Source organism: Zingiber officinale, chromosome 4A (genome assembly GCF_018446385.1).
Source record: "Zingiber officinale cultivar Zhangliang chromosome 4A, Zo_v1.1, whole genome shotgun sequence".
NCBI classification, from domain to species: Eukaryota; Viridiplantae; Streptophyta; class Magnoliopsida; order Zingiberales; family Zingiberaceae; genus Zingiber; species Zingiber officinale.
The window spans coordinates 80,942,328-81,014,416 of record NC_055992.1 but is presented as its reverse complement, the minus strand read 5'-3'; the positions used below and the strand labels follow the sequence as shown (position 1 = coordinate 81,014,416).

At 37.6% G+C, this 72,089-nt stretch overlaps 1 long non-coding RNA gene and 1 other non-coding gene across 2 annotated transcripts; both read left to right on the top strand.

The window, feature by feature from the left end:
• Nucleotides 1-26,646: 26,646 nt before the first annotated feature.
• Nucleotides 26,647-26,754, top strand: LOC121973960. The gene has a single exon (XR_006109860.1). It is a non-coding gene; the product is annotated as a small nucleolar RNA R71 (small nucleolar RNA).
• A 10,373-nt stretch (nt 26,755-37,127) lies between these two features.
• On the top strand, nt 37,128-39,334 carry LOC121970024. The gene is made up of 2 exons (XR_006108817.1): nt 37,128-37,183; nt 37,242-39,334. It is a non-coding gene; the product is annotated as an uncharacterized LOC121970024 (long non-coding RNA).
• The last annotated feature ends 32,755 nt before the right edge of the window (nt 39,335-72,089 follow it).

Below are 72,089 nucleotides of genomic sequence, written 5' to 3'. Positions count from 1 at the left end.
CATGGTGACTTCAGGTCCAAGGACTAATAGTCATACTAATAGCGACATGAGAAAGTATATGACACTCATATAATGAACCATGATACTTTCTCATGGCGGGTTATTTAGTATACATTCTCCAATGCATACCCATGTGTCAACTTGATATCTCCATATCCATGACTTGTGAGATCAAGTCATCAAGTTGACCTACATGCTTGTCTTGTCGCATTAACATTGTCCCTGAATGTTAATACTTGACTAGAAATGATTAAGAGTAGTGTTCCCTATATCATCTCACTATCGATTCAACCAATCGATTGATATAGGTAAGAACGTTCTAATCAAGGACGCTATTATACTTAGTTATTTGGCACCAATACAAGTAAGTATAATTACCATAAACAAATGCCTTTATATATATATAAGAATATGATACAATGAGTCCATACAACAATCATCAAATGATTGGCTCTAGGGCTCTAACTAACATGATATCTGCTAACCATGCCCACGACAAAACAGATATCAGGTCTCGTACATAGCATTGCATACATAAGACTTTCTACAGCCGAAGCACAAGGAACTACCTTCATATCCTCTATCCCTTTGATGTCTTCGGAGACATCTCTTTAGATAAGGCTACTCCATGCCTAAAAGGTAAGAAATCATTTTTGGAATTCTGCATGCTAAAACAAGCAAGGATTGTATCTATATATAAAGATTGAGATAGACACAACATTCTTTTCTTGCGATCCCTTATAACATTGATCCTAATAATGTGTGCACATTCTCCTAAGTCCTTCATATCAAATTGTTTGGACAACCATACCCTTACGTCCGATAATACCTTGACATTGTTGCCAATTAACAAAATATCATCTACGTATAGTACAAGAAATACCACCACATTTCTATCACACTTCTTGTATACACAAGACTCATCTGGACAATGAATAAATCCATATGACTGAATTACTTCATTAAACCAGATGTTCCAAGATCTTGAAGCTTGCTTCAGTCCATAAATGGACCGATTGAGCTTGCACACTAGATGCTCTTTGCCTTTTTTAATGAACCCTTCTGGTTGCTTCATATGGATGTTTTCTTCAAAACCTCTGTTAAGGAATGCTGTCTTGACATCCATTTGCCAAATCTCATAATCCATATGAGCAGCAATGGATAAAAGTATTCGGATAGACTTTAGCATAGCTACCAGCGAAAAAGTCTCCTCATAATTGATTCCCTCTTTCTGAGTATACCCTTTCGCAACAAGCCTTGCTTTGAAGGTTTCTATCTTCCCGTCTGTCCCTCTTTTCCTTTTGTAGATCCATTTGCATCCAACGACTTTTACACCATCTGGTGGTTCTACAAGCTCCCAGACCTTATTAGAATACATAGACTCTATTTCAGAATTCATTGCCTTTTGCCAAGATACTGCATCTATATCTTGGAGTGCTTCGTCATATGCCCGGGGATCATGTTCATGTTTACCTGGGATCAAGTCCGAAGATTCTCCCAAAAACATGAATCTCTTAGGTTGCCTTACAACCCTCCCACTACGACGAGGCACTGTCTGTGGTTGTGTATCATGTGTGACACGTGTTGCAGTCTCTTGTGGTACTTCACCTTGTACTGTTGGTACTGAAGTAGACATGTCCTCTCTCATTTCTTCTAGAACAATTTTACTTTTGGGCTTGTAGTCCATTATATAGTCTTCTTCTAAAAACTGGGCATTGGTGCTAACAATGACCTTCTGGTCTTTAGGACTATAAAATAAATCACCTTTTGTTCCCTTAGGATATCCCACAAATAATCACACTTCTGTACGTGATTCCAACTTGTCAGTATCTCCCTTCAGCACATGTGCTGGACTACCCCATATCCGGATACGATTCAGACTAGACTTACGCCCATTCCAAAATTCCATAGGAGTATAAGGAACTGTTTTAGAAGATACCATATTCAGAATGTACACTGCTGTTTCCAGAACATATCCCCAAAATGAATTTGGTAATTCTGAATAACTCATCATCGATCTAACCATTTCCATAAGAGTTCTATTCCTTCGTTCTGCCACACCATTCTGTTGGGGTGTATCAGGTGCAGACAATTGGGATTGAATCCCAACTTCTGATAAGTAATTCCTAAACTCTCCAAAGAGGTATTCGCCACCACGGTCAGACCGTAGTGTCTTGATACTTTTACCAAGACGTTTCTCCATATCAACCCTATATTCTTTGAACTTATCAAAGCATTCAGACTTGCGCCGCATCAATTAAATGTATCCATATCTTGAATAATCGTCTATAAAGGAGATGAAATATTAATAACCATCTCTTGCCTGCATAGACATAGGACCACACAAATCAGAATGAACCAATTCTAACACATCTTTGGCTCTATACCCCTTGGCCTTAAAAGATCTCTTGGTCATTTTACCTTCCAAGCAAGATTCACAGGTTGGAAAGTTTTCCAACTTTAATGAACCCAAGAGTCCATCGGCTACAAGCCTTTGAATCCTACTTAAGTTAATATGACCAAGCCTTAGATGCCAAAGATACGTTTGGTTCATTTCTGAAGGTTCTTTTCTCTTATTAGAGTTAGAAGATGTGTTATTAATTTTCATATTTTGATTTGTGGGAGAAATTGGATTTAAAGTATATAAATTGCCAACCAATGCACCAGAACAGATAATCACCTTATATCTCTTTATAACCACATTGTTACTAAAGGAAACAGAATATCCATCCAAATACAGTTTAGAAACTGAAATTAAATTCTTTCTAAAAACGGGTATATAAAGATAATTTCTTAAAATCAAACTTCTATTCCTATCAAAAGATAAGTAGACGTCTCCCACTACAAAAGCCGCCACCTTAGTAGCATTGCCTATGTAGACGGTTATCTCTCCTTCAAATAGTCGTCCGATTTCCTGGAACCCCTGCAAAGAATTGCAGACATGATCAGTGGCTCCCGTATCTACACACCTGGTGCTGGTAGATAACACCGCTAAACATGTTTCAACTACTAGAGCATGAGATATACTTTTATTGTTCTGATTCCTACAAGGACAGTCCGCCTTCCAATGTCCTGACTGCTTGCAGATGAAGCATTTGCCCTTCGGCTTCTTCATTACAGTTTTTTGTCCTGTACCCTGAGGTTTATTCAATTTCTTTGCTGAAAAGACCTGTTTCTTCTTCTTCTTGCCTTTCGACTTAGAAGTAGAACCATTTTCAGCATAGTGAATCTGAGAACTGTGATGAAATATATCTTCTGCTGCCCGTAGTTCTGTCAGAAGTTCCGCCAACGTATACTCCCTTTTATTCATGTTATAGTTCAGGCCAAACTGCTTAAAACTTCTGGGTAGCATTTAGAGAAATATATCAACCTGGGTTTCCCCATCGATTTCTCCTCCAAGGACTTGTATTTCATTCAGATAAGTCATCATTTTGAGGATATGATCCCTTACAGGTGTCCCCTTAGACATGGTGGTTGTCATTAACTTTCTCATTGCCTCTTACCTAGTAGTCCGACTCTAATGCCCAAAGAGTTCTTTGAGATTGTTCATTATATCATAAGCAGTTGGTAAATCTTGATGCTTATGTTGCAATACATTTGACATTGAAGCCAAAATGTAACACCACGCCATCTCATCTGCTTTTATCCATTTCTTATGATACTCAATCTCCTCTGGGGTAGAGTCACCATTAGGTGTATCTGGGCATACCTCTGACAGTACAAACTTATAGCTTTCAGCAGTTAAGACAATATCCAGGTTTCTTTTCCAATCTATATAGTTGGGACCAGTAAGTCTATTCTCTTTCAGAATAATGGCCAGTGGGTTGAAAGTCATCCTAAGAATTACAAAATAAATTTTGGTCAGGACTCTAAATTTAGAAAAATATTGATTCCTCAAACAATACTATTAAAATTTACCAACACCTCAAAACACCGTGAATATTGCATGCCACATTAGTGTGGACGTATACAAATTCAATAATTGTAAGAGGAGGGTGTAACCCATTAATTTTATTATCTTGTCATCCTAACTTTATGACAAATAAAATTAATAGTTGGTTTTCCTTTGGTCACACAAAACAATAGCAGTGACTCCGTTGGGGAGGATACTATTGAATGCGTCTAAGTGTATACCATCACTTGATACATAGTCCATTAAATAGGATTGTGCCCCTTCAATTGGATAAGATCACACGCTCCTAAATAATTTCCTATAACCATCCATAAAGGAAGTTTGATCTAGTGATCCGCAACAAACCCATCCGTTGTGGAGGGAGGCACTCAGAGCCAACACGCAAGCTTGTTGCATCACTTAAAAACCAGTAATGGAGACCGTAGAATTTATTAAAATCCCTCTCCCACTTAGTTATTTAAAAATGAGAAATTTTAACCTATGCTAGCATACATCACATGCACATAAACATCACAGTAAATAAAAGCAATAAATTTGGAAATTAATTTTCCAACTATTATGGCCTTTTCCATCACTGTCTTCAGTATGCTCCAACCCTAGCTGCTGCCATCTTTAGCCACCGCCATCAGGTCGAGTTGTCGCATCTATCTTGCTTCTTATTCTGCTGCACCTCTGGTCCTCCAATAGCACCACGCCTCGCAAAGATACGATCCGTGACAAAAATAAAATTTTACATATATCGATCCTATATTCCATAAAGGAATGTACATGTATTCTAGATCGAACAATAAAGTAAAATTCTAAAAATAATACAGCTCCTGCTGTATTTAATACATACAATCATGCACACAAAATAATGCCCTTGACATGTCCAAGGGTCTAATCACACACAATATATAAATGTCATAATAGTTGGAGCCTGCAACCACAAAGTTAGCACATCCTACTATTATCTTGCCTAAATTATGTATGACATGTGCATAATTAATTTGAAAACCAAAACACACAGAGGTAAACCCTAGCTTTGATATAAAATATTGGTTGGTCCTAGGAAGATCGTACCGGTTACACTGTACAAAAATTTTGTACAAGTGTCGAACATTTCCTAAACAACCTATTGTGTTCTTTAGAAGTTAAATTAGGAATCACAAACGGAACTTAACATTATTGATTCCAAATTTAACTTATCTATTCTTAATGGTTTAAACTTGGATCGCAAGCGGAATTTAACACTATTGATCCAAATCCACCTATGTTATAAATTTAATTAAATATTAATTTCCAAAATTGGCTTCGAAGACTGCATGGCGAGGCACATGGTCTTCTTGGGAATGGGAGCATCCACCACTGCCTAGACAAAGCCTTTTAAGGAAAGCTAATATTTAATTTCCTTATATAACTCTAGGTTTAACCAAAAAGAAAAATCGAATCACAAATTCGAAAAACAAGGAAAAACACAAACACGAATTACTAATTCGAAAAACTAGATCTAATGCCTCTTGTGTTTGGAATTCATACAAAGAAAAATAACTAGCATGATGCGGAAAATAATTGCTAATTATACCTTTTCCTTGCAAGCTAATAACCTCGAGATCTTCTGCCGTATTCCTCGCCTCACCTTGGACGTCGTGTGGGCGACGATCCTCCAAGATGAACACCACCCAAAGCCTTCTTCCTCCTCCTCTAGAATTCGGCCACCACCACTACCAAGCAGCAAAAGAGAGCAAAGGGAAAAGAGAGGGAGAGAGGGGCCGACCACCAAGAGGAACTCCACCAAGAGAATAAGAATTGATTTTTCATGAGGCCTCCTCACCCCTTCTTTTATATTACTTGCCCAAGGCAAATAAGGGAAGAATTTTTACAAAAATTAAAATCTTCCACTAGTTTTTCCTTTTCCCTTTTTATTTTTCCTTTTCTTTCCTCTTGATTGAATCAATCACCAAATCGATGATTGGCTTGATATAATCTTGGCCGACCCCTTGCTTGGGCACCAAGCAAGGGTGGTCGGCCACTTATAGGAAAGAATAATAATTTTTTTTATAAAATTTTACAAGAAGAAATCCTCTTATAAAATTTTTTAAGCACTCTTTCCTAAAGTGGTTGTTAAAAGGGAAAGTTTTAAAACTTAAAAACATGTTTTAAAATTTAAAACTTCTTTTCTAAAAATTTCCTTTTTTAACATGGTTACAAAAAAAGAAAATTTTAATTTTGAAACTTCTCTTCCTTTTTTCTAAAACCATGAGGATGGTTAAAAAAGGAAAGTTTTAAAACTTTTAAAACTCTCTATTAAACCATGTGGCCTAATTCAAAATAAGGAAAGTTTTAAAAATTAAAATCTCTCTTTTAAAACTTATAGTTTTCTACAAAGAGAAGATTTTAAAAATTCAAAACACCCCTCCTATATGAATTTATTATGGCCGGCCCCTACTTGCTTGGTCACCAAGCAAGAGGGCCGGCCCTCTTAAGGAGATGGTGGCCGGCCATTGCTTGGTCACCAAGTAATGGGCCGGCCTCCTTTCTTGGACACAAGAAGGGCTTTTATTTGAATGGACTTGAGACTTTAATGAGGCTACGACAGGGACCTAGAGGAGAAATTGGTTTTGGCTTTCCGATGAGCTTGAGTATCCCGTGTTCGCCCTGAACACACAACTGAAGTTCATCAACAATAACTCATTCCACTAGTGAGTTATTGTTGCATTACCACACCAATCCCAAATTACATTTATGGGCTCCTTCTTATCATGAGTGTGTTAGTCTCCCTGTGTTTAAGATAATGAATGTCCACTAATTAAGTAAGTTATTGACAACTCACTTAATTAATATCTAAGTCCAAGAGTAGTACCACTCAACCTCATTATCATGTCGGACTAAGTCCACCTGCAGGGTTTAACATGACAATCGTTATGAGCTCCTCTTGGGGACATTATCAACCTAGATTACTAGGACATAGTTTCCTTCTATAATCAACAACATACATTATAAGTAATAGCATTTCCCAACTTATCGGGCCTATTGATTTATCAAGCTAAATCTTACCCTTTGATAAGTTAAGGAAATAGATACTAAATATATATGCTTGTTATTATATTAGGATTAAGAATACACACTTCCATAATAACTAAGATCTAGTTCTTTAATGTAACGCTCGAAAATTCTCAAACTTGCATTAGAATTATTCTATGATTTTTCTGGAATTTTTAGATATTTTTCCAGAATTTTCCGAGTAGCAGAAGTAGCAAAAGTAATTGGATAAGCAAAATGGTTTAAGCAGGAATCGAACCCGGGACCTCTCGGGTCCGTTAAACCTTTAGTTAGCCTTAGTAACCGGTGAACCCAGTAGGGTCGTGCTGAGAGAAAGGAGAATCAAATATATTTATAATTGAGTTGGGCCAAAATACCCACTTAATATAAATAGGAAAACATAAGTTGGTTTGGTTTATTTTGTGTTGGTTCGGCAACTTCTCCTTCACCCTAACCTCACCGACGCCACCTCTCCCTCTCCTCCCTCTCTCGGCGCAAACCACAAGAAGACCTAGGGTTCTCTCCCTAGTGTTCAAAGGTCACTTTTCGGTGACGATTTCAGCACAAGGACGTTCCCCTCCGCGAATAGAGCACGTGGACGCGAGCGAATCGTCGAGAAGTCGTCTCCACCGGAATTTCTAGCGATTAGATTTGTAAAAAATCTAGCACATAAGGTAACAAACCCCTCACCTGTAGTATAAGTAGCTCCGTTTGGTTTTATATGCACTAGTTTAGCTATATGCAGTTTTTATCGACGCATAGGGTGAATTTGACCCTCCTCGCAGATTTAGGGATTTAGTGAGTACTTCTAGATGGGCTGGACACGTATTCCCTCTTCAGTGGGGGTTCCTAGACGTTGTCGGGTGCCTAGAAGTGGTCTCCCTAATAGAGGGGAGAGTTGGGGCACACTGGGTGTTTGATAAAATAGCTAGTTAAGTTAAAATGCAAATTAGACATTTTAATAGCTCAGTTAAATGCATTAGAAGCATTTAAATCAGTAAATCAGTTTATTTTAGCTTATATGGGACTACGGTCCAATGGGTGGGCTCCCACAGTCGCCTCTAGGTTCAGACAACCTAGCTCTAGGTTCAGATAACCTAGAAACAGCCAGTTTAAACAGTTAGCTATATTCAGTATTTTACTTTCAGTGGCACTGTACTGGATCAGATATCCATTGGGTTGGACTCCCACAGTCGTCCCTAGGTTTAGATAACCTAGTTAACCCTACTAAATTCGGGACTTGCAAACCCAGGTCTAGTTAGGGACGCGCGCATAGCAAGTACAGTTGCCGGGCCCAAACAACATGATTACTATTTTCACTTATTATATGTATATGGTTTTCAACCTTTCACAAATTAGTTCGTGAATTCAGTACAGTCCTAGCAGTAGCTCAGTTTTAGCTTAGTTTTTCATTGATACCATGTGATTGATATCATGTTCAGCTTTAGATATGCCATGATTGTATGCTTATATGCCATGCCATGTTTAGGTTTCAGTATACTCAGCATATCCTTTCAAACAGCATGATTTAAAATCATATTTGCATCGTATGCATATTTTAGTGAGGTAGATGGTTTCTTACTAAGCTTTTTAGCTTACAGATACTATTTTCCTTATACTGCAGATACAGGTAAAAGGAAAATGGACTAGCTGTGGAGGCTGGAGGTCAATGCAGATCAAGATGTGTGTGGAAGGAACTGGAATAAAGATCCTAGGGATCTAATTTTATTTTATAATGCATTAGAACGTGTTCAGTATGCATTAGTACTTATGGTAAGCGTTATCTTACGTTTCTGTTAGTTAGCAAGAGAACAGCTTAAAACCTTGTTAGTTTTGGTTTCCATATGCTTACATGCCATGAATTAGTATTCTATGCCTTAATCATGTTTAGTATGTTAGCCCTTACTTAGTAGAATGTTTCTCTTAGCTTTTATAGTGTTGTATAATGACTTTGGCACGATCTTTGCTATCTTTGTCACGACAATCAGAACCCCACGAGATCGGTCGGCAGAACGATCGAAGTCTCCGATCGGTCGGCATACCGATCGGGGACCTGATTCTGACGAGTAACTGTCATCGTTCCTCAGTGGATCGAGTCCGCGAGTGGCCAAATCGTGAGATCCGGATGGTCGCGACCGATGGGCAACGATCGATCGGCGCCAGCGACCGATACCAATATCAAATGCACTTCAAATTTCAGATTGTGGATCGGCTCGAGCGATCGAGTTTCATACTGTGCCAGTAGTAGTGGATCGGTCTGTGGATCGATCCGAAGTTTATTCTCAGTTGTAAACACCTCCCCTAGCATGTGTACAACTCCTAGGTACACCCAGAATACTAAGTTAAACCTTACAGCATTTAGTTCAGTAAAATTTTAATTTAGCCAGCTTTCATTCCGCATTAATAGTCCAGCACAGCATAACTGTAGCGATCGGCCTCGCAGCCTAGTCAGTAGGAGGCGGGTCGTTACAGAGTGGTATCAGAGCAGTGTTCCATACTTCCTACATACACATCAGCATTGTACCTACAGCTTCCAAGTAAGAATAACTCTACTCTCTTTATTGTTCTTGCTTTCCAGTTACAGTTCATGTTTATATGCCTACTGCTTGTTAGTATGTGATAGTTTTAAACACGATATCAGTAGTGATATAACTGTAATTACCTTAGTTATGTTATGTTCTCTATGTCTTTAGAAATGGCACGAGGACGCCCAGCTAGAAGGGCACTAGCTATCGAGCCCCGGCAGAAAGGCGGGCATGCGGTGCCTCCTCCAGACCTTGATTAGTGGCTCGATTCGCATAGGTGAAATAGACACCTTAAAGGCTAACCGAAGAATACCCCCAGTCACCACCCGAATCTGTGACCGGTGAGTCTTAGAGGTTCCACCTGATCTCTGACAGACACGGTGGACGGTGAGCCAAGAAAGGAAGCTATCGGTGGCGTGAGTCAAGCCAGAACTTCTCGGAACTAGTGAACCATGGGATGCACAAGCCTAGTTCAAAACACTGGAGCACGATGGAGCTTCGGATGGCCAGTGCACGAGAAGGTGAAGTGTGCCTCCTACTGATGCGCGCATGTGGTGGGAAAGAATCGAGCAGGCGCCCGGTGAACCGGATGTCATGGGGACTTGAGAAAGAATTCTTCAGGAGTTCTTTCACATACGGTTACAAACCGCCACTACACGACGAGTTCGACTTTCTGTAAACCTATCGCTTGAGGCCGTGAAGAAATTCAACAGTTGGCTCAGATATGCCCTGAGCTAGTCGGCACAAAAGACGAATCCGGTTGATGCTCAAGATGCGAGGCCGGAGATAGCAGTGAACGTGGTGGTGGCATACATAGGCCTCAAACCACGGAGGAGTTAGTGAGCGGTGCCTTGACCACGAGCATTAAGCAGCAGAAGCAAGTCTCCTCGAGTCCAAAGGCCAAGGAAACTCTCACCCTCAAAAACAGCAAGGCCACAGCTCTGGAAAGGGAACTCCAACAAGAAGCGCAAATCAGGAAGTGACCCAAAGGGAGGACCATCTAGCAAGCGACCCGGTTATCCAAAGTGTGTTACTTGTGGGAAATTCCACCGAGGGGTTTGTCGCAAGGGCACACGAGGATGCTGTAATGTGGACAAGAAGGGCACACATGGCCAAGCAGCCGAACAAGACCGGTCTTCCTCGGCCATGGCAGATTCAAGATATGTAGGCCACCATTTCGGTTATATCGATGTGCAGCGCCTAGAAGTCCACTTATTAGCCAGGGCAGTTAGAAGCCCCTCCAGCTACGAATGCGAGGATCTACTCACTCATCAGGAGGCCGTAGCCAATGCCTCGGCAGTGTCACAGGTCATATTAGCATTTTACAGTATAGTGCTACTATTCTATTTGATCTCGGGGCAACCCATTCATATATAGCCGGGATGTTCACGAAAAATTAGAAATACCCTCGGAGGTACTCGGTGGCAGTTTTTGCACTACCTTGAGAGAGATCATGGCATCCACGCGGCTCGCAGGCGGGTCGGTCATCATAGCGGCGAGAGCTCTTTGTGATCCGATAGTGCTAGAAATGACCGACTATGACGTTATCTTTGGAATAGACTTTCCGATCGAGTATGGTACCATAGAGTGCCGTAAGCAGAAAGTCATCTTCCAACTTGAAGGCAGAGTGCAATTTGAATACATGGGAGAACCAAAGAGAAAGGCCAAGAAGTTTCTCTCAGCATGAAAGCACGAAGCTATGGATTCAGGATGTACGAGATTCCTAGCACACGTAGTCAACGCCGTCGGGACAAGAACCAACAGTAGCGAGGTTCGAGTCGATGTGACTACCCGTCTTCCACGAAGAGTTACCAGGCTTAGCAAGATTGACTTTGAGATAGAGCTCATTCCTGCACAAATCCTATCTCCAAAGCGCCTTATCGCATGGCTCCGGCAGCGAACGGAACTTCAGAGCAACCGACGCCGACAAAGATTTTATCGCGAGTCACTCACCATGGGAGCGCCTATTGTTCGTGAAGAAGAAGGATGGAAGCATACGCTTAGCATAGACTACAGATCACTGAACCAAGTCACGATCAAGAACAGATATCCCCTTCCCAGAATTGATGATCTGTTCGATCAGCTAAAGGGAGCAGCAGTGTTCTCTAAGATAGATCTCAGATCAGGTTATCATCAGGTAAAGGTTAATGAAGGGGATATACCCAAGACAACATTCAGAACTAGATACGGACACTACGAGTTCGTAGTCATGCCCTTTGGCGTGACCAATGTTCCAGCTACATTCATGGATCTCATGAATAGAGTATTCAGGGAGTATTTAGATAAGTTTGTTATTGTGTTTATCGATGACATTCTTATCTACTCAGGAACTCAGGAAGAACACTCAGAGCACCTGAAACTAGTATTGCAGACCCTTCAGTAGAACCAGCTATACGCCAAATTCACGAAATGTGAATTTTGGTTAGATCAGGTGTCCTTCCTGGGTCACATCATCTCAAAGGATGGTATTATGGTAGATCCCAGCAAGATAGAAGCGAAGTAAAAGCTGGAAGAGACCTAAAACGCTAGCGAAATCGGGAGCTTTCGGGATTAGTAGGATATTACGGAAAGTTTGTAGAGGACTTCTCCAGATAGCCTCCCCACCGACGCTCTTACCGAAACAGTGGATAGAGGACTGTGAGAACAGCATCAGCGAGCTAAAAAGGAGATTGACCAGTGCTCCCATTTTGGCTCTACCAGACGACACCAGCAGCTTTGACATCTATAATGATGCCTCTAAGTTGGGACTAGGAGCAGTACTGATGCAAAATGGCAAGGTGATCGCCTATGCCTCCAGACAACTCAAGGAGTATGAGAAGAATTACCCTACTCATGACCTTGAGCTTGCAGTAGTGGTGTTCGTTCGCTCTAAAATTTGGAGACATTATTTGTATGGAGCTCGGTCGAGTGTATACTGATCATCGTGGTAAGTACTTCTTCACTCAGAAGGATCCGAATATGCCGCACTGAGATGGTTAGAGCTGGTCAAAGACTACGATATAGACATCCTCTACCATCCAGGAAAGCAAATAAGGTAGCAGATGCACTTAGCAGAAAGTCCAGTGCTACCTTATTATCTCGCAGCCATGTCACCACCCCTACAGAAGGAGATCGTAGATTTCGGTCTTGAACTCATCGTTGGACAACTCTCTACTATGACCTTAGAGTCTACCTTGCTTGGTGATATTCCGACCTCGGAGCGGGACCACGAAATTCGAAAATCAAGCAAGGGCAGCGAATCAGTAGAGAATTCGAGTGTCGATATGGGGTGTTGTATTTTGGTGATGAGACTCATGTTCCGGATCGAGGAGGAGCTACGGAGATGATTTTTAGATGAGGCTCACAGGACTCTCTATGCGATGCATCGAGTTCCACCAAAATGTATCAAGACCGAAGAAACATTTTGGTGGCCGGGATGAAGCGAGACATCGCCAGATATGTTAGCATCTGCCTCACCTGTCAGAGGGTCAAGGCAGAACATCAGCGACCAGGAGGAGTTCTGCAGCCTATACAGATTCCAGAATGGAAGTGGGAGGATATCTCTATGGACTTCATAGTGGGACTATCCAGAACCATGAATGGTTTGGATGCCATCTGGGTAATAGTCGACAGGTTGACTAAATCAGCCCACTTTTTAGCTATCAAGATATCCTACTCCATGGAGAAACTAGCTCAGTTGTATCTCCAGGAGATCGTCAGACTTCATGGAGTCCCACGTACCATTATTTCAGCAGAGACAGACGATTTACATCACACTAGGGAGTGTGTATAGTCGACATTGGGCACGGTTAAAGTTCGTGATTCCATCCGTAAGAGAGATGGTCGGAGACAGGCGAGTAAATCGTACTCAAGATATGCTCCCGTGTGCCCTAGACTTCAAGGGAAGTTGGTGCATATATCTGAGCTTAGCGAATTTGCATACAACAATAGCTATCATGCCACTATCGGCATGGCACCTTATGAGGCTCTCTATGGGCGGAGGTGTAGATCTCCAACTCTGGTATATGAGTGGTGATGAAAAAGAACTAGAGCTTGCAGATCTAGTAGCAGATACCACAGACAAACCAGATCCGAGAGGATAGAGGCATCAGAGCCACCGAAGAGCTATCTTGATACAGTACCCTTAGAGTTTTCAGTTGGGGATTCAGTGTTCCTCAGAGTAGCTCTCATGAAGGGAGTAATGCGTTTTAGGAAGAAGGGCAAGCTAAGTCCCAGATACGTGGGACCATACCTTATCACTAGAAGAGTGGGCAAGGTAGCATATGAGCTAGAGCTACCTCAGGAAATGTCAGCTGTCCACAATGTATTTCACGTCTCTATGCTGAAGAAGCATACCCCAGATGCCACCCAGGTGATTGAGCCCCAGTCGGTACAAGTCCGCGAAGATCTCAGCTATAACAGTCGGCCTATTCAGATAATACACCGAGCAGTTAAGACATTGCGGAACAAGGAAGTACCGTTAGTAAAAGTCATTTGGCAAAGTCACACAGCAGCAGAGGCAACTTGGGAGACAGAAGCCAGCATGAGACAGAAGTACCCAGAATTGTTCTAAGTTTGAGGACGAACTTTTTATAAGGTATGGGGGATTATAACGCCCGAAAATTCTCAAACTTGCATTAGAATTATTATATGATTTTTCTGAAATTTTTAGATATTTTTCCGGAATTTTCCGAGTAGTGGAAGTAGCAAAAGTAATTGGATAAGCAAAATGATTTAAGCAGGAATCGAACCCGGGACCTCTCGGGTCCGTTAAACCTTTAGTTAGCCTTAGTAACCGGTGAACCCAGCAGGGCCGTGCTGAGAGAAAGGAGAATCAAATATATTTATAATTGAGTTGGGCCAAAATACCCACTTAATATAAATAGGAAAACATAAGTTGGTTTGGTTTATTTTGTGTTGGTTCGACAACTTCTCCTTCACCCTAACCTCACCGACGCCACCTCTCCCTCTCCTCCCTCTCTCGGTGCAAACCACAAGGAGACCTAGGGTTCTCTCCCTAGGGTTCCAAGGTCACTTTTCGGTGACGATTTCAGCACAAGGACGTTCCCCTCCGCGAATAGAGCACGTGTACGCGAGCGAATCGTCGAGAAGTCGTCTCCACCAGAATTTCTAGCGATTAGATTTGTAAGAAATCTAGCACATAAGGTAAGAAACCCCTCACCTGCAGTATAAGTAGCTCCGTTTGGTTTTATACGCACTAGTTTAGCTATATGCAGTTTTTATCGACGCATAGGGTGAATTTGACCCTCCTCGCATATTTAGGGATTTAGTGAGTACTTCTAGATGGGCCGGACACGTATTCCCTCTTCAGTGGGGGTTCCTAGACGTTGTCGGGTGCCTAGAAGTGGTCTCCCTAATAGAGGGGAGAGTTGGGGCACACTGGGTGTTCGATAAAATAGCTAGTTAAGTTAAAATGCAAATTAGGCATTTTAATAGCTCAGTTAAATGCATTAGAAGCATTTAAATCAGTAAATCAGTTTATTTTAGCTTATATGGGACTACGGTCCAATAGGTGGGCTCCCACAGTCGCCTCTAGGTTCAGACAACCTAGCTCTAGGTTCAGATAACCTAGAAACAGCCAGTTTAAACAATTAGCTATATTCAGTATTTTACTTTCAGTGGCACTGTACTGGATCAGATATCCATTGGGTTGGACTCCCACAGTCGTCCCTAGGTTTAGATAACCTAGTTAACCCTACTAAATTCGGGACTTGCAAACCCGGGTTGAGTTAGGGATGCGCGCACAGCAAGTACAGTTGTCGGGCCCAAACAACATGTTTAGTATTTTCACTTATTATATGTATATGGTTTTCAACCTTTCACAAATTAGTTCGTGAATTCAGTACAGTCCTAGCAGTAGCTCAGTTTTTAGTACCAGCTTAGTTTTTCATTGATACCATGTGATTGATATCATGTTCAGCTTTAGATATGCCATGATTGTTTGCTTATATGCCATGCCATGTTTAGGTTTCAGTATACTCAGCATATCCTTTCAAACAGCATGATTTAAAATCATATTTGCATCGTATGCATGTTTTAGTGAGGTAGATGGTTTCTTACTAAGCTTTTTAGCTTACAGATACTATTTTCCTTATACTGCAGATACAGGTAAAAGGAAAATGGACTAGCAGTGGAGGCTGGAGGTCAATGCAGATCAAGATGTGTGTGGAAGGAACTGGAATAAAGATCCTAGGGATCTAGTTTTATTTTATAATGCATTAGAACGTGTTCAGTATGCATTAGTACTTATGGTAAGCGTTATCTTACGTTTCTGTTAGTTAGCAAGAGAACATCTTAAAACCTTGTTAGTTTTGGTTTTCATATGCTTACATGCCATGAATTAGTATTCTATGCCTTAATCATGTTTAGTATGTTAGTATTTACTTAGTAGAATGTTTCTCTTAGTATAGTGTTGTATTGAATGACTTGCTAGCGCATGGTCTTTGTTCCGACGATGAGTCAGACAATCCGACTGACGTGATCGAAATGAGGAGAAGTCGATCGGTGAACCGATTAGATCGATTACCTGCGATGCCGTCAGTCGATTGCTTCGATCCATCAAGGACAAGGTCAAATCGTCTCGCGGAGATGGCGCATCGGCCGCCAGTCGTACAGCGATCGTCTCATCGCATGGTCTCAATGGACGGACGGCTGGATCGGTCATCACGCCGATCGATCGGTCTAGATTAATTGTGGATTGGTGTCCGACGGCGATCCGGGTTTCTACCGTGCTGAGTAGTGGATCGTGGCATGGCGATCGATCGTTTATTCTCGAGTAAACACCTCCCATGTACAACTCCTAGGTACACCCAGAATACTAAGTTAAACCTTACAGCATTTAGTTCAGTAAAATTTTAAATTAGCCAGCTTTCATTCCGCATTAATAGTCCAGCACAGCATAACTGTAGCGATCGGCCTCGCAGCCTAGTCAGTAGGAGGCAGGTCGTTACAGTTTATTAAGTCAATATAAAAAAAAACTTACCTATAATGGTCCTACTCAATACACTTAGAGTGTACTAGTGTAATTTATTAGTCAAGATAAACTAATACCTAATTACACTACGACTATACTAATGGTTTATTTCTTTCCATCTTAGTCGTGAGCAACTGTTTATAATTCATAAAGAGCTGATAACATGATCTTCTGTGTGTGACACCACACACCATGTTATCTACTTTATAAATTAATTGAACAACTATATTTAACAAATAAATATAGACATTTGACCAATGTGATTCTTTTATTTCAAAAATAAATGTTTACAAAAGCTAGGCTTTTAATATACACTCCAACAGGTCATAACAAGATTGAAAGGAAATTTTAATTTTCTTTGGCAAGGAAAATAAGGAAGTTTTAATTAAAACTTTCTTTATTTGCCAAGACTAAGGAATATAAAAGAGAAGGTAGAGGTGCCTCACCTCACAACACATCTATTATTTCTTTCTTCTAATTCCTTGGTAGTGGTCGGCCCTCTCCTCTCTTCTTTCTCTCTTCTCCTTTTGTTGAGGCCGGTGGCACTTGGAGGTCTTATTTCATCTTGGCGGCCAGTTGCTTGTGGAGACGAAGAAGAGAAAGAAAGCTTCCCTTAAAGAATAGTTGGTGGCCGAAACTTGCTAGGAGAAGAAGGAGGCTTGGGTGGATTCTCATCTCGGTAAATCGTCGCCCACACGACATCCGAGATAAGAAGAGGAATACGACGAAAGATCGTGAGGTCTATAAGCTACAAAAGGTATAACTAGTTATTAGTTTCCGCATCATATCTAGTTCATTCTTTTGTTTAGATCTTGAAATACCAAACACAAGCGGCTAACGATTCTAGGCTACCGAATTTATGTTAAAATTTTATGTTTCTTTTGTTTTTCAATGTTGTGATTCGATTGTTCTTAGTGGTTAAGCCTAGGGTTACTATAAGGAGATTAAATATTGAATTTTGTTGAAAGGCTTTGTCTAGGAAGTGGTGGATGATCCCATACCCAAGAAGGCCTAGTGCCTCACCATGTTAAACCTAGAAGCCAATTTCTAAAATTAATATTTAATCAAATTTGTAACATAGGTGGATTTGGATTAATAATGTTAAGCATCGTTTGAGATCCAAGTCTAAACCTCTAAGAACAGATATGTTGAATTTGGAATCAATAATGTTAAGTTCTGTTTGCGATTCCAAATTTAATTTCTAACAATAGATTGTTAGGAATGGTTTGGGGCTTATACAAAATTTTTGTACAGGGAACCAATATGATATTCTGGGTAGTGACCAACAATTGGTATCAGAGCTAGGGTTTACCTCTATGTGTTTGGTTTTCAGTTTAATTATGCACATGTCATACAAAATTTAGGCATGATAATAGTAGGATATGCTAACTTTGTGGTTGCAGGCTCCAACTATTATGGCTTATTATGATTGTGTGTGATTGGACCCTTGGACATGTCAAGGGCATTTTATGTGTGTGCATGATTATTTATATTAAATACAGCAAGAGCTGTATTAGTTTTAGGATTTTATTTTTTGTTCGATCTAGATTACATGTACATTCCTTCGTGGAATATAGGATCGATAAATGTAAAATTCTATTTTTGTCGCGGATCGTATCCTTGCGAGGCATGATACTATTTGAGGACCAGAGGCACAGCGGAAAAAGAAGCAAGATAGATGCGACAACTAGACCCGATTGCGGTGGCTAAAGATAGTAGCAGCTAGGGCTGGCAGCACATAGAGGACAGTGATGGAAGAAGCCATAATAGTTGAAAAATTAATTTCCATATTTATTGCTTTTATTTACTGTGATGTGTGTGATGTGCTTGCATTGTTAAAATTCCTCACCTTAAATAACTAAGTGGGAGAGGGATTTTAAATAAATTCCACAGTCTCCATTACTAGTTTGTAACTGATGCAAACAAGCTTGCGTATTGGCTCTGAGTGCCTTCCTCCACAACGGATGAGTTTGTTTGTAGATCACTAGATCAAACTTCCTAAATGGATGATTATAGGAAATTATTTAGGAGCGTGTGATCTTCTCCAAGTGAAGGGGCACAATCCTATTTAATGGACTAAGTATCAAGTAATGGTACACACTTAGGCACATTTAATAGTATCCTCCCCAACGGAGTCACTGCTATTATTTGTGTGACCAAAGAAATAACAACTATTAATTTTATTTGTCATAAAGTTAGGATGACAAGATAATAAAATTAATGGGTACAACCTCCTCTTACAAATATTTGAATTTGTATACGTCCACACTAACGTGGCATGCAAAATTCACGGTGTTTTAAAGTGTTAGTAAATTTAAATAATATTGTTTGAGAACTCAATATTATTCTAAATTCTAAAGTATTGACCAAAACTTATTTTGTGATTCTTAGGATGACTTTCAACCCATTGGCCGTTATTTTAAAAAAGAACAAACTTACTGGTCCAAATTACAAAGATTGGAAAAGAAACCTGGACATTATCCTAACTACTGAAGACTATAAGTTGTTTGTACTGTTATAGGTCTGCCCTAATGTGCCTAATAGTGATTCTAGTAAAGAAGAGATTGAGTATCATAAGAAATGGGTAAAGGCACATGAGATGGCGCGGTGTTACATTATGCCTTCAATGTCAAATATGCTACAACATCAGCATCAGGACTTGCCAACTGCCTATGACATGATGAACAATCTCAAGGAACTTTTCGAACACCAGAATCGGGCTGCTAGGTAAGAGGCAATAAGAAAATTAATGACAACCACCATGACAGAGGGGACACCCATGAGGGATCATATCCTAAAGATGATGGCTTACTTGAATGAGATACAAATCCTTTGAGCTGAAATCGATGGGGAAACCCAGGTCGATATTATTCTTCAAACGCTACCCAAAAGTTTTGAGCAGTTCCGCCTGAACTACAATATGAATAAAAGGATTTATTCATTGGCGGAACTACTGACAGAACTTCAGGCAGCAGAAGGGTTATTTGTTTATAATTCTCAAATTCATTTTGCTGAAAATATTTCTACTTCTAAGTAGAAAGGCAAGAAGAAGAAAAAGAAATAAACTAGCTCGGCAAAGAAAGTGAATTGATCTCTAGGTACTGGACTTAAAGCAGGAGTAAAGAAGTTGAAGGGCAAGTGCTTTATTTGCAAGCAGCTTGGACATTGGAAGGCGGTCTATCCTCATAGGAGAGAGAAAAATAAAGGTATATCTTATTCTCTAGTAGTTGAAACATGTTTAGCGGTGTTATGTACTAGCACCTGGTGTGTAGATACAGGAGCCACTGATCATGTCTGCAATACATTGTAGGGGTTCCAGGAAACCCGACGACTATATGAGGGAGAGATAACCGTCTACATGGGCAATGCTACGGAAGTAGCAGCTATTGTAGTGAGAGCGTCTACTTATCATTCGATAGGAATAGAACTTTAATTTTGAGAAATTGTCTTTATGTACTAAGTTTTAGAATGAATTTAATTTCAATTTCTAAACTATTTTTGGATGGATATACTATTTCTTTTGATGACAAAGTGGTTGTCAAGAAAAATAGAGTTATTATCTATTCTGGTACATTAGTTGGAAATTTATATACTCTAAATCCGATAACTCCCACAAAGCAACAAATGGAAATTAATAACACATCTTCTAATTCTAATAAGAGAAAGGAACCTTCGAAAATGAACCAAACATATCTTTGGCATCTAAGGCTTGGTCATATTAACTTAAGTAGGATTCAAAGGCTTATAGCCGATGAACTCTTGGGGGGGGTTCATTAGTGTTGGAAAACTTTCCAACTTGCGAATGTTGCTTGGAAGGAAAAATGACCAAGAGACCTTTTAAGGCCAAGGGGTATAGAGCCAAAGATGTGTTAGAACTGATTCATTCTGATTTGTGTGGTCCTATGTCTATCCAGGCAAGAGGTGGTTTCGAATATTTCATCTCTTTTATAGATGACTATTCAAGATAAGGATATATTTACTTGATGCGCCGCAAGTCTTTGTACTTTGATAAGTTTAAAGAGTACAAGGCTGATGTGGAGAAATGTCATGGTATAAGTATCAAGACACTACGGTCTGATTGTGGTGGCGAATACATCTTTGGAGAGTTTAGGAATTACTTATCATAGGCTGGGATTCAATCCCAATTGTCTGCATGTGGTACACCCCAACAGAATGGTGTGGCAGAACGAAGGAATAGGACTCTTATGGAAATGGTTAGATCGATGATGAGTTATTCAGAATTACCAAATTCATTTTGGGGATATGCTCTGGAAACAGCAGTGTACATTTTGAATATGGTACCTTCTAAATCAGTACCCTTTACTCCCATTGAATTGTGGAATGGGCATAAGCCTAGTCTGAAACATATTTGGATTTGGGGTAGTCCAACGCATGTGCTGAAGGGAGACACTGACAAGTTGGAATCACGTACAGAAGTTTGTCTGTTTGTGGGATATCCTATAGAACTAAAGGTGGTTTGTTTTATAATCCTAAAAATTAGAAGATCATTGTTAGCACCAATGCTCGATTTTTAGAAGAAGATTATGTAATGAACCATAAGCCTATAAGTGAAATTATTCTAGAAGAAATTAAAGAGGACACGTTTAGTCTAGTACCAATAATACAAGAGGAAATATTACAAAAAACTGCAACACGTATCACAAATGATGCACAGTTACAAACAGTGCCTCATCATAGTGGAAGGGTTGTGAGGCAACCTGAAAGATTCATATTTTTGGGAGAGTCTTCGGACTTGATCCCTGGTGAACATGAACCTGATCCCTGGACATATGACGAAGCACTCCAAGATAAATATGTAGTATCTTGGCAAAGAGCGATGAATTCTGAAATAGAATATATGTATTCTAATAAGGTCTGGGAGCTTGTAGAACCACTAAATGGTGTAAAAGTCGTTGGATGTAAGTGAATCTACAAAAGGAAAAGAGGGATAGATGGGAAGGTGGAAACCTTCAAAGCAAGGCTTGTTGCGAAGGGGTACACTCAAAAAAACTTTTTCGCCGGTAGCCATACTTATGTCTATCCACATTCTTTTATCTATTGCCACTCATATGGATTATGAGGTATGACAAATAGATGTCAAGACAACTTTCCTTAACGGAAGTCTTGAAAAAACATCCATATGAAGCAACCAGAGGGGTTCATAGCAAAGGGCAAAGAGCATCTAGTTTGTAAGCTCAATCGGTCTATTTATGGACTGAAGCAAGTGTCAAGGTCTTGGAACATCTGGTTTAATAAAGTAATCTAGTCGTATGGATTTATTCATTGTCCGGATGAGTCGTGTGTATATAAGAAGTGTGACGGAAATATGGTGGTATTTCTTATACTTTACGTCGATGACATTTTGTTAGTTGGAAACAATATCAAAGTGTTTTCGGAAGTAAAGGTATGGTTGTCTAAGTACTTCGATATGAAGGCCTTAGGAGAATGCGCACATATTCTTGGGATCAAAGTAATAAGGGATCGCAAGAAAAGGATGTTGTGCTTGTCCCAAGTTTCATATATCGATACGATCCTAGCTCGTTTTAGCATGCAAGACTCCAAGAAAGGATTTCTACATTTTAGGCATGGTGTATCTTTATCTAAAGAGATGTCTTCGAAGATATCAAAAGAGATAGAAGATATGAAGGCAATTCGTTATGCTGCAGCTATAGGAAGCCTAATGTATGCTATGTTGTGCATGAGATCGAATATGTGTTTTGTCGTGGGTAAAGTTAGCAGATATCAAAGTAATTTAGGACAGGGACATTGGACTGCTGTAAAACATATATTAAAGTACTTGAGAAGGACTAGAGATTATATGTTGGTTTACCAAGCAGATGATTTGCTCCCTATGGGTTACATAGATTCTGACTTCCAATCAGATAGGGATAATAGTAAGTCTACATCAGGCTATGTGTTTACTTTAGGAGATGGAGCCATTGCATGGAGGAGTGTTAAGTAGAAATGTGTTTCAGACTCAACCATGGAAGCTGAGTATGTGGCAGCCTCCGAGGCAGCCAAAGAAGTTGTATGGCTTAGGAATTTCTTAATGGACTTAGATGTGATTCCTGGTTTGTCCAAAATTATCACAATTTATAGTGATAATAGCAGTGCAGTAGCAAACTCGAAGGAACCACGAGCCCATAAGGCAAGTAAACAAATAGAGTGCAAGTACCATCTGATACGAGATATCGTAAAGCGAGGAGAAGTTGCTGTCACCAAGATTGCATCAGCAGATAACCTGGCAGATCCTTTCACTATGGCCCTTCCTGCAAAAGCTTTTGATCGGCATGTTGAGGGGATGGGGATCAGATGAATGGCAGCGTTTATGATAGCATAGTCTTTTAGTATAAGTGGGAAATTATTAGAGTGTATACTAAAAGCCTAGCTTTTTGTAAATATTTATTTTAAAATAAAGAATTACATTGATCAAATGTCTACATTTATATGTTAAGTGTAGTTGTTCAATTAATTTATATTGTAGATAACATAGTGTGTGGTGTCACACACAGAAGATCATGTTATCAGTTCCTTATAAGTTATAAATAGTAGCTCACGACTAAGATGGATAGGAACAAACCATTGGAATGGTCGTAGTGTAATTTGGTATTAGTTTATCTTAACTATAAAATTACACTAATACACTTTGAGTGTATTGAGCAGGACCATTTAAGGTAGTTTCATTTTATACTGACTATATAAAAGAACAAGACATTTGTTATTATGAAAGTGTGTGCTCTTAATCCTGATGTAATAACAAGTACATATATTTAGTATTTATTTCTTTAATTTATCAGTGGGTGAGATTTAGTTCGATAAATCAAGAGGCCCGATAAGTTGGGAAATAATATTATTTATAGTGAGTGCTGTTGATTATAGAAGGAAACTGTGTCCTAGCTATCTAGGTTGATGATGTCCCCAAGAGGAGCTCATAAGGATTGTCATGTAAACCCTGCAGGTGGACTTACTCCGACATGACAATAAGGTTGAGTGCTACTACTCTTGGAGTTAAATATTGATAAAGTGAGTTGTCAGTAACTCATTTAATTAGTGAACATTTCGATATCTTAAACACAGGGAGATTAACATCAATTGATCCCATGATTGAAGCCCAAAATCCATTCCAGTCTATAGTACCATCAAATCCACGGGCACCTCCAGTAGGTAAACCAAAACAAATATTAAAATCACTAAACGTCCACCGAATTTCTTTGTTCATCAACCTAAAAGTTATGACCCAATGTAGTCATCCTCAGAAGAAAATTTAACATCAATTGAACTTAAAAATTCCAGGACTAGGGAGGGGTAAGTTGGTAGACGTGTGTACATCATGTCATGCCAATCAAAGGAGCTAATCATCCAATCTACGTCATTCCTAATCCCTAACGAATCCATGGTGGTTGAATCCATATATCTAGTGAATACAATTTTCCTAGCAACGAGAATATCATATCTAGCTTTATGTTCTTGATTTCTAAAAATAATATTAAATTCGTTGTCGTTACGTTCGTCGCGTGCCATCCTTTTTCCTTTGACTTTGGATGAAGAAGCCTTTCCCTTGCCTTTGTCTCCTCCCGGTGCATCTCCTTCGCTAGCTCCACCGCTTCCTCGTCGGAGTCTCTTCAGGATTTGAGACATGATATGCAAGGTGAATTTGAGGACTTTCTTGTGGGTGGATGTGGATCTTGAAGATAGAGGAGGAGAAAGAAGAAGGATAGGGGAATTGCTCCTCTCTTTTCGGATTTGGGGCTTGAAGAAAACTTAGATCTAGATCTCAGTAAAGATAAGTCTTAGATGTAAGTAATGAAGGTTGATGAGGTGTAGTGGGGAAGAAAAGTTTTTTTTTTTTTTTTGGAGAGAAAGAGATGGGAAGTAGGGTTATTTAGGGTGGTTGGCGGTGCACACGGGTAAGGCACGACCGTGTCTTAAAGACACGGCCTGGTTGATGGGGTCGCCTCACGGTCGTGCCTGTTGGCATGGTCCCTTCTTTCCTCCTCTCGGCCGAGATCGCACGACTGTGTCAACCGACACGGTCCGTACACTCTTCTCCTCGGGTAGCTTTGCACGGTCGTGCCAGATCCGCACGGTCGTGTATTGTTCCTTCTCTGCAAAGGACACACGGCCATGTGTTACGCACGTAGTGTCTCACTCTTCTCCTTTTTGACCCTTCCGATGCTGCCATGCCCATGAAACGATCACGGCCAACTCGTGGAGGATAATGCACATCCTGAAAACAAAAGTCCAAGAATAAGAATACTTGATTGAACTAAAATAGAACGACAGGTGGATAATGAATTAAAACAAAACCCTTGGGTTGCATCCCAAGAAGCACTTGTTTTAGGTCTTTAGCTTGACCTTGTATCAGTTAATGTGGACTAAACCCATGGAAGCACGACTCTCCTCCTAGGGTTAATGCTCCAATTTGCACCTTCAGTTTCACTCGTGCAGGACAAATATACTTTTTATTGCTTGTTGGGGGCGACCTCTCAAGTTTTGCCGAATCATGCATCATGTCTGGCGGCCTCCCATGGAAACTGCATTCCTCAGCTTTGTATGTATTCGAATTACTGGCATTTCCCCGAAAAGAAGAGATGCAAATAGGAGAATCAGATAAATTGAATTCTAACCTTTCTTTACCGATCTCCAGAGATAACTTGTGATGTTTCACATTGATGAGGGCTCCAGCGGTGGTAAGGAATGGTCTTCCTAAGATGATTGGGATCTTGGGATCCTCCTCCATATCCAGGACAATAAAATCTGCAGGAACGATGCATCCACCTATCTCTACTGGCACATCCTCCACTATACCCATTGGGTATCTACATGAATGGTCAGCCAATTGTAGTGCCATAGTAGTAAGTTTGATGTTTTGGAGTCCTAGTTTCTTGCATAACGAGTATGGAAGTAGGCTGACACTCGCTCCCAAGTCGCAGAAAGCCTTGTGTATGAGCTCAGAGCCAATCTTACATGGTATTGAAACATTTCCTAGATCCTGGAGCTTCGGGGGAGTGTCTGCCATGAGAAGAGTGCTGCACTTCTCCATCAATGCTACAATCTCGAAGTCACCCTTCTGTCTTCTATTGGAAAGAATACCTTTTAAAAATTTGACGAACTTCGGCATTTGGTGTAGTGCGTCTATTAGAGGTACTTCAATGTAGATTTCTTTAATTTTCTTAAGGAATCGGTGGAGCTCTTCATCTTTTTGAGATGTTATTAGCTTTTGAGGGAAAGGAATCGTCTGACTTTGTGGGGGAAGTGGAAGAGTCCCTTCAACCTTCTTGGTAATCTCCTCCCTATCCTTGTTCTGGACTAAATTAGGCATGAGAGGAGAGAGCTCTTCTTTTGAATCAATTCCTTTCTGTGCACCCATTTGGGGATCTCCCAAAGTCCGTCCCCTCCTCAGCTCAATGCGGTTGTAATGTTCCACCGGGTTTATGTTAGGCTTTCCCGGAAATGCTCTCAGTGCTCTTGAAAAGTACTGGGTTATCTGAGCGATTTGGCTATCTTGCATCTTTTGATGCTTTTCAGAATTCTCAATTCTTTGATTCAATTGCTTGATTTCATTCTTCATCTCTTTTTTCTCCAAGAGAGATTCTTCAAGCATCTTTTCAATTTTGGGCAGTTGTGAAGGTTGTTGTTGTTGATAAGTCTGTGGTCCAGATTGGTGGTTTTGTTGCCCAGGTTCGTAGCTTGGCTTTGCTGGTTCTTGATCTTGATTTCCTCGGTAAGAAAAATTTGGGTGGTTCCTCCACCCAAGGTTGTATGTGTTAGAGTAGAGATTATTTTACCATTGGTTATAACCGACTATCGCATCGCATTGTTCAAGTTAATGTATTTGTGCTTGTATTGTCCCTAAGGGGCAAGTATCTTGAGCATGATCAGAACTTCCATAAGTTTCGAACACACACACTATTGCATTGGCTGTGTTGTTCCCCATGGTATCAAGCTTCTTGGTTAGAGCATCCAGTCTTGCAGACATGAGCGTGATTGCATTCACGTCAAATTTTCCTGATGCCTTTATTGGATTCCCAGAAAAGGAACCTCCAGATCTTTCGGTTGCCCATTGATGATGGTTCTGGGCCACATTCTCTATTATGTCTTCAGCTTCATCAAGACTCTTGTTCATCAACGCCCCTCCTGTTGCAGAATCGAGGGACACCTTCGTGCGATAATTGATTCCATTGTAGAACGTGTGTTTCACCAACCACTTCTCGAGGCCATGATGGGGGCACTATCTCAGCATACTCTTGAATCTTTCTCATGCTTCGAATAACGATTCTGAGTCTTCTTGTTTGAAGCTTGTAATTCAATTCCTCATGTGTGCAGTTTTACTTGGCGGGTAAAATTTGTACAGAAATTTCTGCTCACACTGCTCCCAAGATGTAATATTATTTGCTGGTAATGAATTAAGTCACTGCTTGACTCTGTCTTTCAGGGAAAATCCAAAAAGAAGTAACCTTACTGTTTCTTGAGAGACCCCTTCACTAACATAGTACTCAAGATCTCATAGAAAAGCTCCAAGTGATGATTGGGATCATCATGCAGTCCTCCTCCAAATTGATTTTGCTGAACCATGTGTTCACTGCAGGCTTGATTTCAAAATTTTTAACTTCAATTGGTGGTCGGGTGATGCTAGACCGAAGCCCTCGTGCATAAGGTGCTGCGTAGTACTTCAAAAGCTTGTCAGCCATTTCTGATGTTTCTTGTTCTGCTTGGAGTTTTTGCAAGTTTCTTCTCCTCAGAAAAGTTCTATCAATATCTGGATCGAATGACAGAAGTTTTCCAGAAAAATTAGCTCTTCACATGCAAAAAAAATAAGATATTGAATAATCCAAGTGCATATATATATATATATATATAAATGCTGAAAGTAAAATGAAATAAAGGAAAACAAGGTATAGTCTAATCCAATATGATTATCACTAATGTTATAGGCGCAGTCCCCGACAATGGCGCCAAAACCTTGTTACACTTCCGCAAGTGCACGGATACGTCATCAGTAATAAAACATTATCGATCCCACGAGGACTGGTTATAAGCACTAGCGATTGTTCACGTAGAATTAGCTAAACTATCGATGGTTATAAGTGAACTGTTTCTTGAGAAGAAAAGAACTTGAAGTAGATTTGAGAACTAACAAGAGAGAGAGAGAGAGAGAGAGAGAGTTTTACATGGTTTGGGAAGAGCTCTAGGAGTTCGGTTTCGTTGTGGTGGTAACTAATGTATCATGTTCTATCATTTCCTCATTGTTAATCAATATGTACTCATCGGAAGTTATAGCTACTACCCTTAAGCACTAAACAGAGAAGACCCCTGTGAAATCCTATTACGGTTAACCCCTGTCACTAGGGCGCCTCAGTAGATCACAAGAATGCAAACCTGATCGGTATCATTAAGGATAGAGATAGGAGTTTGGTTTGGTTTGGATTCTTACTTCCTTGTGGAGGAATTACCTCTTCTTTCGAGGGAGTATCCTAGATGTCTGTGAACGGGTTACCCCTATCACTAGGGCCCCTCAGGTATACGATCTAAGATCTTCTCTATATGAAATTAGCAATCCCAACACAATCAATTAATACAACATGGCAAACAAGTCTCATGCATATCAAATTGAAACAAGACAAGCGAAATCATTTAATGAGTGAAAGCATAAGCATGAATCTTACATCATAACCTAACCACAACTACTCCCTGATTCTAGAACAAAGAATCTACTCCATAGACATAGGGGAAAAACCCAAAGACATAGTATAATTAAACATTCAATCCCCAGACAAGAAGAGAGAGGAAATAGAGATGCTTATTCAATGACGTCGAGTGATCTTCAGATCCAATCCTTTGCTTCTGGAGTTGATGCGGTGATGGAGGTGATCTCGGATCGTTGAACAGAGGTCTAGGAAGGGTTAAGAGCCCTTTTATAGGTTTGGGCACGGACGTCGCACGGCCCGTGATACGGGCGCCGCACGGCCCGTGCCACAGGCGCCGCACGACCCGTGCCACGGGCACCGCACGACCCGTGCCACGGGCACCGTACGGCCCGTGCCACGGGCACCGCACGACCCGTGCCACGGGCGTCGTACGGCCCGTTCCACGGTCGTGCGAGATCCGCACAGCCAACTCCTCTCCTTCTTTGGGTAGAGTGGCACGATCGTGTGAGATCCGCACGACCATGTCTTCCTTCAACTCTGGTCACGAGGCACGGCCATGCAAGGTCGCACGGTCGTGTGCTGCTCTCTCTTGGGAATGGCCACACGATTGTGCAGGGTTGCACCGCCGGTGTCAAGTGGTTTTCTAGTTTTACTCCGATGCGTCGACAATCACCGTTATCGCTCCAAAAGTTATCCCTGTCAACACAAAACCAAACAAAAAGCAGATCTCTGATAAAAGAGTAATTAATACTGAATTAACAATAGGAGAGATGATCTACGAAGAATATATACAAATAAAGTAAGTGATTGTGTGTTAAAACAAGCATAAATGATCATAATATCTACGCACATCAGTCAACCTCTGCGCCTCCTTCATGTTGTGTGGTAGAGCCATATCTTGAAGCTCCCGTACCTTGCTAGGATTAGCTTCTATCCCACGCTTAGTCACCATGTATCTCAAGAATTTTCCAATTTTGGCTCCAAATAAACACTTGCAATGGTTGAGCTTAAGTTCATACCACCTCAGAGTTCCATAGGTTTCTTCTATATCCGCACATAAATCCGAAGCTCATAGAGTTTGATAAGAATGTCACCCACATAAACCTCCATATTCCTCCCGATCTGATTTTGAAAAATCTTATTCATGAGCCTTTGATAGGTGGCCCCTACATTTTTTAGTCTGAAAGACATAACATTATAGCAATAAGTACCTTTGATAGTTATAAAACTAACCTTTTCTTGATCCTCCTTAGCAAGTGGGATTTGATGATATCCCTAATAAGCATCTAGAATACATATAAACTCGCACCCAACAATAGAATCCACCACCTGATCGATGCGAGGCAAGGGATATTAATCCTTTGGGCAAGCTTTTTTAAGATCCCGGAAGTCTATACACACTCGCCATTTGCTCCCAGGCTTGGAGTGTTGGTTGCTAATCGGAAGATCATACCGATTCCCTTGTACAAAAATTTTGTACAAGTCCTGAAACTTTCCTAACAACTTATTGTGTTCTTTAAAAATTAAATTCGAAATTGCAAACGGAGCTTAACATTATTGATTCCAAATTTAACATATCTGTTCTTAGAGGTTTAGACTTGGATCGCAAACGATACTTAACATTATAGATCCAAATCCACCTATGTTACAAATTCAATTAAATATTTATTTCGGAAATCGGCTCCCAAGTCAAACATGACAAGGTACTTGGCCTTCTTGGGTATGGGAACATCCACCACTGCCTCAACAAGCCTCTTAACGAAATTCAATATTTAATTTCCTTATAGTAACGCTAGGTTTAACCAAAAAGAACAATCAAATCACAAGATCGAAAAATAAAAGAAACACAACTTCGAATCACAAATCCGCAAATCTAGAATCACTAGCCTCTCGCGTTTGATATTTCAAATCTATACAAAGAAAACTAGTATGATGCGGAATAGAATTACTAGTTATACCTTTCTTTGTAAGCAACAACCTCTTGATCTTCTATCGTATTACTCTTCTTATCTCGAACATTGTATGTGCAACGATCTACCGAGATGAGAACCACCAAGACACCTTCCTTCTTGCAAATTTTAGCCACCAACCTTCAAGCTCCAAGGGATGCAAGAGCAAAGCCTTCTTTCTCTCCTTCTTCTCCTAACAAGAACTGGCCACCATTAAGAACTCCAAGAGAGGGGTGCATCGGCCACTAAAGAAGAAGAGAAGAGGAGGAATATAGGGCCGGCCACACCAAGGAAGAGAGGAGGGGAATACTAGAAGATATGTTGTGAGGTGAGGCACCTCTACCCTCTCTTTTATATTCCTTGGTCTTGGCAAATAAGGAAATGTAATTATAAGTAAAATTCTCTTATTTTCCTTGCTATTGGTTAATAAGGAAAATTTAATTAAAAATTGCTTTTAACCCTTTACATGGTCGCACCCTTCACATGCTCCAAATAAGGCAATTTTTAAACACAAAATTAAAACTTCCTTATTTGTTTCAGGAAATTTTCAAAATAAAAATTTCTCTTTTAATTTCACCTTTATGGTTGGTTATAAAAGGAAACTTTTATAAATTAAAATCTCTCTATTAAAACATGTGGATGATTTCCAAAAAGAAAAGTTTTCTTCAAAATTAAAATCTTCCTTTTAACTACAAATAAGGAAAGATATCAAACCTTTCTCTTAATCCTTTGTAGAAACTATAAAAGGAAATATTTAATTTTTAAACTCTCTTTTAATCATGGCTTCCACATAAGGAAAGATTTTAAAAATAAAATCCTTTTATTTTAATATGGTCGACCACAACAAGCTTGGGCTCCAAGCTATGGCCGACCCCCTTAACTTGGCTCAATCCTTTGTCTTGGCTGGCCCAAGCTTGGGCTCCAAGCTTGCTTGGCTGGCCACCTAAGGGTGGGTAGGAAGTGAGTATTTGGTGGATATAATTCTCTATATATAAGAGGCTATGATAGGGACCGAGAGGAGGAATTGGTTTTGGTCTCCCGATGAAATTAAGCTTCTCATGTTTGCCCCGAACACCCAACTTAATTTCATCAATAATAATTCATACCACTAAAGAATTATTATTGGACTACTGCACCAATCCTAAATTACATTTGGGCTCCTTCTTATCATGAGTGTGTTAATCTCCCTGTATTTAAGATGTCGAATGTCCGCTAATTAAATGAGTTACTGACAACTCTCTTTAATTAATATCTTAGTCCAAGAGTAGTACCACTCAACCTTATCGTCATGTCAGACTAAGTCCACTTGTAGGGTTTACATGACAATCCTTATGAGCTCTCCTTGGGGACATTATCAACCTAGATTACTAGGATATAGTTTCCTTCTATAATCAACAACACACACTATAAATAATATCATTTCCCAACTTATTGGGTCTTTTGATTTATCGAGCTAAATTTCCCCTTTTAATAAGTCAAAGAAATAAATACTAAGTACACGTGCTTATTATTATATCGGGATTAAGAGTATACACTTCCATAATAACAAAGGTCTTGCTCTTTTATTAAGTCAGTATAAAAAGAACTTACCTTAAATGGTCCTGCTCAATACACTCAGAGTGTACTAGTATAATTTATCAGTTAAGATAAACTAATACCTAATTACACTATGACTATTCCAATGATTTATTCCTTTCCATATCAGTCGTGAGCTACTGTTTATAATTTATAAGGAATTGATAACATTATCTTCTGTGTGTGACACCACACACCATGTATTCTACAATATAAATTAATCGAACAACTACACTTAGCATAAATGTAGACAATTTGACCAATGCGATTCTTTATTTCAAAAATAAATGTTTACAAAAATCTAGGATTTTAGTATACATTCTAACAGGAGCTGATCAGGATAAAATCATCAAGGAAGATGTGGATAAATTGCTAGAAGTTGGTTATATCAAGGAAGTGCAATTCCCTAGTTGGTTGGCTAATGTGATCTTGGTTTCTAAGCCTGGAAACAAATGGTGAGTATGCATAGACTTCCAAGATCTTAACAAAGTTTGCTTGAAGGATTATTATCCTCTACCTCGTATTGACCAAGTGGTGGGTTCTACTACTGGGTGTGAATTTATATGCATGCTAGAGGCTTATCAGGGATATCATTAAGTCCCGCTTGCTAAGGAAGATCAAGAAAAGGTTAGTTTTATAACTGTTGAAGGTACTTATTATTATAATGTTATGCCTTTCAGACTAAGGAATGCAGGGGTCACCTATCAGAGGCTCATGAATTAGGTTTTTTTGTTGGTTGCTACTCGGAATACTGTTCTAGTTCTCCTGTACAAAAATTTGTACAAGCATAGAACTGTCCTAGCTACCAATGTGCTCTACTGAAGTTAAATTTGGATTGCAAATGATGCTTAACAATATTAATCCAAATTTTCCTTTAGAAGTTAAACTTGGATTGAAAATGAAACTTAACATTCTTACTCCAAGTTCAATTGATGTATTCTTCATAAGTTAAATCATATTACAGAAGTTAATTAAATATCTATTTAGAAGATCGACTTCAAGGTTAAATATGGCGAGGCACTAGGCCTTCTTAGGTATGAGATCATCCACCACATCCTAGACAAAGCCTTTCAAAGAAATTGGATATTTAACTTCTTACAGTAAACTAGGTTTAACTACATAGACCTCAATAGAAGCACAATATCGAAACATGAAATTGAAAAATAAAATCAATAACAAAATGATAACCTAAAGCCGATAACCTCTTGTGTTTGGTTTTTCAACATCTATACAAAAAGATGAACTAGTCATGATGCGGAAACGAATAACTAGTTATACCTTTTTGTAGCTTATACACCTCTTGATCTTCTGCTATATTCCTCTCCTTCTCTTGGATGTCATGTGGGTGACGATCTTCCAAGATGAAATCCACCCAAGCTTCTTCCTTTGCTTCCAAGTTTTGGCCACCAACTAACCTCCAAGGGATGCTAGACAAGAGAGCTTCCTTCTCTTCTTCTTCTCCTTCAAGCAACCGGTCACCAAGCTTGATGTCGCCAGCCTCCAACGAAGAAAACAAAAGGAGAAGAGAAAAGGAAGAGGGTCGGCCACCAAGGGAATAGAGGAGAGGAGTTTCGAGCACCAATAGAGAGGATGCAAGGCTTAGGTTGTACTCAATGAGGCACCCTCTCCCTCTCTTTTATAATCCTTGGTGAATCCAAAAAAGGAAAGTTTTAAAACAAAAAATTAAAACTTCCTTGTAATCCTTTACATGGCGGACCACATCATGTCCAAACAAGGAAAGATTTTCAACAAAAATTAAAATCTCTCTTTTAAAATCCCTTTTGTGGTTAGCTATAAAGGACATGTTTTAAAAATTAAAATCTTCTCTTTTAAATCCTTTTGTGGATGTCTTTAAAAGAAAAGATTTAAAATAACACTCCTTTTATATCATGGTTACAAAAAAAAAGTTTAAAATTAAAATCTTTCTTTTAAATATTATAGATAACTACAAATAAGGAAAGATTTCAAATCTCTCTTTTAATCCTTTGTAGAAAGTTATAAAAGGAAAGATTTTAAAAATTAAAACTCTCTTTTAAAACTATGTGAAAAGCATCATAAAAGGAAAGTTTTTAACAAAATAAAATTTTCATTTTCTATTCTTATATGGCCGGCCCCTTGCTTGGCCACCAAACAAGGCTTGGTCGGCCCTAGCTTAAGCTCCAAGCTTGGCTTGGCCATCCCCTTGCTTGGGCTCCAAGCAAGGATGTGGCGGCCCCTTAAGCTAGGTTAAGAAGTTGGGCTTTGGGTAGATATAAGGCTTTATAAATAAGTGTTGGTTGCTACTCGGAAAACCTAATGGTTCCGCTGTACAAAATTTTGTATAAAGGTCTGAACGTTTTCCTAGCTACCATGTGTTCTTTTAAATTAAACTTGGATCACCTGCGGAACTTAACACATTTGATCCAAAATTTAATCTATTTGTTCTTTTAGGTTTTGACTTGGATCTCCTGCAGAACTTAACACGTTCGATCCAAATCACCTAGGTTATTAATTCCATTAAATATTAATTTCCAAAATTGGCTTCCAGTACTGACGTGGCGAGGCACATGGCCTTCTTGGATATGGGAGCAACCACCACCGACTAGACAAAACCTTTTAAGGAAAGCTAATATTTAATTTCCTAAAATAACTTTAGGTTAACCGAAAGGAACAATCAAATCACAAGGAAAAGAAAAAAAAACAAAGAACACAACATCGAAAACAAATTCGAAATACTAGAATCGCATGCCTCTTGTATTTGGTATTATTTCCAAAAATAACTAGTATGATGCGGAAAGGAAAAATACTAGTTATACCTTTTAGAAAGACCTCTTGATCTTCTACCATATTCCTCTTCTAACCTCGGACGTTGTGTGGGCAACGATCTTCCAAGATGAGGACCACCTAGCACCTTCTTCTTTTTCCTTCAAGTTTCGGCCAAGCACCAAAAATCCAAGGATGAAGAACTTCTTCCACCAACTAAGCTCCAAGGGATGCAAGCTTTTTCTCCTTCTTCTTCTTCCTCTCCAAGTAGTATCCGGCCACCACAAAAGCTCCAAGCAAGGAAGGGTTTCGGCCACCAAAAAGAGGAAGAGAGGGAGAGAGGATGGCCGGCCACAACACCAAGGAAAAAGAGGGAGAGAATAATAGAGGTTGTATCTTATGAAGGCACCCCAACCCCCTCTTTTATATTCCTTAGCTTTGGTAAATAAGGAAATTTAATTACAATAAAATTTCCTTAATTTTCCTTGACATGGATTAATTAAGAAAAATTAAACAAAATTTCCTAAACATTCATGTCTTGGCCGGGCACATCAACAAGAGCAAACAAGACAATTTTTAATCAACAATTAAAAATTCCTTATTTGTCTTCAGAAATTTTAAAAAATAAAATTTCCCTTTAAAATCCCTTTATGGTTGATAAAAAGAAATTTCTATAATTTTAATTTTTCAACATGTGAATAATTTTTAAAGAGAAAAAATAAAATATCTTTCCTATCTACAAATAAGGAAAAAGATCTAATCTCTTTTCTTAATCTTTTGTAGAAGAGATATTTTAATTTTAATTCTCTCCAATAAATTATATCTTCCACATAAGAAAAAATTTGGCCGACCCAAGCTTGATCCACAAGCAAGCTTAGTCGGCCCCCTTATCATGGGTATGAAGGTGGGTATAGGTGGGTATAGTACTCTATAAATAAGAGGCTACGATAGGGACCGAGAGGAGGAATTGGTTTTGGTCTCCCGATAAAATTAAGCATCCCGCGTTTGCCCCGAACACACAACTTAATTTTATCAATAGAGAACTATTATTGAACTACCGCACCAATCCCAAATTACATTTTTGGGCTCCTTCTTATTATGAGTGTGTTAGTCTCCCTGTGTTTAAGATGTCGAATGTCCACTAATTAAGTGAGTTACTGACAACTCATTTAATTAATATCTTAATCCAAGAATAGTACCACTCAACCTTATCGTCATGTCGGGTTAAGTCCACCTGCAGGGTTTAATCTTGGGGACATTATCAACCTAGATTACTAGGACACAGTTTCTTCTATAATCAACAACACACACTATAAGTGATTTCATTTCCCAACTTATCGGATTTATTGATTTATCGAACTAAATCTCATCCATTGATAAATTAAAGAAATAAATATCAAATATATGTGCTTGTTATTATATTAGGATTAAGAGCACACACTTCCATAATAACTGAGGTATTTGGTCCTTTATAAAGTCAGTATAAAAGAAAAGACCTCAAATGGTCTTACTCAATACACTCTAAGTGTACTAGTGTAATTATATAGTCAAGATAAACTAATTCCTAATTACACTACGACCTTCCAATTGTTTGTTCCTTTCCATTTTGGTCGTGAGCTACTGTTTATAATTTATAAGGTACTGATAACATCATCTTCTGTATGTGGCACCACATATTATGTTATCTACAATATAAATTAATTGAACAACTACAAATAAATGTAGACAATTTGACCAAATATGATTCTTTATTTAAAATAAATGTTTACAAAAGCATAGGCTTTCAGTATACACTCTAACAGTCTCCCACTTATACTAATGACTAAGCTACCATATCTTCTGCCATACATCTGATTCCCATTCCCTCCACATGCCGATCGAAAGCTTTTGCTGGAAGGGCCTTAGTGAAAGGATCTACCACTTCTCCTCGCTTCACAATATCTCGTATCAGGTGGTACTTGCGCTCTATATGTTTACTTGCCTTATGGGCTCGTGGTTCCTTCGAGTTTGCAACTGCACCGCTATTATTACAATAAATTGTGATGATTTTGGGTAAACCAAGAATCACATCTAAGTCCATTAGAAAGTTCCTGAGCCTTCTCAGCTTCCATGGTTGAGTCCAAACGTATTTCTACTTAACACTCCTCCAGCAATGGCTCCACCTCCCAAAGTAAACACATATGATGTAGACTTACTACTGTCCCTATCTGATTGGAAATCCAGGGAGCAAATCGTCCGCTTGGTAAACTAGCATATAATCTCTAGTTCTTCTGTACTTTAATATGCTTTCCAATGTCCTTGTCTAGGTTACTCGATATCTAACCATGCCCACCAAAACGTCTCGTAATATAGATTGCATACATAAGGCTTCCTACAACCAGAACCGCTTTCATGTCCTCTATCTCCTTTGATGTCTTCGAGACATCTCTTTAGATAGAGCTACTCCATGCCTAAAAGGTAAGAAACCTTTCTTGGAATCCTGCATGCTAAAACGAGCAAGGATTTTGGGACAGACATAACATTCTTTTCTTGCGATCCCTTATAACTTTGATCCCAAGAATGTGTGCACAATCTCCTAAGTCCTTCATATCAAATTGTTTGGACAACCATTGTAAGGACCCACGAGTGAAATTAAGGAATTTATTTACGAAAATGTCTAAGGTCATGCAAACTTTAACTAAAGGATTAACTTATAAGATATTCTATGAATTTTAGAATTTTTTTTGGAATTTTAATTAAACTTATATGACATATTTTAAAGTGATAGAATTATTAAATTCAGGGGAAACATATGATATTTTGTTAGGTTGGAAGTTGGTTAACTTAAGTAACTTAGGGTTTGGAATAAAAGACCTAGGTATTATACCTATACCTCCTGATTTCCGGTTGATTAAGGTTTGGAATAAAAGACCTAGGTATTATACCTATACCTCCCGATTTCCGGTTGATTGTGGCTCGAATCGCCGTTCCATCTCTACTCATCACCTTCGCTGTTGTCGATCAGCTCTCCACCAAGCTCAGGTTTCCGATCAAGCACCAAAAGATCTCGATGGAGTTGCGATTGGATGTGGAGTCCCTTGACCACCACACCGGCGGCACGACTACAGCTAGGGCGGGGGCTCTGACAGAGGAACGAGGAAAGGAAGGCAAGTACTCTGCAATATGATGGTATGAGATCTGCAAGGTAGAGGATAGGAGCTTGGAAGAGTTGATATGTTCACCGATTATGTTCAACAGGTTGATTGAGATGCGATTTGGTGCTTCTGTGTTATCTCAATTTCATCTCATGATTTTCATGATTTCTGCAAAAGATGAGAACATCTTTGATGGGGTTTGAGTTGTACTGGTTTTCCTCTCGTGAATTGAGTTCTGATTTGAGTTCTTTGGTTTTGAGTTGCGAATTGGTTCTTCCGATGGTGCTCATGTCTCCGATTAAGAATTCTGTGAGATTCTGGTTTTGAAAGTGAGTTGTCACAAAGTTTTGCTATGATTTGTGATTGACATGAGCTTCAAAGTGGTTTCCTCTTGTCGATCTGATCCTGCGATCCGGTTTCTGGTAGCCTTGGTTAGTTTTCTTTATGCCACTGGAAGCTTTGGAACAATTCGTTTGGATTTCTGTAGAGTTAGTTGATGACCTAGCTATATTCCGTTTGGATTCAGTGAACATTGTTTGGAACTGGAATTTGATATGGAATTTTATCTCTCGAGATTGTTCCGAGGATAGTGAATTTTGTTTAGGTTGTATCTATTTGTTTATACTTTCTGTTATTGTACAGTTTTGATTTGTGAGTTATTAGATGACCATGGAATTCAATGAGATTTGTTTTGTTATGCGGATAAGGTTGATTTGTTGGGAGTTAACTTTGGTGTGGTTTTGATTCATGGGGAGTTAATTTTGATTGTGATTTTGGTTTCTTACGAGTCAGCTGCGTTTTTTTATGGAAGGATTTAGTAGACTATGAGCTTTCTTTGGAGGTTTGAACGTGGATTTGTGCTGTGGTTGTTCCTGTTGCTGTGAGAAATTTGTGTTTTACAGCGGTCTTTTGAAATGGGCGATGGCTTTGGGATTTTCTATTGGGTTGGTAGGTGTAAACACGGATTCAAAGTTGGTTCTTCTTTCTTCTGATGTTTTCATTGGTGTGCTGGAATTCCATATCAGATTCGTTAAAGGTATTGATTCGAGATTTTTTTTATTTTTATTTTTATTTTGTTGCTTTGTTGCTAGAAGAATAGACAAGTATGGACTGTAGGAAGTGATATGTTTAAGGAATGACTGAAGTATACAAATGTTATGAAACGAATATAGAAAGAATGACTGGAATATGCTATGAAATGAATGACTGGAATTTACTATGATATATTAACTATGTAGCTAATTGGATGTGTATGAGCATATGTGGTAGCAGTACGGGATGGGTGACCCGGGATGAGCTCCGGGGAGGGCCCATCCAAACTTGACTGATATGGTTAGCTTCGGCTATATGACTGGATGCATGTTCTCTACGAGGTACCTCTAGGTTCATGGGACTGTTGATTGGGCTCTAAATTGTGGTTACCGGATATGTGACATATTCACCTTATTAGCTACGTAGGAACACTGTTGCATGATATATCTTTCTTATGTCGTACTTGGTTGTGCTATGTTTTCTTAAAAAGGCTTCCAGTTGCTATTTCTACTACCTTATGGATATCTTCATACTCATATTGGTCTGTACTTGCTGGGTCGTAGACTCACCACATTTATATTACAGGTGAGGATGACTTTCAGGATATGCCAGAAGGCCCACGGACGAGTAGACGAGGAGGCGGGATGGACGCATGGTACTGTCCGTTGTCCGAGAGGGCAGTGCATACTGGATCTACCAAGAGAGATTTTCATTTCTTAGTCACTCGGGTGGGGAATGTTGAGGAGTTATTGTTCTTATCGATAAACATTTGTTGATACAATCTTGTCTATTGGTTATGATAGTTCCTTTATGGTTCGGCAATGTGATCATTCAAATGGTAGTTGTTGAGAGAGATTGGTAAAAAAAAATAAAAAAATAAAACTTGGGATGTTTCAACCATACCCTTACGTCCGATAATACCTTAACATTGTTACCAATTAACAAAATATCATCTACGTATAGTATAAGAAATACCACCACGTTTCCGTTACACTTCTTGTATACACAAGACTCATCCGGACACTGAATAAATCCATATGACTGGATTACTTCATTAAACCAGATGTTCCAAGACCTTGAAGCTTGCTTCAGTCCATAAATGGACCGATTGAGCTTGCACACTAGATGCTCTTTGCCTTTTTCAATAAATCCTTCTGGTTGCTTCATATGGATGTTCTCTTCAAGACTTCCATTAAGAAAAGCTGTCTTGACATCCATTTACCAAATCTCATAATCCATATGAGCAGAAATGGATAAGAGTATCCTGATAGACTTAAGCATGGCTATCGGTGAAAAAGTCTCCTCATAATCGATTCCCTCTTTCTGAGTGTACCCTTTTGCAACAAGCCTAGCTTTGAAGGTTTCTACCTTCCCGTCTGTCCCTCTTTTCCTTTTGTAGATCCACTTGCATCCAACGGCTTTTACACCATCGTGTGGTTCTACAAGCCCACACCTTATTAGAGTACATAGACTCTATTTGAATTCATTGCCTTTTGCCATGATGTCGCTTCTATATCTTGGAGTACTTATCATATGTTCGGGGATCGTTCATGTTTACAGGATCAAGTCGAAGACTCTCCCAAAACATGAATCTATCAGGCTCCTAACAACCCTCCACTACGACGAGGCACCTCGATGGTTGTGTATCATGTGTGACACGTGTTGCGTCTCTTGTGGTACTTCATCTTGTAGTTGGTACTAAGGTAGACGTGTCCTCTAAGTTCTTCTAAAACAACTTTCTATCGGGCTTGTGATCCATTATATAGTCTTCTTCTAAAACCGGGCATTGGTACTAACAATGACCTTCTGTGTATTAGGACTATAAAATAAACCACCTTCGTCGTTCCTTTGGGATACCCCACAAACACGCGAACTTACGAGATTCTAACTTATCGACATCTGGTTTCGACGATGTGTTGGACTACCCCAAACCGAATATATCTTAGACGGGCTTCGCCCATTCCACAATCGTGGTAGTAGAAGAAAGATTTAGAAGGTACTAAGTTCGGAATGTACACTGCCATTTCCAGGCGTATCCCAAAACGAATTTTGTAATTCGAATAACTCATCATCGATTTAACCATCTCCATAAGAGTCCTATTCCTTGCTTCGCCACACCATTCTGTGTGTACCAGGTGCAGACAGTTGGGATTGAATCCCGACCTCGATAAGTAATTTCTAAACTCTCCTAAGAGGTATTCGCCACCACCATCGATCAGAGTAGTGTCTTGATACTTTACCTAGTTGTTTCTCCGCATCACCCTTGTACTCTTTGAACTTATCAAAGCACTCGGACTTCATGGCGCATTAGGTAAATGTATCCGTATCTTGAATAATCGCTATAAAAGAGACAAAATATTCAAAACCTCCTCTTAGTCTGGAGAATAGAAGGACCACACAAATCGAATGAACCAATTCTAACACTTCTTTGGCTCTATACCGCTTGGCCTTAAAAGGCCTCTTGGTCATTTTACCTTCCAAGCAAGATTCACAAGTTGGAAAATTTTCAACTCTAATGAACCCAAGTCCGCTATAAGCCTCTGAATCCTACTTAAGTTAATATGACCAAGCCTTAGATGCCAAAGATATGCTTGGTTCATTTCTGAAGGTTCTTTTCTCTTATTAGAGTTAGAAGATGAGTTATAAATTTCCATGTTTTGCCTTGTGGGAGAAATTGGATTTAAAGTATATAAATTGCCAACTAATGCACCAGAACAGATAATCACTTTATTTCTCTTAATAACTACATCGTTACTAAAGGAAACTGAATATCCATCTAAAAATAGTTTAGAAACTGAAATTAAATTCTTTCTAAAACTGGGTACATAAAGATAATTTCTTAAAACCAAATTTCTATTTCTATTAAAAGATAAGTAGACGTCTCCCACTGCAACAACCGCCACCTTAGTAGCATTGCCCATGTAGACAGTAATCTCTCCTTCAGTTAGTCGTCGGGTTTCCTGGAACCCCTGCAAGGAATTGCAAACATGATCAGTGGCTCCCGTATATACACACCAAGTGCTGGTAGATAACACAGTTAACATGTTTCAACAACTAGAGCATGAGATATACCTTTGTTGTTCTGATTCCTACGAGGACAACCCTCTCCAATGCTCCGGCTCGTGGATGAAGCACTTGCCCTTCGGCTTCTTCATTCCAGCTTTAGGTCCTGTACTATGAGATTTATTCACTTTCTTTGCTGAACCAACTTGTTTCTTCTTCTTCTTTCCTTTCGGCTTAGAAGTAGAACCATTTTCAGCATAGTGAATATGAGGGTTGTGACGAAACAATCCCTCTGCTGCCTGAAGTTTTGTTAGTAGTTCCGCCAATGAATATACCCTTTTGTTCATATTGTAATTCAGGCGAAATTGCTCAAAACTTGTAGGTAGTGTTTGGAGGATCATATCGATCTGGGTTTCCTCATCAATTTCTCCTCAAAGGATCTGTATTTCGTTCAGATAAGCCATCATCTTTAGGATATGATCCCTTACAGGAGTACCCTCTTGCATGGTGGCTGTCATTATCTTTCTCATGGCTTCTTGTCTAGAAGCCCGATCCTGATGACCAAAGAGTTCCTTGAGATTGTTCAAAATATCATAAGCTGTTGGTAAATCTTGATGCTGATGTTGCAATACATTTGACATTGAAGCCAAAATGTAGCACCGCGCCATCTTATTTGCCATTACCCATTTCTTATGATATTCAATCTCCTCTTGGGTAGATTCACCAGTGGGTGCATCAGGACAAGGCTCAGTCAGTACAAACTTATAGCTTTCAGCAGTAAGAACAATGTCCAGGTTCCTTTTCCAATCTATGTAGTTAGGACCAGTAAGTCTATTATGTTGTAGTATGATGGACAGTGGGTTGAAAGTCATCCTAAGAATCACAAATAACTTTTGGTCAGAACTCTAAATTTAGAATAATATTGATTTCTCAAACAATACTATTTTAAATTAACCAACACCTCAAAACACCGTGAATTTTGTATGACACGATAGTGTAGACGTATACAAATTCAATATTTGTAAAAGGAGGGTTAAACCCATTAATTTTATTATCTTGTCAACCTATCTTTTTGACAAATAAAATTAATAGTTGGTATCCTTTAGTCAGACGAATAATAACAGTGACTCTGATGGGGAGGATACTATTAGACGTGCCTAAGTGTACACCATTACTTGACACTAAGTCCATTATAAGATTGTGCCCCTTCCGATGGGGAAGATCACACGCTCTTAATTAACATCCTATAGTCATCCAAAATGGAAGTTTGTTCTAGTGATCCACAAACAAGCTCATCCGATATGGAGGAAGGCACTCAGAGCCAACGCGCAAGCTTGTTTGCATCACTTACAAACCAGTAATGGAGACCGTGGAATTTATTTAAAATCCCTCTCCCACTTAGTTATTTATAAATGAGGAATTTTAACTATGCTAGACTACTAGACATGTATTCTAACATGCACACACAGCACAATATAAAAGCAATAAATGAAAAACTAATTTTCAACTATTATGGCTTTTATCTATTGTTATCCTCCGTGTGTCGCCAACCCTAGCTGCTGCCATCTTTGGCCACTACCACCGGGTCTAGTTGTCGCATCCATCTTGCTCCTTGTTCCGCTGCGCCTCTGGTCCTCAAAAGGTTCCACGCCTTGCAAGATTCGATCCGCGACATAAATAGAATTTTACATTTTTCGATCATATATTCCTCGAAGGAATGTACATGTAAACTAGATCGAACATAAAATAAAAATTTACATCCATCGATCCTATATTCCATAAAAGGAATATACATGTAACTAGATCAAAAATAAAATTCTAATAAAAACTAAATACAACTCCTGCTGTATTTTATAATACAATCATGCACACACATTTAAATGCCCTTGACATGTCCAAGGGTCCAATCACACACATAAAAAACTATAAGCCATAATAGTTAGATTCTGCATCCACAAAGTTAGCACATCCTACTATTAACCTGCCTAAATTATGTATGTCATGTGCATAATTAAACTAATACCAAATACACAGAGGCAAAACCCTAGCTCTGATACCAATTTTTGGTTGCTACTCAGAAAACCTAATGGTTCCGCTGTACAAAATTTTGTACAAAGGTCTGAACGTTTTCCTAGCTACCATGTGTTCTTTTAAATTAAACTTGGATCGCCTGCGGAACTTAACACGTTTGATCCAAAATTTAATCTATTTGTTCTTTTAGGTTTTGACTTGGATCTCCTGTAGAACTTAACACGTTCGATCCAAATCACCTAGGTTATTAATTCCATTAAATATTAATTTCCTAAATTGGCTTCCAATACTGACGTGGCGAGGCACATGACCTTCTTGGATATGGGAGCAACCACCACCGACTAGACAAAACCTTTTAAGGAAAGCTAATATTTAATTTCCTAAAATAACTTTAGGTTAACCGAAAGGAACAATCAAATCACAAGGAAAAGAAAACAAAACAAAGAACACAACATCGAAAACAAATTCGAAATACTAGAATCGCATGCCTCTTGTATTTGGTATTATTTCCAAAAATAAAAGCTAATACTAGTATGATGCGAAAAGGAAAAATACTAGTTATACCTTTTAGAAAGACCTCTTGATCTTCTACCGTATTCCTCTTCTAACCTCGGATGTTGTGTGGGCAACGATCTTCCAAGATGAGGACCACCTAGCACCTTCTTCTTCTTCCTTCAAGTTTCGTCCAAGCACCAAAAATCCAAGGATGAAGAACTTCTTCCACCAACTAAGCTCCAAGGGATGCAAGCTTTTTCTCCTTCTTCTTCTTCTTCCTCTCCAAGTAGTATCCGGCCACCACAAAAGCTCCAAGCAAGGAAGGGTTTCGGCCACCACAAAGAGGAAGAGAGGGAGAGAGGATGGCCGGCCACAACACCAAGGAAAAAGAGGGAGAGAATAATAGAGGTTGTATCTCATGAAGGCACCCCAACCCCCTCTTTTATATTCCTTAGCTTTAGTAAATAAGGAAATTTAATTACAATAAAATTTCCTTAATTTTCCTTGACATGAATTAATTAAGAAAAATTAAACAAAATTTCCTAAACATTCATGTCTTGGCCGGCCACATCAACAAGAGCAAACAAGACAATTTTTAATCAACAATTAAAAATTCCTTATTTGTCTTCGAAAATTTTAAAAAATAAAATTTCCTTTTAAAATCCCTTCATGGTTGATAAAAAGAAATTTCTATAATTTTAATTTTTCAACATGTGAATAATTTTCAAAGAGAAAAAAAAAATATCTTTCCTATCTACAAATAAGGAAAGAGACCTAATCTCTTTTCTTAATCTTTTGTAAAAGAGATATTTTAATTTTAATTCTCTCCAATAAATTATATCTTCCACATAAGAAAAATTTAAAATTAAAATTCTTTTAAATTTAATGGGGGCCGACCACCTAAGCTTGGGTTCAAGCTAGGGTCGGCCACCCATGAATCAAGGCTTGACCGACCCTAGCTTGATCCACAAGCTAGCTTGGTCGGCCCCCTTATCATGGGTATGAAGGTGGGTATAGGTGGGTATAGTACTCTATAAATAAGAGGCTACGATAGGGACCGAGGGGAGGAATTGGTTTTGGTCTCCCGATAAAATTAAGAATCCCGTGTTCGCCCCGAACACACAACTTAATTTTATCAATAATAATTCATTCCACTAGAGAACTATTATTGAACTACCGCACCAATCCCAAATTACATTTTTTGAGCTCTTTCTTATTATGAGTGTGTTAGTCTCCCTGTATTTAAGATGTCGAATGTCCACTAATTAAGTGAGTTACTGACAACTCATTTAATTAATATCTTAATCCAAGAATAGTACCACTCCTCTCTCGTATCGTCGGACTAAGTCCACCGCGAGTTTAACATGACAATCCTTATGAGCTCATCTTGGGGACATTATCAACCTAGATTACTAGGACACGATTCATTCTATAATCAACACACACTATAAGTGATATCATTTCCCAACTTATCGGGTTTATTGATTTATCGAACTAAATCTCACCCATTGATAAATTAAAGAAATAAATATCAAATATATGTGCTTGTTATTATATTAGGATTAAGAGCACACACTTCCATAATAACTGAGGTATTTGGTCCTTTATAAAGTCAGTATAAAAGAAACGACCTCAAATGGTCCTACTCAATACACTCTAAGTGTACTAGTGTAATTATATAGTCAAGATAAACTAATTCCTAATTACACTACGACCTTCCAATTGTTTGTTCCTTTCCATTTTAGTCGTGAGCTACTGTTTATAATTTATAAGGTACTGATAACATCATCTTCTGTATGTGGCACCGCATACTATATTATCTACAATATAAATTAATTGAACAACTACAACTAAATGTAGACAATTTGACCAAATGTGGTTCTTTATTTAAAATAAATGTTTACAAAAGCTTAGGGTTTCAGTATACACTCTAACAATAAGATTCTACAACAGGGACCGAGAGGAGGAATTAGTTTTGGTCTCCCGACGAGCTTGAGCTTCCCGTGTGTTAGAGTGTATACTAAAAGTCTAACTTTTTGTATAAACATATAAAATTACATTGGTCAAATGTCTACATTTATATGCTAAGTGTAGTTATTCAATTAATTTATATTGTGGATAACACAGTGTGTGGTGTCACACACATAAGATCATGTTATCAGTTCCTTATAAATTATAAACAGTAGTTCACGACTAAGATAGATACGAACAAACCATTGGAATAGTCGTAGTATAATTTGGTATTAGTTTATCTTGACTATAAAGCAGAACCATTTGAGTTAGTTTCTTTTTATACTGACTACATAAAAGAACATGACCTCTATTATTATGGAAGTGTGTGCTCTTAATCCCAATATAATAACAAACACATATACTTAATATTTATTTCTTGAATTTATCAAAGGGTGCGATTTAGCTCGTTAAATCAATTGGCCCAATAAGTTGGGAAATGATATTATTTATAGTGTGTGTTGTTGATTATAGAAGGAAATTGTATCCTAGAAATCTAGGTTGATGATGTCCCCAAGAGGAGCTCATAAGGATTTTCATGTAAACCCTACAGGTGGACTTAGTCCGACATGATGATAAGGTTGAGTGGTACTACTCTTTGAGCTAGATATTATGTAAAGTGAGTTGTCAGTAACTCATTAATTAGTGGACATTCAATCTCTTAAACACAGGGAGACTAACACACTCATAATAAGAATGAGCCCATATAGTAATATGAGATTGGTTTGGTAGTTCAATAATAACTATTTAATGGTATGAGTTATTATTGATGAACTTGAGTTGGGTGTTCGGGGCGAACACGGGAAGCTCATGTTCATCGGGAGACCAAAACCAATTCCTCCTCTCGGTCCCTGTCGTAGCCTCTTATTTATAAAGTATTATACCCACCTATATCCACCTTAAGGTGGCCGGCCAAGCCTAGCTTGGAGCCCAAGCTAGGGCCGGCCAAACCAAGGTGAGTTGGTTTCAAGGTGTGGCTAGCCCAAGATTAGGTGGCCGGCCACAATAAAATAAAAGAGATTTTATTTTTTAAAATCTTTCCTTATGTGGAAGCCATGATTTAAAAGAGAGTTTAAAAATTAAATCTTTCCTTTTATAATTTCTACAAAGGATTAAGAGAAAGGTTTAATATCTTTCCTTATTTGTAGTTAAAAGAAAGATTTTAATTTTTGATAAAACTTTCCTTTTTGTAACTATCCTCATGGTTTTAAAAGAGAGTATTAAAAATTATAAATCTTTCCTTTTATAGCTTTCTACACAATATTAAAAGAAAGATTAGATATCTTTCCTTATTTGTAAATTGAAAAGGAAGATTTTAATTTTGAGAAAACATTCCTTTTGGTAATCATCCACATTTTTTAAAAGAGAGATTTTAATTTTTAAAACTTTCCTTTTATAACCAACCATGAAGGGAATTTTTAAAGAGAGAAATTTTATTTTAAAAATTTCTAGAAACAAATTAGGAAGTTTTAATTTTTGTTTAAAACTTTCCTTGTTTGGAGGACAATGAGGTGGCCGGCCATTAGAGGTTTAATAAGGAAATTTTAATTAAATTTTACTTCTTAAACATTGGCAAGGAATATAAGGAAATTTTATTTATAAAACTTTCCTTATTTTGCTAAGACCAAGGAATAAAAAAGAGAGGGTAGAGGTGCCTCACCTCATAATAATACATCTATTATTTTCTCTCCTCTCTTCCTTGGTGTGACCAGCCCTCATCCTCTCCTCCTTTTCTTCTTCTTTTGCCGACGGCATCAACTCTCTAGGAGACTATTGGTGGCCGGATTTTGCTTGGAGAAGAAGTAGAGAAAGGAGACTTTGTTTCTTTGCATCCCTTGGAGCATGGTTGGTGGCCGAAGTTCTTCATCTCAAGGAGTTTATTGATTGACCGAAACTTGCAAGGAGAAGAAGGAGGCTTGGGTAGATTCTCGTCTCGGTAGATCGTCGGCAACATGACATCCGAGATAAGAAGAGGAATATGATAGAAGATCGTGAGGTCTATAAGGTACAAAAGGTATAACTAGTTATTAAGTTTCCACATCATAACTAGTTCATCTTTTTGTTTAGATCTTGAAATACCAAACCAAAGAGGCTAGTGATTCTAGGTTTTGGATTTGTGATTCGAATTTGTGTTTCTTTTGTTTGTCTTTCGATCTTGTGATTCGATTGTCCTTTTTGGTTAAACCTAGGGTTACTATAAGGAGATTAAATATTGGATTTCTTTGTAAGGTTTTATCTAGGCAGTGGTGGATGCTCCCATACCCAACAAGGCCTTATGCCTCACCACGTTTGACCTAGAAGCCAAACTTTGAAATAAATATTCAATTAAATTTGTAACATAGGTGGATTTGGATCAATAATGTTAAGTATCGTTTGCGATCCAAGTCTAAACCTCTAAAATAGATAAGTTGAATTTAGAATCAATAATGTTAAATTCCATTCGCGATTCCAAATTTAATTTCCAAAGAACACAATAGGTTGTTAGGAACGGTTCGGGTATCGTATAAAATTTTTATACAGGGGAACCAGTATGACATTCCGAGTAGAAACCAACATCGTGTTTGTCCCAAACACCCAACTCAAGTTCATCAATAATAACTCATACCACTAAAGAGTTATTATTGCACTACCATGCCAATCTCATATTATAATATGGACTCCTTATCATGAGTGCGTTAATCTCCCTGTGTTTAAGATATTGAATGCCCACTAATTAAATGAGTTACTGACAACTCACTTAATTTATATCTAGCTCCAAGAGTAGTACCACTCAACCTTATTGTCATGTCGGACTAAGTTCATCTCCTATAGGGTTTACATGACAATCCTTATGAGCTCCTAAAGGGGACATCACCAACCTAGATTACTAGGACACAGTTTCATTCTATAATCAACAACACACCATATAAATAATATCACTTCCCAACTTATCAGTCCTATTGATTTAATGAACTAAATCTCACTATTTGATAAATTAAAGAAATAAATATTAAGTATATGTACTTATTATTATATCATAATTAAGAGTATGCACTTCCATAGTAACAGAGGTTTTGTTCTTTTATGTAGTCAGTATAAAAAGAAACTACTTCAAATGGTCCTACTCAATACACTCATAGCGTACTAGTATAATTTTATAGTCAAGATAAACTAATACCAAATTACACTACAATCACTCCAATGGTTTGTCCCAGTCCATCTTGGTTGTGAGCTAGTATTTATAATTTATAAGTAACTGATAACATGATTTTCTATGTGACACCACACACCATGTTATCTACAATATAAATTAAATGAGCAACTACACTTAATATAAATGTAGACATTTGACCAATGTGATTCTTATTTCAAAATAAATGTTTATACAAAAAGCTAGACTTTTAGTATATATTCTAAAAATTTCCCACTTATACTAAAAGACTATGCTGTCATAAATGCTGCAATACATTTGATTCCCATCCCCTCAACATGTAGATCAAAAGCTTTCACCGGAAGGGCCTTAGTGAAAGGATCTGCCAGGTTATCTGCTGATGTAATCATGGTAACAACAACTTCTCCTCGCTTTACGATGTCTCATATCAGGTGGTACTTGCGCTCAATGTGTTTACTCGTCTTATGGGCTTGTGGTTCCTTCGAGTTTGATACTGCACCACTGTTATCACAATAAATTGTGATAATTTTGGGTAAATCAGGAATCACATCTAAGTCCATCAAGAAGTTCCTGAGTCATACAGCTTCTTTGGTTGCCTCAGAGGCTGCCACATACTCAGCTTCCCTAGTGGAGTCTGAAACTCATTTTTACTTAAAACTCCTCCATGCTATGGCTCCTCCTCCTAAAGTAAACATATAACCCGAGGTAGACTTACTATTGTCCCTATCTGATTGGAAGTCAGAATCCGTGTAACCCATAGGGAGCAAATCATCTGCTTGGTAAACCAGCATAAAATATCTAGTCCTTCTCAGGTACTTTATGTAACACCCCAAATTTCATGATTTGGAGTCCTAAAAGACCTTATTAAAATCTAGAAATGTTTTAGAAAAATTCTAGAGATTTTTAGGAATTTATAGAATATTTTTATGCAATTTTTGGAGGTCGTTTGGTATTTTTACTAAACGAAAGAAGTTTCGACAAAAAATGCCCAAGCTGAGGCTTGAACCGGCAACCCCTAACCTGAGCAAAACCCGGCTAACCAACTGGGATAGTAGTTATTAATTAATTATATAAAGGGAGAATTTTATTTAATGAGTAGAAGTTAATAAGAAGAATTAATGGGCAGAAAATGGTTGCAGCCGAGTTTCGAACCTGCAAACCGAGCCTTAAGCAAAACCCAGCTAACCAACTGGGCTAGCAGTTATTATTTGATTTAATAAAGGAAGAATTTTATTTAAGTAATAGAAGTTAATAGCGAGAAATAATAGGAAGAAAATAAGTTGCAACCGAGATTCGAACCCACGAGCTGCGCCTTAAGCCGAACGCAGCCAACCAACTGATCCAACGATCGTTTCTTATTAAAGAAGGAGAAGAATTCCATTTAAGCATAAGTTGGGACATTTAAAATAAATTGGAAAAAAGGTGCGCGGCTGAGGGATTCGAAACCCAGACCTGTGATTTGGTCAAAACCTAGCTGACCAACTGTTCCAGCGGATGGTTCTGTTTAGAATTGGTAGCAAAATTATTTAACAAGTTAACAGAACACCAAGTTATAAAAGAGGAACTTAGGGCTTGATTTACCCGAAACAAAATTCCCTCTCCTCTCTCACGCGGCGACGGCGGAGAACATCTCGGGCTAGGGCATAGTTTTCCGGCGGCCGGCCAAGGTTCATCCGAGAGCTCTCCGCCTTCTCGAGATCCTCTCGTCGAGAAGAAGCTATAGGCACAAGGAGGGACCGAGAGCTCGAGTTCTCCGAAGCCCTAGAATTGATCTCGTCGGCTGTAAGTCCAAGAAAAGCCTAAGGTAAGTTGCTTACTCACCTGCGGTAAGAGTAGCTATCGAGTTTTTTCTTTACTTGTTGTTTTCTGTGATGAATGCCGCAAGGAGCTTGTTGTGAGGCTGTTGCCGTGAGTCTCAAAAGGGAACGAAGAAGGGAAACAGATTGTATTTCTTTGAATTGAAGTTTGAATTCGGTGGATAAGATTAGTAGCTTGTGATCCCTTGCTATGAGATTTGTCGTTTCGAGATGGTTTAGTTTCGTTTCCAGAAACCATTACAAGGTTTTAGATTGAATTAACAATTTGTTGTTTTCTGCTGTAACCAGTTATGTTGTTAGGGAATTAGTGCACTTCGTCTTTGCTTTGGAACCTGTAACAGATTTAGTCTCATTGGTTGGCTTCCTTGTAGTTTACAAGCCTGCACAGTTGGGTGATTTGGAAGTTTAGTTTCAAAATCTTGTAGTAAATTCCGAATAAGAACAACCCATTCCTTTTGTGCTATAAGTTGAACAAGAACAGCCCATTAAACCTATCCTAGCTTTAGAGCTTGCATTGCAGATTTTTGATTGTCTAGCATGGCAGATTTTGAATGGTTAGCATTGTAGATTAGCATTTCAGATTTTTTTGGTTTATTCCAGCATGCTGTTTGGACTTTCCCATTTGCTATTGAATATGCATGATTAGATTTCATTTTCTATTTCGTTGCTATAGGTTTGAGCATGAGTAGATTTAGAGTTCTAGTTCCTTATGTAATTAAATGTGCATGAGTGGCATTCCTCTAAAGCAATCAGTTTCTGGTTTCTTTTGTATTGGTTAGGTATGCAGAATTTGTCATTGTAGCTTAGTTTTTCCTTGCTAATTCTATGCACATGATTAGTTTTAAGGTTGGTTTCTCCTTGTTAATTCCTTAATTGAAGCATGTGAACTCAAATTATGAGCATGGACAGTTTATGTTAAGTTCAGCAAGTCTAGTTTTGTATTACGCTTCAATTTCAGCAAGTTTAAATTCCAGTTAGTAGATCTTGTTGTTTCATTACTACCTTATTTAGCATGGACAGATTTATTTCGGCTTTAGTTGTGGTTTCCTACTAAAGTACCAAAAGATAAGAGTAAAAAGAGATAAAGAAAAGAAAAGAAAAGGCCGAGGCCTTAAGTAGATCCCAAAGTCAAGACTTGAGGGATTTTTGGCACACAAGGTGCCTATTAAAATGCCGAGGCATTTAAAGAAGAAGTAATTAAGATTATAAGTATTTTACTTTTAAGAAGAGGCTAGTACCCGACTTCCGAGGTTGTCGTTAAACAAATCCGGTGTTCGATTCCGAGGTCTTGGCCTGGTAGACCGAGGTCCTCTTTTAGGATTGGTGGCTCCCCCAACCTATTAGGGAACGCGCATAAGATGGTACTACGCCTGGGCCCAAGAAGAAGTTGATTATTATTTTGAAGTATTATAGGTATAAGCTTTTGAACTAATAAAACAATGTGCTTACAAAAGTTTACAAGTATTAAAGAATAAGTTTTAAATAAGTAAAATAAAAGAATAAGTTATTAAGTAAGTTTAATAAGAATCAGAAAGTGTTTAGAATTCAGTAAGTTAAATTCTTTATGCTAGCATGATAGTATAGACTTGTCTTACATGTTTAGCCTTTCAGTATGTTTCTTTACTATTAGGAGAGCATGAGTTAGCTTACTGTTATTTGCTATTTATGAGCATGAGTAGCTTTGCATGTTGGCATTCAGTTTTAGCATGTTTCTATTTATATACATGCATATCGAGTTTTGTGAGTTAGATAGCGCTTACTAAGCAAATTTTGCTTATAGACTACACTTTCTCTTACTGCAGATACAGGAAAGGAAAAGATATAGAAAGGAAGGCGGCAAGGAGGTGTTCGAGGGATGTGTGATGTCAGGACTATGGAAGCCTTGGGACTTAGTTTAAGAATTTATTAAGAATGTATTAGATGAGTCATTTAGTCTTCCGCTGTTAGTTAATTGTATGTCTTTATTTTGTTTCCGCTATTTATTACTTGCATGATTTGATTTCATTAAAATGCGTGGTGATGTTATTCCTTTTGTGTGTTTGATATGTGTTCCAGCCGCCTGTGGCTGTGTATATTATGTCATGTATTAATGATTATGGTCACCGGTACAGGGGAGATTCTGCCAGAATTTTTCGGTAGGGTTTCTTCGAGGATTTTAATTATACCGGTTAAGTAGAGTTAGTAGATAAGTAACGGTCATCCTTAGAGAGTAGTAGTAGTAAGAAGGGTGGTCGTTACAGTTGGTATCAGAGCAGTTCCCATTCTCCAGCATCACACATCAGCACCATCCTTGCCGTCTTCAAGTAAGAAAGTATTTAATTCTCTTTTATGCTTTCTTTATTATTTGCAGTATAGAGTATCTGCTTTTATGTGCTTAGGAAAGAAGAAAATTCATGTTTTAATTTTCTATGTTTTGATACATATGCTTAGAAAGAATAGAGACAATTTTAGTTTGTTTCTCGTATATTCATATATACATAAGCATGTTTAGAAAGGATAGAGAAGATATCAGGTATTATTCTTGGCATAACTAGATGTTAAGATAGAGGACAAGACAGTGGGGAGTTAGATGCCCAGTTAAGTAATTAGAACTAGAAGGACCACTAATAGGTACGATGTGATATGAATGATAAAGGACAGAAGAGTTAAGAGACTAAGGAACAAAATAGTACCATTAGTGAAAGTCATTTAGAACCAGAAGCATGAGGAAGTTATTTAGGAGCGTGAGGATAGTATGAGAAAGAAATATTTGGAATTATTCTAAGTTCGAGGACGAACTTTTTATAAGGTAGGGAGAATTGTAACACCCCAAATTTCATGATTTGGAGTCCTAAAAGACCTTATTAAAATCTAGAAATGTTTTAGAAAATTTCTAGAGATTTTTAGAAATTTATAGAATATTTTTATGCAATTTTTGGAAGTCGTTTGGTATTTTTACTAAACGAAAGAAGTTTCGACAAAAAATGTCCAAGCTGAGGCTTGAACCGGCAACCCCTGACCTGAGCAAAACCCGGCTAACCAACTGGGATAGTAGTTATTAATTAATCATATAAAGGGAGAATTTTATTTAATGAGTAGAAGTTAATAAGAAGAATTAATGGGCAGAAAATGGTTGCAGCCGAGTTTCGAACCTGCAAACCGAGCCTTAAGCAAAACCCAGCTAACCAACTGGGCTAGCAGTTATTATTTGATTTAATAAAGGAAGAATTTTATTTAAGTAATAGAAGTTAATAGCGAGAAATAATAGGAAGAAAATAAGTTGCAACCGGGATTCGAACCCACGAGCTGCGCCTTAAGCCGAACGCAGCCAACCAACTGATCCAACGATCGTTTCTTATTAAAGAAGGAGAAGAATTCCATTTAAGCATAAGTTGGGACATTTAAAATAAATTGGAAAAAAGGTGCATGGCTGAGGGATTCGAAACCCAGACCTGTGATTTGGTCAAAACCTAGCTGACCAACTATTCCAGCGGATGGTTCTGTTTAGAATTGGTAGCAAAATTATTTAACAAGTTAACAGAACACCAAGTTATAAAAGAGGAACTTAGGGCTTGATTTACCCGAAACAAAATTCCCTCTCCTCTCTCACGCGGCGACTTCTCGGGCGGAGAACAAAGTCGCGGCTAGGGCATAGTTTTCCGGCGGCCGGCCAAGGTTCATCCGAGAGCTCTCCGCCTTCTCGAGATCCTCTCGTCGAGAAGAAGCTATAGGCACAAGGAGGGACCGAGAGCTCGAGTTCTCCGAAGCCCTAGAATTGATCTCGCCGGCTGTAAGTCCAAGAAAAGCCTAAGGTAAGTTGCTTACTCACCTGCGGTAAGAGTAGCTATCGAGTTTTTGCTTTACTTGTTGTTTTCTGTGATGAATGCCGCAAGGAGCTTGTTGTGAGGCTGTTGCCGTGAGTCTCAAAAGGGAACGAAGAAGGGAAACAGATTGTATTTCTTTGAATTGAAGTTTGAATTCGGTGGATAAGATTAGTAGCTTGTGATCCCTTGCTATGAGATTTGCCGTTTCGAGATGGTTTAGTTTCGTTTCCAGAAACCATTACAAGGTTTTAGATTGAATTAACAATTTGTTGTTTTCTGCTGTAACCAGTTATGTTGTTAGGGAATTAGTGCACTTCGTCTTTGCTTTGGAACCTATAACAGATTTAGTCTCATTGGTTGGCTTCCTTGTAGTTTACAAGCCTGCACAGTTGGGTGATTTGGAAGTTTAGTTTCAAAATCTTGTAGTAAATTCCGAATAAGAACAACCCATTCCTTTTGTGCTATAAGTTGAACAAGAACAGCCCATTAAACCTATCCTAGCTTTAGAGCTTGCATTGCAGATTTTTGATTGTCTAGCATGGCAGATTTTGAATGGTTAGCATTGTAGATTAGCATTTCAGATTTTTTTGGTTTATTCCAGCATGCTGTTTGGACTTTCCCATTTGCTATTGAATATGCATGATTAGATTTCATTTTCTATTTCGTTGCTATAGGTTTGAGCATGAGTAGATTTAGAGTTCTAGTTCCTTATGTAATTAAATGTGCATGAGTGGCATTCCTCTAAAGCAATCAGTTTCTGGTTTCTTTTGTATTGGTTAGGTATGCAGAATTTGTCATTGTAGCTTAGTTTTTCCTTGCTAATTCTATGCACATGATTAGTTTTAAGGTTGGTTTCTCCTTGTTAATTCCTTAATTGAAGCATGTGAGCTCAAATTATGAGCATGGACAGTTTATGTTAAGTTCAGCAAGTCTAGTTTTGTATACGCTTCAATTTCAGCAAGTTTAAATTCCAGTTAGTAGATCTTGTTGTTTCATTACTTCCTCATTTAGCATGGACAGATTTATTTCAGCTTTAGTTGTGGTTTCCTACTAAAGTACCAAAAGATAAGAGTAAAAAGAGATAAAGAAAAGAAAAGAAAAGGCCGAGGCCTTAAGTAGATCCCAAAGTCAAGACTTGAGGGATTTTTGGCACACAAGGTGCCTATTAAAATGCCGAGGCATTTAAAGAAAAAGTAATTAAGATTATAAGTATTTTACTTTTAAGAAGAGGCTAGTACCCGACTTCCGAGGTTGTTGTTAAACAAATCCAGGTGTTCAATTCCGAGGTCTTGGCCCTGGTAGACCGAGGTCTGCTCTTTTAGGATTGGTGGCTCGCTACCCCAACCTATTAGGGAACGCGCATAAGATGGTACTACGCCTCGGCCCAAGAAGAAGTTGATTATTATTTTGAAGTATTATAAGTATAAGCTTTTGAACTAATAAAACAATGTGTTTACAAAATTTTACAAGTATTAAAGAATAAGTTTTAAATAAGTAAAATAAAAGAATAAGTTATTAAGTAAGTTTAATAAGAATCAGAAAGTGTTTAGAATTCAGTAAGTTAAATTCTTTATGCTAGCATGATAGTATAGACTTGTCTTACATGTTTAGCCTTTTAGTATGTTTCTTTACTATTAGGAGAGCATGAGTTAGCTTACTGTTATTTGCTATTTATGAGCATGAGTAGCTTTGCATGTTAGCATTCAGTTTTAGCATGTTTCTATTATATACATGCATATCGAGTTTTGTGAGTTAGATAGCGCTTACTAAATAAATTTTACTTATAGACTACACTTCCTCTTACTGCAGATACAGGAAAGGAAAAGATATAGAAAGGAAGGCGACAAGGAGGTGTTCGAGGGATGTGTGATGTCAGGACTATGGAAGCCTTGGGACTTAGTTTAAGAATTTATTAAGAATGTATTAGATGAGTCATTTAGTCTTCCGCTGTTAGTTAATTGTATGTCTTTATTTTGTTTCCGCTATTTATTACTTGCATGATTTGATTTCATTAAACTGCGTGGTGATGTTATTCCTTTTGTGTGTTTGATATGTGTTCCAGCCGCCTGTGGCTGTGTATATTATGTCATGTATTAATGATTATTGTCACCGGTACAGGGGAGATTCTGCCGGAATTTTTCGGTAGGGTTTCTTCGAGGATTTTAATTATACCGGTTAAGTAGAGTTAGTAGATAAGTAACGGTCATCCTTAGAGAGTAGTAGTAGTAAGAAGGGTGGTCGTTACACTTTAATATATATTTTACGGCAGTCCAATGTCCCTATCCTTGATTACTTTGATATCTGCTAACCATGCCCACGAAAAAATAGATATCCGATCCCGTGCATATCATTACATACATTAGGCTTCCTATAGCTGAAGCATAAGGAACTGCCTTCATTTCCTCTATCTCTTTTGATGTCTTAGGAGACATCTCTTTAGATAAAGATACTCCATGCCAAAATGGTAGAAAACCTTTCTTGGAGTTTTGCATGCTAAAATGAGCTAGGATAGTATCGAAATATGAAGTTTGGGATAAGCACAACGTTCTTTTCTTGTGATCCCTTATTGTTGGTTGCTACTCGAAATATCGTCCTAGTTCCCCTATACAAAAATTTATACAAGCATAGAACAATCCTAGCTACCCATGTGTTCTACTAATGTTAAATTTTGATTAGAACTGATGCTTAACATTATTAATCCAAATTTTCCTTTAGAAATTAAACTTAGATTGGGAACAAAACTTAACATTCTTACTCTAAGTTCAACCGATGTGATCTTTCTAAGTTAAACCATATTACAGAAGTTATCAAATATCTATTTCAAAGACCAACTTCCAGGTTAAACATGGCGAGGCACTAGGTCTTCTTGGGTGTAATACCCACTAAGCTTGTAAGATAAATATATGAATATGGGATTTTTGCCTTAGAAAAATAATAAGAAGTGAGTTGAAGCAAAAAGAAATAAAATGAAATAAAAAGAAGAGGAAGTCAAGGATTGAACCTTGAACCTCTTATATGATAATTCATAGAATTAACTAGTAGAAACCAATTGGGATAGAGAGAAGATATTGATAGCAAGGAAAGGGAATGCATGATAAAGATAGGAGTAAAGATCTAAGAAGAGAAAGCAAGAAAAGAACAAGAGAAAGGCAACTTGCCTTCCTCCCTTTCTCTCCCTCTTCCTCTTTGATTTTTGCCGAAAAACTTAAAGAGGAATTAAGGGGATTCATTCCCCCTTATTTTATCATGAATGGTGAGAATAAATAGAAAATAAAATAAATGTAAGAAAAATAGAAAATGGGTTAAGGGAGAAGGAAAGCAAAAATCAATTTTGCTACTTCTTCCCCCTTAACATAAAAGGGAGCAAGAAAAGAGAAAATTATTTTTTTTCTCTCATTTTCTCTCATTCATCCTCTCCCTCACCGAGAACACCACAGTCCCCTCTCCTCCATCTTCGGCCCCAAAGCCAAGTTTGTTCCCTAAGAAAGCCTAAGATACAAGGAGGACTTAGCAAAGGAATCAAGGGAAAGGAACTAGAAGAAGAGGCTATTTCTTCTTCACCATACCTTAGATCCACAAGCGAAAAGGATGTAAGCTTCCCCTCACCTGTGGTACAAGGCTTTTATGTGATTTTCGGATTCTATAAGGATTAGAAAACCTAGAAAAGAATTTAAGAAAATTCGGCTAAAGAAAGGGTTTCCAAATCTAGGATGGTTTAAACAAGTCCTTATTTCATGATATTCTTTCTATGCTATGTAGGAAGGATTTTCTTCATGTTTTTATACTTAAATGATGCTTGATCAGAGGAGTACCTAACCCTAGAATTTCTGCCAAAAATATGTTAAGGAGGTTAGGGAAAAATATTGTTTAACTAAACTAGTACAAAATTTCTCCCATGAACTACTAAGGGTTTTTATTGGTTTTCTTGCTTGAAGGTTACTTAGAACCAAAGAAATCCATTTATATGTTTCGGCCAAGAAAAGGGCTTAGGGTTAGGAAGACCTTTAAATTTAAATAACCATGTTTGTATGATAGAATATAGAGTTCTCTTAAAGAATTGCATGTTGTACATTGCTAGAAATTCATGAACTCTTATTTTAGATTTTCGGCCATGATAAGATGGATAGTTTAGAAAAGCTTGAACAAAATTCTAATATGCTCAAGACCTCTGTGATATTATGATATGAAAGTTGTTTAATGCTCTTATGTTTAAATTGAGTATAGAAAATTAGTTACATGATATATGACATGTAAGATCACAAGGGTCCCAGCTTGTTTATGAACCAACTTTGTATATGATGTTCTTAGTAATTTTTGCCATGAAACTTACTTAGGTTTTCCATGCTTTAGGCCACTTAAAACCTAGTTTAGAGATTGGTAGGTTTCGGCTATAAGGAAAAATAAAAGAAAAAGGGAAAGAAACCTAGGAAGCCTAAGACACAATTCACATGTATGTTTATTATGCTTGTCTTTATATACATGCTATGAAACTTGTATAATTTCTCATGCTTTTAGGCTATTTGAAGCAAGTTTATATTCTGTGAGTTTCAGCCAAGTAGGGTTTAAAAGACCTAGAGGCCTTAGAAATGAAACCAAATGTGTTAAAAGTGCTTCTTATGAAAATATGATAATGTGTTGATTGTGTCACATATTTGTATAATTTTTCCATGACCTAAATGGATCATTGTGTGTTTCAGCCATGAAGGGATAAATGCCCTAGAAACCCTAGAACAAAAAATTAAATATGCTTATGTCACTCTACATGAAATATGATAAGTAGAAAATCAAAGTTCTCATACTATATGTTGTTTAGTGACCTAAATGAGGCTAGGGTAAGTTTCGGCCATACCTATTGTATGATGTCTTGTTATGAATTTATACATGATGTTAGTTCAAGTTCACATGCTTGTATGTTTGTTTTTAGCCCTAATGAACACTTGTTAAAAGTTTGACCAAGACATACGTTAAGGGCTTGAAGGACTTAGGAACTAGCTCAATATGCTTACTATGCTATTTGGAAAAAAATGCTATAAATATGGTTTAAGGTTTCCATGCTTTCATGACATTTGGGACCTTGTTTATATACTGATAGGGTTCGGCCACATGAGTTTAAGGACTTGGAGAACTTAGAAACCAAGTTAATCATGCTTATAATGCTTCCTATGAAATTTATGTGATGATGATTTAGGTTTCACATGCTTGGAGGTTGTTTTTACCTAAATTGAGACCTAAGGGGGTTCGGCCATGATAGGAACCCAAGGGTTTAGGAAGCTTAGAACCCAAGTTAACTATGTTACCATGTTTCTTATGATAGTATAATCACATGATATACCCTTATGCTTAACCATGTATGCTTGTGATTTATACCTTTTTATGATATGATATGTGGATAGGGATATGCATGTTTTAATGATATGTTATGTGCTTAGAAATATGTAAGCTTTAATGATATGCTATGTGCTTAGAATATGCATGCTTTTATGATATGCTATGTGAGTAGAAATATGCATGCTTTAATGATATGCTATGTACTTAGAATATGCATGTTTTTATGATGTGCTATGTGTTTAAAATATTATGACATCATGTATGCCTAAGTGATGCATACTTTTTATGATATGATGTATGCCTAAGTGATACATACTTTCTTATGACATGATGTATGCCTAAGTGATGCATACTTTTTATGATATGATGTATGCCTAAGTGATGCATACTTTCTTATGACATGATGTATGCCTAAGTGATGCATAATTTTTATGATATGATGTATGCCTAAGTGATGAATACTTTTATGACATAATGTATGCCTAAGTGATGCATACTTTTATGCTATGCTATGTGACTAAATGATGCATTTTTATACATGCTATTTACTTTGTAAGGCTTGTACCAAGGGTGGACTCCTAATCAGTCCCTAGGCCTTGCTTTGTGATCTAGGCTAAGCCTTGCTTTGTGATCTAGGCTAATAAGGGATGGGCTCCTTAGTACACCCCTAGGCCTTGCTTTGTGATCTAGGCCAAGCCTTGCTTTGTGATCTAGGATAATAAGGGATGGACTCTTCAAATACGCCCTAGGCCATGCATTGTGATCTTGACCTAGTTCCTAGTATGATTCAAGACTTGCTACCTTGGATATACTTAGGACGCGCGCATCTATGTTATGTATGTATGGTACAAGCCGGGGCCCTAAATATGTTGATATTATGTTCAAGTATATATATGTAAGAAGAAAATGGTTTTAAAAGATCATGAGACATACACATGTTTTTCGGATACATGTTTTTAAAATCATGATGCATATAATCTATGATTATGTTGTGTTGAGGCTATGATTTAAGATATGCCATGATATGATTATGTTATGTTTCATGCTATGTTTTAAGAGATGATATGCCATGATAAGATTATGTTATGTTTCATGCTATGTTTTAAGAGATGATATGCCATGATATGATTATGTTATGTTTCATGCTATGCTTTAAGAGATGATATGCCATGACTAGTTATAATGTTTGTTATGTTGCATGATATGCTTAAAGAGTATGATATGTTATGCCATGACTAGTTGAGATCATGTTAAGTTGAGACATTATTTGATTATGTGCTGATTGTTGGTTTTAGTGAGTAGGAAAGGAACTTACTGAGCCATGAGTGCTCATAGCTTACTTTCCTTGTACCACAGATAAAGGAAAAAGCTGGATGAGTTAAAGGAGCAGCAGGAGGGGCAACGAAGATGTGTGTGGCGGTGGCTAGGCAACTAATTAAGAACCTGCTTTAAAACCTTTAAGAACTATGCTTTGGTTTTGTGAAATGTAATACAATATGGGTGACTTGATGTTAAGTTTTTATTTATTTTGTTATCATGTTATGAAACCATGTTAGTGTAGTTCGGTTTTAATTAAGTTAAGAAAAATAATTTTAAGTCTTCCGCTGTAATACGTAAGTAGAGTATCGTAGCCCCGTCCCTTGTTGATAGCGGAGGAGGGCCATTTGGGTATGGGATCATCCGAAATTGGATATTTAACTTCTTATAGTAAACTAGGTTTAACTATAGAGACCTCAATAGAAACACATTATCAAAACATGAAACCGAAAAATAAAATGGATAACAAAAATGATAATTTAAAACCGATAACCTCTTGTGTTTGGTTTTACAAGATCTATACAAAAGGATGCACTAGTTATGATGTAGAAACTAATAACTAGTTATAACTTTCATAGCTTATAGACCTCTTGATCTTCTATTGTATTCCTCTCCTTCTCTCGGACGTCATGTGAGCAATGATCTTCCAAGAGGAAATCCACCTAAGCTTCTGCCTTTGTTTCCAAGATTTGGCCACCAACTAAACTCCAAGGAATGCTAGACAAGAGAGCTTCCTTCTCTTCTTCTTCTCGTTTAAGCAACCAGCCACCAAGAGATCTCCCACCTTGATACCGCTGGCCTCCAAGAGAGAAAACAAAAGGAGAGAAGAGAAAGAACAAGGGCCAGCCACCAAGGAAGAATAGAGAGGAATAGAAGATGTGTTGTAGGGTGAGGCACCCTCTCCTCTTCTTTTATATTTTTTGGTCTTGGCAAAAAAAGAAAGTTTTGTAACAAAAATAAAACTTCCTTTTTATCATGTCATGGCCGACCACAAAGATTGTGCTCCAAGCAAGGAAAGATTTTAAACAAAATTAAAATATCTCTTTTAAAACCCCTTTTGTGGATAGTTATAAAAGGAATGTTTTATAAATTAAAATCTCTCTCTTTTAAATTCTTTTATGGATATCTATAAAAGAAAAGATTTAAAATAAAACATGGTTACAAAAGTAAAGTTTTATCAAAAATTTAAAATTTTCTTTCACATTATAGATAACTACAAATATGGAAAGATTTCAAATATCTCTTTTATTCCTTTGTAGAAAGTTATAAAAGGAAAGATTTTAAAATTTAAAAATCTCTTTTAAAACCAACATAAAAGGAATGTTTTTAACAAAATAAAAATTCCCTTTTATTTCCTTTTATGACCAATCTAAAAAAGGAAAGTTTTATATTAAAATCATCCTTTTATATCCTTTTTATGGATCTCTATAAAAGGAAAGATTTTACAAAAATAAAACTTCCTTTTCTTCTTATGTGTCGCCGACCCCTTGCTTGGGCACCAAGCAAGGCTTGGCCGACCTTAGCTTGGGCTCCAAGCTTAGCTTGGCCGACCCCTTGCTTGGTCACCAAGCAAGGATTTGGCGGCCCTAACTTGGGCCTTAAGAAGCTTGGCTTTAGGTGGATATAAGACTTTATATAAGAGACTACAATAGAGACCTAGAGGAGGAATTGACTTTGGTCTCCCGATGAGCTTGAGCTTCCCGTGTTCACCCCAAACACTCAACTCAAGTTCATCAATAATAACTCATACCACTAAAGAGTTATTATTGTACTACCGCACCAATCCCATATTACAATATGGGCTCCTTCTTATCATGAGTGTGTTAGTCTCCCTGTGTTTAAGATATTGAATGCCCACTAATTAAATGAGTTACTGACAATTCACTTAATTAATATCTATCTCCAAGAGTAGTACCACTCAACCATATTATCATGTCGGACTAAGTCCACCTACAGGGTTTACATGACAATGCTTATGAGCTCCTCAAGGGGACATCATCAACCTAGATTACTAGGACATGGTTTCATTCTATAATTAACAACACACCATATAAATAATATCATTTCCCAACTTATCGGGTCTATTAATTTAACGAGCTAAATCACACTCTTTGATAAATTAAAGAAATAAATATTAAGTATACGTGCTTGTTATTATATCTTGATTAAGAGTACACACTTCCATAATAACAGAGATTTTGTTCTTTTATATAGTCAGTATAAAAAGAAACTACCTCTAATGGTCCTGCTCAATATACTCATAGTGCACTAGTGTAATTTTATAGTCAAGATAAACTAACACCAAATTACACTACAACCATTCCAATGGTTTTTCCCATTCCATTTTGGTTGTGATCTAGTATTTATAATTTACAAGGAACTGATAACAAGAACTTCTGTGTGTCTCCTCACACCATGTTATCTTCAATATAAATTAAATGGACAACTACACTTAGCATAAATGTAGGCATTTGACCAATGTGATTCTTATAAATATTTATACAAAAGTTATGCTTTTAGTATACATCCTAACAATCTCCTACTTATACTAAAAAACTATGCTGCCATATACCCTGCCATACATCTGATTCCCATCCCCTCTGTTGGATCAAGACGCGCTAGAGGAGGGGAGGGGTGAATAGCGCTTGTGGATATTTTGTTCAATTTAAAACGTATCGAGTAGATAAACACAGCGGAAATAGTAAAGAAAGCAACACACAAACACACACTGTTTACTTGGTTTGGAGCCTGTGACGACTCCTACTCCAAGGTCCACGCTCGTTGAGCATTTACGTTGGGCAACAACTATAATCTAGAAAAGTATAAAAAACTAAATACAATTATGAACTGAAATAAACTTTATACCGACAATAATAAAATCGAAACTGAAGCTCCGTGTCGTCAGGATGTCGCTACAGCACTTCGGAAGCAATTCTTGAGCAGAACACAGGAGAAGGAAAGATTTTCACTTGTTGTTTTAACCTGCTGCTCGAATGCCCCTCTTAAGCAGTGCTGAAGGTGCCTCAAACACCATCCAAGGCGCCTCCAACACCCCAAGTCAGCTGGGTGGATCAGCGCTGAAAAATTCTCCTCTGATCCACTTGGAGGCGCCTCCATGCTAGCCCAAGTCGCCACCAAGCCCTGGTCCAAGGCGCCTCCAGATCCATCAGAGGTGCCTCCAAGCCTGCTGCGCAGCTACCTTTAGCCTTGTACTTGAGGCACCTCCAAACTCCATGGAGGCGCCTCGGACACTGTTCATCCGAGGCTTAAGGTTGCTTCTTTGTTCCTGCAAAATGTGTTAGTCCCAAACACATACCCTGCAAAATAAAGTTAGCACAAAATAGTTATAAATAAGATATTGACAGTCTCTAGACTATTCAAGTTTGACTTCGGTTTTCCTATCGGAAATCCTAGGTCGACCCGACGCCTACTGTTCCCTCTACAGGGAATGCGTCCTCACCTACTCCACTCAGGATAGTTACTTGATGCCAACAGGATCCTCCAGATCGACTGGACTTTGCTTGGTGCTTGATGCTTCCAGACTTTCTTCTGGACGCCCGCTGCCCAACCTATCCAGTCATCCACCTGGTTCGTGACACCAGGACTTTCCACCTAGGGTTACCACCCCCTAGGACTTTTGCCTGAATCCCTCGACCCGCCAAGACTTTTTGCATAGGGTTACCACCCCCTAGGTTTTTCCACCTGCCTAACCGCAGCTAGGACTTTTGCCTAAGTACACTTAGGACTTTCCTGCAAGCTCATTCAAACTGTTAGATGACAAACCAACTTAACTTTGAATCCTTTGCCATTATCAAAACACAGGTTCGATCGTCGGATGCTCCCTGCACCAACAATCTACCCCTTTTTGATTATGGCAACTCAAATTTAAAGTTAAGTTAAAAAAATAGGCATAAGTAACAATTTTTAAAGTTTTAGTGTAAGCAAGCATAAGTAAACAATTTTAGACGCAAACAGAGCTTAAGCTAAAACTTTAAAGTGTAAGGCTCCCCCTTAATTAGAGCTTTCTTTTGCTACTCTCCTCCTTAATTAGAGCTTTCTTTTGAATTTTATGCTACTCTCCCCTTTTGCATATATCAAAATAAAAGAAAAACCATAGTACTTTGGTATGTTTGAAAAGGATTTTGAAAGAGATGAAAAATACTTAGCTATTTTAGAAGAAATGTTCTTGTAAGACTTTTAGCTAAGTCATAAATTATTTCAACCTTGAAATAACTTAGCTAATTTTGTGGTATCAAGACATTTGAAAAAGCTTTTTGCTTTTTTTTTTGAAAAATACTTAGTCAAGTTTAGAGGTACTTAATCACAATCACTTAGAAGAAATTTTCATTATGAGACTTTTAGCTAAGTAAATGGTAAGGATTCAGAGAAGATCTTTTAAGATAGCTTTAAAGGATTAAATTTGAAAAGTAACTTTGTAAATTTGAAAAAGTACTTAAGTAACTTTTGAAAAGCCTTTTTGAGAAAAGTTAGTTAGATTCGAAAGACTTTATATTTTGAAATAGAATTTTTCTCAAAATTGGCTAAGTCTGAAGGCATTTGAAAAAAATATTTGAAAATGGCTATAGAAATCACTTGGCTAAAATTTTAAAAGCTTTTTGAAAAATAGCTTTGAAAATGTTATTAGCAGTTATAGTTAAAGTTGAAGAAGTACTTAGCTTGATTTTGAACTGAAAATAATTTTAAAAAGTTCTTAAGAAAAGATAAGTTTTGAAAGATATTTAGTTTGAAAAACTTAGTTAAATTTTAGCTGCAAAGAGGGAGGAGCTTAACTTGTAAAAATTTGAATTAAGGTCATTCATTCAAATTCAAGTAGTCCTACAGTCCAAGCATAAGTAATTTTGTAAATTAAAATTAATCATTTAATCTCCTGGGCCAGATGTCTAACCATTAGCTACTAACTGCTTACCTAGAGCATAACAACTTTCACTTGGTTAGTCAAGTTAAGTTGAAAATCCAATTAGATTTGACTAAGTTAGGATAACTTAACTTGATTACTGTATTTTTGGTATTTAACGCTCAGACTTCCTGCGATGCACAAAAATAAGCATTATGAAGTCTAGGCTGTGTTCTAAGTTTTTCAAACACAAACAAGTTATTCCTAGTGTGCTTATGAGATGCTCTGGCTGAAACTAGGGGAACATGATTTCTAGGGTAAATGCCTAGGCTAAGTCCATAATTTTGAAAGTCTAACAAAATTGGGATTTTGAAGATATTTTTCCTAGAGGTTTTGAAAAAATATAAAAAAACAAGCTGAATACGTTCTATTCTACTAAACACATTCCTATTTGTCTTCTAAGTGTACTGAACTCAAGTTCAGGTAAGGATTTTGTGAATATGTCAGCAAGGTTTGATTTGGACTCAACATAGTTAAGTACAATATCTCCCCTAGCTACGTGATCCCTTACAAAATGATGTTTTGCATCTATGTGTTTAGTCCTTGAATGGTGAATTGGGTTTTTGGTTAAATCAATTGAACTTATGTTGTCAATTGAGATTTTAGTATTTTGATATTCTAATTTGTAGTCTTTTAGGGTATACATCATCCATAATAATTGAGATGTACATTCTCCTAGAGCTATGTATTCAGCTTCAGTGGTAGATAGGGCAACACAGTGTTACTTTCTACTTAACTAACTTACTAGGCACTGACCAAGAAATTGACAACTGCCACTTGTGCTTTTTCTATCTAGTTTGCACCCAGCATAGTGTGAGTCAAAATAGTCAGTTAGTTCAAGGGTGCAAGTCTTAGGATACCATAGGCCTACATTCATGGTGCCCTTGATGTACCTAAGTATTCTTTTAACATATGTTAGGTGTGATTCTTTTGCATAAGATTGGTATCTTGTGCACATATCTACTGCAAATAATATATCTGGTTGACTTGTAGTTAAGTAGAGTAAGCTACCTATTAGACTTCTATAGTACTTTGGGTCTACTGGTTTTCCTTCTGGGTCAAAATCAATTGTGATATTAGTTGCCATTGGGGTATTTATAATTTTTGAATTTTCATGCCAAATTTTTTAATCAGTTCCTTAGCATATTTAGTTTGATAAATATAGATTCCATCTCTGGTTTGTTTAATTTGTAAGCCTAAGAAAAAATTAAGTTCCCCCACCAAACTCATTTCAAATTCATTTTCCATTAATTTAACAAATTCTTTTAAAAGTTTAGTGTTGGTTGAGCCAAAAATTATATCATCAACGTAGATTTGGGCTATAAAAATATCTTTTTCTAAGGTTTTGACAAATAGGGTCTGATCTATTTGACCTTGGTTAAAGCCCTTGGATATTAGGTAATTAGATAACCGTTCATACCATGCCCTAGGAGCTTGTTTTAGTCCATATAAGGTCTTTTTCAGTTTAAACACATGGTTTGAGTTGTCTAGGTCCTCAAATCCTAGCGGTTAGCTTACATATACCTCCTCTTTAATAAACTCATTTAAGAAGGTTGACTTGACATTCATTTGGTATAACCTGAATCCTTTATGTGCTGCATAGGCCAGCAGCATCCTAATGGATTCGAGTCTAGCTACTGGGGCATAGGTTTCATCATAATCTAACCTTCAACCTAGCTGAACCCTTTGGCTACTGGTCTGGCCTTATTTCTTATTATATCACCCTGATCATCCAATTTATTCCTAAATACCCATTTGGTGTCAATTATGGACTTATCTATGGGTTTAGCTACAAGTTCCCAGACTTAGTTTCTATCAAATTGGGCTAACTCTTCCTACATAGCAATGATCCAGTCTGGGTCAGGAAGGGCTTCTTCTATAGTCTTCGGCTCAATCTTAGAAATGAGGGTAATCTGACTCAAGTTTCTATAAGAAGATCTAGTTCTAACTCCTAAGTTTGGGTCACCCAAAATTTTGTCAGGTGGATGAGAAGTACTTATTCTTGTTGGCCTTATACTTGGGCCAGTAACTAGTTCCTCTGGTTTACTAGTATTAGGTTGAATTTCATCATCTTCTATAATTCTTGGGATAATGTCAACATTTTCATTTATATTAGGTAGGTTATTTTCTTCATCAAAGATTACATTAGTTTTTTATTCAACTTTTAGAGTATTTTGGTTATAGACTCTGTAGGACCTACAGGTTAAGGAGTATCCTAAAAATATTCCTTGGACTGATTTGGGTGTAAATTTTCCTAAGTAATCTTTAGTGTTTAAAATGTGAACTTTACATCCAAATACTTTTAAATAGTTCAAGTTGGGAATTTTATTATAGTATATTTCAGAGGGGGTTTTATTGTGTAATTTGTTGATAAGAATTCTATTTTGAATGTAGTTTGTTGTATTTATTGCTTCAGCCCAGAATTGATGATTTAAGTTATACTCATTTAACATGGTTCTAGTGACCTCTTGTAGAGTTCTATTTTTTCGTTCCACTAGACCGTTCTGTTGGGGAGTTCTAGAGCATGAAAATTCATGTTTGTATCCATTGATTTTACAAAATTGGGTAAACCTATGATTTTCAAATTCACCCCCATGATCACTTCTTATTCTTTTAATTTGGGTATCTTTTTCATTTTCTGTTAACTTAAAAAAATTATTAAAAGCTTCAAAGGTTTCATCTTTTGTTTTTAGAAACTTTACCCAAGTGAACCTAGAGTAATCATCAATTATGACTAAGCAGTGCTGGTCCTTGCTTAGTGACTTGGCTCAATGTGAATCAAATAGATCTAAATGTAGGAGCTCAAGTAAGGAGTCAGTTCTTTCTAGATTGGTTAATTTGTGGGTTGATTTGGTTTATTTACCTTGTTGGCAAGCTTGGAAAATTGTATTTTCTAACTTCCTTAATTTGGGTATCCCTATAACTAAGCCATTTCGACTCATTTTTGACATGAGTTTGACATGAGTGTGACCCAGTCTTCTGTGCCACAGGTTGGTTTCCTCTTGTTGTGTTAAGAGACACTTTGTTGGGGATATGGGCAGGCCAATTGTGTAGATGTTATTTTTTCTAAGCCCCTTAAGTATGATTTCGGGGTTATGAATGTTTTTAACTAAGCACCCAGAATTATCAAAAGTAACTAAGTAGCCACTATCACACAATTGACTTATACTCAGTAAATTAAAGTTAAAATTTTCAACTAATAAAATGTTTCGAATAATGAAATCGGAACTAAGTTCGATATTACTCTTTCCGATTACCTTAAGTTTACCGTCGTTGCCAAATGCAACTGATCCTAGGTTCTTGTATTTGAGATTAGTGAACTTCAACCTATCTCCAATCATGTCTGGAGCATCCACTATCCAACATCCATTGATCCAATTCCAACACATAAAGTATTTGAATTGGATTCTTTTTTATGGATCAAAAGATAGTTTGATTAAAATAAGCTCCCTAATTTTCCATCTCACCCATTCTAGGTTAACACTCAGTTATTTCTATGGGTGATTGTGAGATGTTTGAGTTTGTTTTAAGTTAAGTACCTATAGAAGAATAATTAAGGTAATTAATTTTGAGAAATTTTAAGTTAATTAATTTTTGAAATTTTAATTTAATTTAATTTAATTTAATTTAGTTTTAATTTTATTTTATTTTATTTTAATTTTAATTTAATTTAATTCTAATTTAATTGAATGTAATTTAATTTTAATTTTATTTAATTTTATTTAATTTTAATTTAATTGAATTTAATTTAATTTAAATTTAATAGAATAGAATAGAATTTTAATTTTATTTAATTTAGTTGAATTAAATTAATTTTAATTTTAATTATATTTAATTTTAATTTAATTGAATTTTATTTTAATTTAATTGAATTGAATTGAATTTTAATTTATTTAATTTTAATTTAATTTTAGGGTTTGGTTTAACTTTGTGTTAGATTCAGGTTTAACTTTGGGCTCAACAAATGAGCATTCTTTGGATAAACTTCTGGGCTATGGTGAGTCACATGGACATCATTAAAGTAACCATGCCTTCGAGATTTTCTAAATAGTCCTATCCACTGAACTTAGTACGAAACCTTGGTCTAACTGGTTAGGATCTATAAAGGGCAGCTTCGGTTAGTTCCACTTAGCTAAATGCACCAGGTCGAAGCTCTATCTTCCTAGACATGCATAGATTAAGCTTCCCTAATGTACTATCATCCAAAACTTCACCAGTACCATTGGTCAAGTTAAACTTGTTCCCTTTTTCAATTAGTTCTAATTACTCTGCCGGGTAGCTTGGTTTGAGTTACCCTGTCGGGTAGGTTAGTTTTGGAGGTGCCAGATATTCTGGAGCCTCCACCTACATTATTGATAATTTTATTTTTATTTAATTTATAGATTAGATTTAAGTTTTTAATTATATTTTAATTATGTTCTTTTAATTTTGTTTATTTAATTATTTATTTATTAAGATAATTTTTCTTTGTTTATTTATATATTAAGATAATATTCCTTTATTTATTTCTTTTTTCTTTATTTCCTTATTAAGATAATTTTTATTTTTGTTCCCCCTAGATCATAGTCTCGATAAGGTCTATGAAAGTAATGTACATGATCCTTGGGGACCCAATATTGACCAAGTCCAACTTGATTGACCAAGTTAGACTTGGGTACCCATGCTTGGACCACTTTTCTATTTGTTCTGTGTACAAGTGATAAATACGATCTATACTTCTTTTTAGGCTTGAATCCAATTCCGGATATGTTGTATACGGCCTTTTGTTTTCCAAGAATCAAGTCAAGTTTCTTGGAACCCAAAGTGAACCGTTCCAACGTGGTCTTCAAATCCTTGACTTGAATTTTTAGGTTGGAATTCTCTTCCTCAAGCTTTTGGACTTAAGTCGAGGTTCCAGTCTAAACGGATTCAGACAAGGATTTGGGGTTGGTCACTACTTTAAGGGTTGTTACCTCTTTCAGAAGTGACTTGATCCAAATATTGGATTTTCCTAATTTATGTAATAAATAATTAACCAAATTGTTTAAATGCGGAATACTTATAGTGGGGTCAGGCCTTTCGGAAACGGATACGGATCCATGGCTTCTTTCCGATTCAGCTTCCGATTCACTCTCTCTCTCGGACGCATTGGTCTGGTCCCGGGCCATCAGTGCAAGGAGACTCGTCTGATCAAGTTTGTCGTCGTCGTCTTCTGAGGAAGATTCTTCGAATGTTGCCTTCAAGACCTTTTTCTTTCTTTGTTTCTTTACCTCCTTTTGGTTGGGATAGTTGGCCTTGATGTGTCCCTTCTGGTTGTAGCCATAACATGTCACTTCAAATTTTACCTTCGAGCTTGATTGGGCTTCCTTGGACTGAACTGCCTTCTTGAGGTCCTTCTTGTTGAACTCCTTCTTCTTCTTGTAAAGCTTCTTTACAAGGTTGACGAGTTCAGCTGTTAGCTCGTAATCTTCATCGTCTGAGTCAGGTTCTTCATCTTATTCTGGTTCGGTTCTACACCTTGGTCTTGGTTCGCGTGTTCTGCTTGTACCTGCAACCAAAGTAATGCCCTTCTCGGTTGGCTGTGCATTAGTCTACTCATGTAATTCAAACTCAACGAATAACTCATCTAAATTTAAAGAAGATAAGTCCTTGGAGACTTTGTAGGCCTCTACCATTAATTCCCACAATGTACTCCTCGGAAACGCGTTGAGAGCGTACCTTATTATAT